At 41.2% G+C, this 72,089-nt stretch overlaps 4 protein-coding genes across 4 annotated transcripts; 1 reads left to right on the forward strand and 3 right to left on the reverse strand.

Moving 5' to 3' along the window:
• Positions 1-1,499: 1,499 nt before the first annotated feature.
• On the reverse strand, positions 1,500-8,258 carry LOC124141881. Its single transcript, XM_046510057.2, has 4 exons — positions 8,023-8,258; positions 7,623-7,682; positions 6,860-6,964; positions 1,500-4,534 (listed from the first exon to the last, which is right to left on the reverse strand). Exons 2-4 carry the CDS (start codon positions 7,678-7,680, stop codon positions 4,068-4,070), a joined length of 630 nt encoding a protein of 209 aa, XP_046366013.2. The 5' UTR covers positions 7,681-7,682; positions 8,023-8,258; the 3' UTR covers positions 1,500-4,067.
• A 21,747-nt stretch (positions 8,259-30,005) lies between these two features.
• Positions 30,006-33,814, reverse strand: LOC124141878 (GATA transcription factor 18-like). Its single transcript, XM_046510055.2, has 3 exons — positions 33,674-33,814; positions 30,751-30,851; positions 30,006-30,429 (listed from the first exon to the last, which is right to left on the reverse strand). The coding sequence occupies exons 2-3, from the start codon at positions 30,827-30,829 to the stop codon at positions 30,281-30,283; spliced, it is 228 nt and encodes a 75-aa protein (XP_046366011.2). The 5' UTR covers positions 30,830-30,851; positions 33,674-33,814; the 3' UTR covers positions 30,006-30,280.
• Positions 33,815-43,329: 9,515 nt separating this feature from the next.
• On the reverse strand, positions 43,330-47,838 carry LOC124141877 (PH domain-containing protein YHR131C-like). Its single transcript, XM_046510054.2, has 3 exons — positions 47,707-47,838; positions 44,645-44,732; positions 43,330-43,862 (listed from the first exon to the last, which is right to left on the reverse strand). Exons 2-3 carry the CDS (start codon positions 44,721-44,723, stop codon positions 43,633-43,635), a joined length of 309 nt encoding a protein of 102 aa, XP_046366010.2. The 5' UTR covers positions 44,724-44,732; positions 47,707-47,838; the 3' UTR covers positions 43,330-43,632.
• An 11,393-nt stretch (positions 47,839-59,231) lies between these two features.
• LOC124141910 (putative uncharacterized protein DDB_G0271606) lies at positions 59,232-60,894 on the forward strand. The gene is made up of 2 exons (XM_046510104.2): positions 59,232-59,264; positions 60,031-60,894. The coding sequence occupies exons 1-2, from the start codon at positions 59,232-59,234 to the stop codon at positions 60,892-60,894; spliced, it is 897 nt and encodes a 298-aa protein (XP_046366060.2).
• Positions 60,895-72,089: the final 11,195 nt, after the last annotated feature.

The following is a 72,089-nucleotide window of genomic DNA, read 5'->3' on the forward strand; positions in this document are numbered from 1 at the left end:
TATTTTCACCCTTTGACATTTGGTCATGTGACCCAAATTAGCCAATTACAACACAGAACACACTTTCTATAGGTTTACAATTGTTGTTACCCTGCCTGTCGCTCGGCATTAAGGGGCTTAAACAAGGACTTGTCGCCTCGGAGTCAGTGCATGCACGTCGCTATATAAGTACAATAATCTTGGACGCGACGTTAAATCAAATTTCACCTCACCTCACTTCACATGTCCCATCATGTCAGCTCTACTTCTCAAGCATAATTGGATTTTCGAAGACATTTTGAATGAAAGGAAATAAAAAGAAATTCGTTTCATAAATCATATTTAACCAAATTCAAAAACTTATACACCCGTTCTACATTTCGGTCCAGTAGACCTGGATCCTTCACTTCCAAAGTGGAAAATAGAATAATAATGATCATCCTTGCTGCCGCAAACTAACGCAGACTGATTTAGTAAACTGCTACTTCTTTACTCCATCGTACTTTTTAGTGACAGGCTGCCATCATATTATAGGAACATTGTGCGGCGTTGAATAACAAACAATCATCGCATATTACATATTCGTAGTTGGAGAAAGATATTACTTTCGCTCATGTTTATTTCTATAACCTTCCTCTCTTGGCATTGTATAGTAATAGGACACATTTCATCAACCCACCCAAGTAACTGCAGAACCCTTGCTTTTCAAATGGGAAAGTAGACACAATTTATGGATAACAACTTCTTTAATTACTGCAAAGGCGACGTTTCGGTAAAGATCCTTATACCGTTGTCAAGCAAGGCCTGCTCGAATGTCTTGCTTGACAACGGTATGAGCATTTATACCGAAACGTCGCCTTTACAGTAATTAAAGAAGTTGTTACCCCTAAATTGTAAATACTTCGTCATCCGTCAACCTCTAAGTAATGCATATCAAACAATTTTCAAATGAGGTCGTTATTAAATTGAATTTCACTTTCAATGGGGAGAATCGAAGCCAACATGTTGAATGGTCTCGTAGGTCAAATGGGGTTTCAGATGTCTTCACGTTGTTATATCACTGCATAATCGGGTGTGGAACTAAGTCAATGTATTCATTTGTACCAAAGTCTCTGTGGCAGATCCTGTTCCTAGAAGATGCCTCCGACCCCGTAAATATTTCCAGCGTATTATTGAATAAAGCCCTCGCGGGAGGGGGAAACGTATGCTAATTCAGTGCCTTTCAGTTTCAAGGAGAGTGCTGTTGTCTTTATTGGTTCCGACAAAGGTGGTGAGGCTCTCTTTAAATTTGACTTATGAGTGTGTGAGTCGGTGCGTAGGTACGTGGGGGCTAAAACAAGGACTGGTCGGCTCGGAGTCAGTATACTGTGTCTGAGTGGGATATTCATGTTAAACTGCGGCATGGTATCCCAGTGGGCTAGCACTATAAATCGGCATCAGTCCGGACTAGTACAAGCAGCCACACACACACACATAAGTGCAATAATCTTGGACCCGACGTTAAACCCCATTTCACCTCACCTATGACCAGCATAGGTTTCTGGGGGCCTATGCGATGCTGACCCTGGTTCCACACCCTGAAATGAATGTTATCGCCCCTGGCAAAAGTGAATGAAACGGACATAAGAGAACACTTTCTAACTCATTGCACCAGCTGGTCAGGCCACTTATACCGTGCTGTCTCAACGTCGAGGGCTCAGGAATGTCGTGGGGGAAGAAGCCATAAATTTGAGGATTTATTGTATTGTAAGACAAAACAATACAATAATGAGGGAGATATTTGGAACCTGACAACAACTTGCAAGAAGATTTCTGAATATATTTTAGGTACGCCTCAGTGACTATTGATGACGGAGTTTGCTTTACGCATGACATAAAAAATGGGTTTCACACATTGTGCCCAAGTGGGGATTTAAACATAGACGAACTCTTTGACCACCAAAACGCTAGGCTATTCGATCGGTCCTGACTATTGAAAAAACTAAGAGTTAACCTTTATGACATGCTGTTAAAGCGCTTCATGTACAGGTAACATATACACTCAATTTATAAAATTCAACTCACAGGCAATATACAAAACAAACAAGAACTTGGAGTATCGTAATCCTTGAAACGAAGAGGTTCGTTTGAGGTAAAAGTGCTCGCGTATAAAAGGATTCATTCACTCCAAATAATTATCTTTCTCTCTCCATTCCGCACAACAGCTATTTACAGTTGCCAATTATATCACAGGTAACTGTCCTGAAGGAAACACTTTATTGTATTCAAGGCATCCGGCCCACATACAAGAACGCATACACATCTTCTACATATATTTGTCAATTTAGTAGCAACAATCATTTTCTCATAAGCAAAAAATGAAATACTAGTATATACACGGAATGCTTAAAATATTCTTAAATCTTTTGACACTGAATTGTATTTCCGTTAAATTTTGTCTAATCTTAACCATGATACTGTTATGAGGTTAAATAGCGTCTCAAAAACATTAGAAAATAGTAACAAATTAAACCATTATAGCTGTAATGATGAGTTGCATTAGATATACAAAATTTGTGACAGAGAACTTTTAGACCGAAAGGAATTAATAGATAAAAGACATTTCACATTTATCACAACAGTACCCGGACATTGCATATTAAGAGAACTTTAAGAATCGAAAGGAATTAATAGATAAAATACATTTCACATTTATCACAAGAGTATTCTGGACATTGCATATTAAGCGAACGTTAAGTTCGAAAGGAATTAATAGATAAAAGACATTTCACATTTATCACAAGAGTATTCTGGACATTTTATATTTATCATTGGATTGGTTCCATGTTATCGTCGATTAAGTAATGAAACAAGCAGAGAGGTAAGATACTTTTCATTTGTAGTATCCGGAGTGAGACACAAAATCAATAGAGAGAGATGATCAATCTTGCACGTAGGCTTCGGTATTTTTCCGATTACGACACACATGAGTTCATGGTCAGATCTAACTTTTAACGAATCAAACTGAGGTATTGTGACATGTGACAAAGACAGGCCATGCCGGAACACTATTAAAATGATACCGTCAACGTTAGGAGAGGAGAGCGCGGTTTGCAATCGATTCGAATCCCGATCGATCTAAGATCTCCCCATTTAGTGATGAGCCTGGCCGGTCTGATCCTGTCATGTATTGATAGATGGACTGAGAGTAAGTAAAGCTAATGTGAGTATAAAGCTGGTGTTGCGTTTCCTTATTATGCGAGTATGAATGCTGATGGAGACAACTTGGAGTGAGCATCGCTAGACCAATCACTCCTTGATGGAGCTGAGCCGGTGCTGACAAGGCGACTTGCAAAGTCATGGCTTAACTGACCATGATGACCAGTAACGGCAATACTTTCAGTAACTGTAGTTGGGTCGCACTTGACACCCGAAAGCAGTTACGACAATACTTCTGATTTTATTATCATTTAAATTTAATAGAGGCTTTTCTGTATGCAATTGGCTTTCAAATGATATGCATGTGTCATATCTTGAGCTATCGAAGAATGAAGGCGTCCAATTATGGAAAAGTCTTATCAATTGCTCTTTGGCGAAGGTCTTTCAAAAACATTTTTTAATTGTCAAAACCATGCATGCCAAAAGCCATATTTCAGATCTGAGATACTCATGGCCTATACCTAACGTCATCAGGGTGATGGTTTTTGGGAGGATAACTCCTCGCGCATTTTTAGTATTTTGAGCCAAACTGTGATAAATCACATCTGATAATTTATGAAGAGTGTTAAATCTCCCAAAGCTTACAACATACAATTTAGTATTGGTGATCCAACATTCAAAGACGTTGAGAAAAGAAAGAAAAAACTGTTCGAATTTACTTTCTAGTGATTGAACATTGGTATATATTCTGTGTATAACAAAACATCCAAGCACCCCCAAAGCCCTCTTTCCCCCTATTCCACCTCTAACCCGTCACCAACCACTCGCGACCCCTTATGTCTTCTCCTACCCCTCAATCCCGTACTTTGAGTATAATTGTAGTCAATTTTGCATGAACGCTCAGAATCTAGACTGCATCTCTTAACATACACAGTGACCATTTGCCCCAGTTAAAAGTCCTCATCTTCAAAAGCATCGTTGATGTATTGGCTCTGTGCTCTCCCCAAGGCCAAGGGCTGTGCAGTGCGACCAAATTTATGGGGCACCTTGTCCTCCTCGCGTGCATTACTGTAAATGTTTTCTGTGATGAGGTCAACTGTAGTGGTCGGCTCGCTGGAAGTAACGTTTATGTAGCCAATGTTGTCAGCATTTACGACTTCTTGTGTGGTGCCACTGATGACGCCAATATCTGCGTTCGGGAGTACCGATGAGGCGCCGTCGGTGTTGGTGGTGTTCATTTCAGTGTAGGACACCTCTGTGGAATCTCTCGTCATGGTACTGTAGACATTAGACACGGTACAGCTGTTTGTTTGCTGAAGTGGTGGTTTTCTATCTTCAATCTCATCATACAGGACATCCCCACTTGAATCTCGTGGCCCTGGGCACTGGGTAGGTCCATTGTCATTGTGCAGTAGCTCTAAATAATATGAGTGGTAAAGATTGAAAAAAATATTCTTAATTAACAATATTCATACGCACATTCTTCATCCTGACTAGGGGCGGTCGGGTGGCCTAGTGGTTAAAGCGTTCGCTCGTCACGCCGAAGACCCGGGTTCGATTCCCGACATGGGTACAATGTGTGAAGCCCATTTCTGGTGTCCCCCGCCGTGATATTGCTGGCATATCGCTAAAAGCGGCATAAAACCATACTCACTCACTCACTCATCATCCAGACTAGTGTTACAAAGACATTCCCCGCACAGCTGAAAATTGTCAAACGGACATTCAATGCCCAGATAATTGTCAAACGAATTTTCATCAGGTATTCATCACACAGACAATCACAACAACAAATATTAAACGGGCTTCTATCACCCCGACAATTCTCAAACGAATATTCATCACCAAGACAATTGTCAAACGGACATTCACCAAACAGAAAATCATCATACGGACATGCATAACCTGACAAGTTGCAAACGGACATTCATCACACCCACAATTATTGTCCAAAAGACATTCATCTCCCATTGGGGTATTGTGCTATTCTTGTTCATATTGAACTTACACATAACCCTTTGATGCACTTGTATATATATAAACTAGGGAAAACCAGCCTCGATCATCCACCGAATCAGATGCCACGGGACCAAAGGGTCAAATAGCGATGGAAATTCTATGAACAGATTACTGTAAATCATTGATGACACCAGGTGTTGCATAAGGGTGAGCATGTCCTGCACCACCGGAAGCACCCTCCACTCACACAATTTGCGTAAACAAGTAAAACATGTTCTGATTCCCACAAGGCTAAAAGGAAACAGTCTTGTTTGCCGATATATTGCAACTATGTTAATGTTCACAATCATGACTAATTTTAACGATATCAACGTGGAGGAAACATTTGCTGAACGTTTATCTTCACAGGTTGCAATTTTCCTGGTTTTATTCATTGAATTCTCTCATCCAGAATTGATAAATGTAACAGTTCAAGGATGTAAACCAACGGCCAACAGAAACTTTACCATGGTTTTAAATCACACAAGTTTAAAAATTTCAAAAGATAGATGCATGAAGTAAAAAAGGTGTTCTATTGATGACATGTCTGTTGACCTTGTTGGCTGCAAGGAAGATATGTACGATTCGGGCTGCATGGTGTCTAGTGCTGTCATGCTCATAAAGTACGCAACGTTATAGCTGTTGTAGAAATGGTAGGACAATCGGACGAAGAATGTCATCCTTGCAAAGCTGGGCTGTTAACTGACGTTAACGATGACCAGTGGTGCTGTCCTCTGCCCATTAGTTCATCCCCACACCATAACGCCCTCTCAACTACACGACACAACCACCTGAACACAGCATGCCGACGTTCGTTCTCCCCTTAGGCGGTAACCACGCTGTCTTCAATCAGATCTGAACAGACACAACCGGCTTTGAAGACGACCCTCTGCCAGTCACGTCGCTGCCAACGACGTACAGTCCGAGCCCATCTCAATCTCTGACGATGATGTTGCCCTGGCAATAACTGTTCTTTTTAAGGTATGTAAGCCCTAATTCCCTAGCTCTGAGTCGCCTGGCCACTGCCTGTTGACAACCATATGCCCTAAGGCATTCGTCGGTGATGACGTCACTGCCAGGAGTCGATTCCGGAGTACGCAAGTACCGGTCTTCATTGGGCGTAGTTACCCTGGGTCTGCATATTCTTGGCCTGTCTGATGTCTGGCCAGTCTGTCTGTAAGGTTGCCTCAGCAACACTGGAGCAATCAAAGGTTCCAGCAATGTGGGCATGGGTGGCTCCCATCTGTATCATGCCGTTGTTCGGGTGTCAGCCGAAGCTTTACTGTGGTGGTATTTTATTAGTGTAATTGTTACACAATCCGTCCGTATCATTTATATACCCTAATTGAACGTGTAGTTTCCGCTGCCCAAGCGGCAAGTGTTTTTCGCTTTTTCGCATTTTCTACACACAATAAAAACGTGCCCTGGACGTGTATCAATTTCTGCATAGAGCATTATTCATGTTTGGACCATGTGTTTTTCATTTATTTAGTTTGAACGTGTGCTCATATTTTTTTGCAATTTCATTTTAAGTTTTTTTGGCCGTCAGTTAATTTATATTTACTCTGTCAGAAAACAAGCAATGTGTCACATTGGAATAATTGTATCAGGGGCGCTGGGGTTGCCTTTTGGTTATCTGATTTCCCCCGTCGTGATATTGCTAGAAAAATTGCTAAAAGTGGCGTAAATTATCAGTAACTCACTATAATTATGTTATATCTGTCAACGAGGTGAAATATTTTACCTTTGATCCTCTTCCTCCGTCTGACGTACATCCAAACTGCGACAGCCCCGACGACGACCAAGACGCTGACTTCAAGTCCAGTGACAATGGGTATCAGGCGTTTCCCTCAAAACAATGTGTTAGAAACATAAAGATGTGAGTTCAAGAACATGTCACTAATGTAGTGACGTACGTACATGCGTGTGTGTATCCGCATTTACTAGTCTGGAGTTATGCAGTTTTAAATGCTGGCCTACTGAGATACCCCATAAATACCCCACTCAGACACAGTATACTGACTCTGAGCCGACCTGTCCTTGATTTTATCCCCATTAATGTCGACCACCAGACAAAGTAACAAGGAGTACCATCTTTTAACGTCTTGCAGTATGACGGCGGCCAGAGCATCGAAACACTGACCTCCCGCTCTCCGGGCAGACACTCCATCCGACATAATGAAGCTTTGCATTCATATCGTTCACGGTTTGTTCTTTAACGCCACGCTCAGCAATATTCCATCTATGTGACGGCGCACTGTAAATACCGCCGTCCAGAGAATGACATCATGAGCATCAACCTACGCCATTGGGATGCGATGACAAGGATCAACAAAGTCAGCGAGTCTGAGCTTCACGTCCGGTTAGTTGCCTTTTTGGACCCGGATCTTCACGGGGTTTTTCCGCGCTATTGTATATTGACGTGGTTTTCGTATACTTTTTAAATATTGTTATTTCCCTTTACAACCTGCACCGTTAGCTTATAAATATGTTCAACTACAACATACCTTGTAGGCTTGAAAGAAATCTCAACACTGTCCTCGCCAGTAATGTATCACCCATCATCACTGTAACACAAACTAAAGGTTACTTAGGTAATCTCCCTCAGGGCGAGAATTAAGCAACATGACCGTCGTGTCTAGCATAACAATAGGGCCGGTTTTATAGCACAAGCCCACTGAGATACCATCCCACAGTTTAACATTGATGCCCCACTCAGACACAATTTACCGACTCCGATCCGACCCGTCCATTATCCTCTTAATGCCGAGCGCCAGGTGGGTAACAAAAAGTACCATATTTTAACGTATGACGGCAGACGCTACATTCGGATCATGAAATGATTGTTGCGAAGTAGTTTTAGCATTGTTAATAATAAATGAAAGAACACAGTAAAACGTTACTTACATTAGTCGTTCAGACTCACGCACTGATGATGTAACCTGGACAGCTGGTTCAAGACGTATCAGACATCCCCTTTACGTGGCGCTAGAATTATCACGCTATGCATAGGGCTGGCCATGTCACATTGGGTCAGGGTGCAGAACAAGGAAAGTTTCGAATGAAACTGCCTTTATCTGTTTTGTAGCAAATACCGCTTGTTATCAAGAGTGTAGTCATTAGCACGCCTTCTTCCTCTGAAATAGTAGCTAGGGCATTTAGTAGAATAAGTCATCAGCATATTCACTGATAAGTTTTACAGTATCGGATACAGCAACAAAGGGGAGATTGATATCAGTTACTGACATAATGTTTTCCTGTGTGCGGACTTGGCCGCTACATGCTACATGTGGTGTATCCTTAGCCAAGTGACTTTGTATAAAATATGCATCTGTTCACCCAACGGGGAATACAATTCGACAGATCCATTGACTCGGGTAATTATACAATGCTTTGAGCATGCTTTAGGGTGTGGTTATGGCGCATAATAAATGTGCACATTATAACATTAATTTTATCATGTATCCTGGATGCGTGTTGGTTGTGTGTCGGTTGTATGTGGGATATGTGATGGCTGTACGCTGAATGTGTGTTGGTTGTGTGTTGGTTGTGTTTTGGTTGTGTGTTGGGTGTATGTGGGATGTGTGATGGCTGCACATTATAACATTAATTTTATCATGTATCCTGGATGTGTGTTGGTTGTGTGTCGGTTGTGTGTTGGTTGTATGTTGGTTGTGTGTTGGTTGGTTGTGGGATGTGTGTTGTATGTGTGTTGGTTGAGTGTGGGGTGTGTGTTGTATGTGTGTGGGATGTGGGAAGGCTGTCCGATGAATGTGTGTTGTGTGTGTGCTGGTTGTGTGTTGGTTGGGTGTTGGTTGTATGTGGGATGTGTAATCGATGTACACTGAATATGTGTTGGTTGTGTGTTGTATGTGTCTTTGCTGTGTGGTGGTTGTGTGTTGGTTGTGTTGGTTGTATGTGGGATATGTGATGCCTGTACGCTGAAGTGTGTTGCATGTGTGTTGTATGTGTGTTTGCGTTGTGCTGGTTGTGTATTGGTTATATGTTGGATATGTAAAGGCTGTACGATGGATGTGTTTTGGTTGTGCGTTGGTTGTGTGTGGTATATGTGATGGCTGTACGATGGATGTGTGTTTTATGTGTGTTGGTTGTATGTTGGTTTTATGTTGGTTGTGTGTTGGTTGTATGTGGGATATGTGATGCCTGTACCCTGATTGTGTGTTGTATGTGTGTTGGCTTGTGTGCTGGATGTGTGTTGGTTGTGTGTTGGTTGTGTGTGTGTTGGTTGTATGTTGTATGTGGATGGCTGTATGATGGATGTGTGTTGTATGTGTGCTGGTTGTGTGTTGGTTGTATCTTGTATGTGGATGGCTGTACGATTGATGTGTGTTGTATGTGTGCTGGTTGTGTGTTGGTTGTATGTTGTATGTGGATGGCTGTATGATTGATGTGTGTTGTATGTGTGTTGGTTGTGTGTTGGTTGTGTGTTGGTTGTGGATGGATGTGTGTTGTATGTGTGTTGGCTGTGTGCTGGTTGTGTGTTGGTTATGTGTTGGTTGTATGTTGTATGTGGATGGCTGTACGATGTATATGTGTTGTAAGTGTGTTGGTTGTGTGTTGGTTGTATGTTGTATGTGGATGGATGTGTGTTGTATGTGTGTAGGATGTGTGCTGGTTGTGTGTTGGTTGTGTGTTGGTTGTGGATGGATGTGTGTTGTATGTGTGTTGGCTGTGTGCTGGTTGTGTGTTGGTTATGTGTTGGTTGTATGTTGTATGTGGATGGCTGTACGATGTATATGTGTTGTAAGTGTGTTGGTTGTGTGTTGGTTGTATGTTGTATGTGGATGGATGTGTGTTGTATGTGTGTAGGATGTGTGTTGGTTATGTGTTGGTTGTATGTTGTATGTGGATGGCTGTACGATGTATATGTGTTGTAAGTGTGTTGGTTGTGTGTTGGTTGTATGTTGTATGTGGATGGATGTGTGTTGTATGTGTGTAGGATGTGTGTTGGTTATGTGTTGGTTGTATGTTGTATGTGGATGGCTGTACGATGTATATGTGTTGTAAGTGTGTTGGTTGTGTGTTTGTTGTATCATGTATGTGGATGGCTGTACGCTGAATGTGTGTTGTATGTGTGCTGGTTGTGTGTTGGTTGTGTGTTGGTTGTGGATGGATGTGTGTTGTATGTGTGTAGGATGTGTGACGGCTGTACGACGGATGTGTGTAGTATGTGGGATATGTGATGGCTGTACGCTGTTGGTTTCTGTTGAAGCTGTGTGTTGGCTCTCTGCCGGTTGAGTGCTAGCTGTGAGGTTAAATTGTTGGTTGTGTGGTAGCTGTGTGATGGCTGCGTGAAAATTCTAATCATCAAGTGACTAAGAGCCTAATATTGTCGGATACACCCAGTAGACATTACACAAAGTACTAGTGAGAATATGGGAATTATTATTATCTCAGAACAAAGTTGCTGGGTTTTTAAAAAACTGAACCCGGAATTAAAGTTAACTAAAAGGGCCAAAGCTGTAACATATTGCCACAATGTCACAATATCTGCTCAAGTGAAAATGTTGTGTATGTTGTAGGAACTTGACTGCATGCTGACTATATATGTCCTAGAAGTATGCTGGCTGTGTCCTGGATGTATGCTGGCTGTATCCTGGCTGTACGCTGACTGTCCTGGGTGTACGCTGACTATGTCTTAGATACAGGCTGACTGTGTCCTGGATGTACGGAGACTGTGTCCTGGGTGTACGGTTGATTCGTACTGTATGTACCCTGACTGTGTCCTGGATGAACGCTTGGTTCGTACTTTGTGTACACTGACCGTGTCCTGGGTGTACGCTGACCGTGTGTTAGATGTTCGCTGACCGTGTCAAGGATGCACGCAGACTGTGTCCAGGATTTACGTTGACCATGTCATAGATATACGCTGACTGTGTCTTAGATGTACGCTGACTGTGTCCTGGATGTACGTTGACTATGTTTTAGATATACGCTGACTGTGTCTTAGATGTACGCTGACTGTGTCAAGGATGTACGTTGACTATGTTTTAGATATACCCTGACTGTGTCTTAGATGTACGCTGGGTTTATCCTGGATGTACGCTGACTGTGTCCTGGATGTACGCTTGGTTCGTACTGTATGTACACTGACCGTGTCCTGGATGTACGCTGACTGTGTCAAGGGTTTATGTTGACTATGTCTTAGATATATGCTGACTGTGTCTTAGATGTACGCTGGGTTTATCCTGGATTTTCGCTGACTGTGTCCTGGATGTACGGAGACTGTGTCCTGGATGTACGGTGACTGTGTCCTGGATGTACGCTTGGTTCGTACTGGATGTACACTGACTGTGTCCTGGATGTACGTTGACAGTGCGTTAGATGTACGCTGACTGTGTGAAGGATGCACGCAGACTGTGTCCAGGATGCACGTTGACTATGTCTTAGATATACGCTGACTGTGTCTTAGATGTACGCCGGGGTTATCCTGGATGTACGCTGACTGTGTCCAGGATGTACGCTGACTATGTCTTAGATATACGATGACTGTGTCTTAGATGTACGCTGGGTTTATCCTGGATGTACACTGACTGTGTCCTGGATGTAGGCTTGGTTCGTACTGGATGTACGCTGACTGTGTCCTAGATGTGCGCTGACTCTTTCCTGGATGTTCGCTGACTGTTTCCTGGGTATAAGTAGACTGTGTCCTGGTTGTACGCTGACTGTGTCCTTGATGTAGGCTTGGTTCGTACTGTATGTACGCTGATTGTGTCCTAGATGTTTGCTGACTGTGTCCAGGATGCACGCAGATTGTGTCCTGAATATGCGCAGACTGTGTCCTGGATGTACGCTTGGTTCGTACTGTATGTACAATGACCGTGTCCTGGATGTACGCTGACTGTGTGTTAGATGTTCGCTGACCGTGTTCTGGATGTACGCTGACTGTGTCAAGGATGTACGTTGACTATGTTTTAGATATACGCTGACTGTGTCTTAGATGTACGCTGACTGTGTCCAGGATGTACGTTGACTCTGTTTTAGATATACGCTGACTGTGTCTTAGATGTATGCCGGGGTTATCCTGGATGTACGCTGACTGTGTCCTGGATGTACGCTGACTGTGTCCTGAATTGAGGCTTGGTTCGTATTGGATGTACGCTGACTGTGTCCTAGATGTTTGCTGACTGTGTCCTGGATGTACGCAGACTGTGTCCAGGATGTAAGCTGACTGTGTCCTGAATGTTCGCTGACTGTGTCCTGGATGTACGGAGACTGTGTCCTGGATGTACGCTGACTCTGTCCTGGATGTTCGCTGACTGTGTCAAGGATGTACCACGACTGTATGTTAGATATACGCTGACTGTGTCTTTGATGTACGCTGGGTTTATCCTTGATGTTCGCTGACTGTGTCCTGGATGTACGGAGACTGTGTCCTGGGTGTACGTTGACTGTGTCCTGGATGTACGATTGGTTCGTACTTTGTGTATACTGACCGTGTCCTGGGTGTACGCTGACTGTGTCTTAGATGTTCGCTGACAGTGTCAAGGATGCAGGCAGGCTGTGTCCAGGATTTACGTTGACTATGTCTTAGATATACGCTGACTGTGTCTTAGATGTACGCTGGGTTTCTCCTGGATGTACGCTGACTGTGTCCAGGATGTACGTTGACTATGTCTTAGATATACGCTGACTGTGTCTTAGATGTACGCTGGGTTTATCCTGGATGTACGCTGACTGTGTTCAGGATGTACGTTGACTATGTCTTAGATATACGCTGACTGTGTCTTAGATGTACGCTGGGTTTATCCTGGATGTACACTGACTGTGTCCAGGATGTACGTTGACTATGTTTTAGCTATACGCTGACTATGTCTTAGATATACGCTGACTGTGTCTTAGATGTACGCTGGGTTAATCCTGGATGTACGCTGACTGTGTCTAGGATAAACGCAGATTGTGTTCTGGATATGTGCAGACTGTGTCCTGGATGTACGCTTGGTTCGTAATGTAAGTACACTGACCGTGTCAAGGATGCACGCAGACTGTGTCCTTGATTTACGTTGACTATGTCTTAGATATACGCTGACTGTGTCTTAGATGTACGCTGGGTTTATCCTTGATGTTCGCTGACTGTGTCCTGGATGTACGGAGACTTTGTCCTGGATGTACGGTGACTGTGTCCTGGATGTACGATTGGTTCGTACTGTATGTAAGCTGACTGTGTCTTGGATGAACGCTTGGTTCGTACTGTGTGTACACTGACCGTGTCCTGGGTGTACGCTGACTGTGTCTTAGATGTTCGCTGACAGTGTCAAGGATGCAGGCAGGCTGTGTCCAGGATTTACGTTGACTATGTCTTAGATATACGCTGACTGTGTCTTAGATGTACGCTGGGTTTCTCCTGGATGTACGCTGACTGTGTCCAGGATGTACGTTGACTATGTCTTAGATATACGCTGACTGTGTCTTAGATGTACGCTGGGTTTATCCTGGATGTACGCTGACTGTGTTCAGGATGTACGTTGACTATGTCTTAGATATACGCTGACTGTGTCTTAGATGTACGCTGGGTTTATCCTGGATGTACACTGACTGTGTCCAGGATGTACGTTGACTATGTTTTAGCTATACGCTGACTATGTCTTAGATATACGCTGACTGTGTCTTAGATGTACGCTGGGTTTATCCTGGATGTACGCTGACTGTGTCTAGGATAAACGCAGATTGTGTTCTGGATATGTGCAGACTGTGTCCTGGATGTACGCTTGGTTCGTAATGTATGTACACTGACCGTGTCAAGGATGCACGCAGACTGTGTCCTTGATTTACGTTGACTGTGTCTTAGATATACGCTGACTGTGTCTTAGATGTTCGCTGGGTTTATCCTGGATGTTCGCTGACTGTGTCCTGGATGTACGGAGACTTTGTCCTGGATGTACGCTGACTGTGTCCTGGATGTACGATTGGTTCGTACTGTATGTAAGCTGACTGTGTCCTGGATGAACGCTTGGTTCGTACTGTGTGTACACTGACCGTGTCCTGGGTGTACGCTGACTGTGTGTTAGATGTTCGCAGACCGTGTCAAGGATGCACGCAGACTGTGTCCAGGATTTCCGTTGATCATGTCTTAGATATACGCTGACTGTGTCTTAGATGTACGCTGGGTCTATCCTGGATGTACGCTGACTGTGTCCAGGATGTACGTTGACTATGTCTTAGATATACGCTGACTGTGTCTTAGATGTACGCTGACTGTGTCAATGATGTACGTTGACTATGTTTTAGATATACGCTGACTGTGTCTTAGATGTACGCTGACTGTGTCAAGGATGTACGTTGACTATGTTTTAGATATACCCTGACTGTGTCTTAGATGTACGCTGGGTTTATCCTGGATGTACGCTGACTGTGTCCTGGATGTACGCTTGGTTCGTACTGTATGTACACTGACCGTGTCCTGGATGTACGCTGACTGTGTCAAGGGTTTATGTTGACTATGTCTTAGATATATGCTGACTGTGTCTTAGATGTACACTGGGTTTATCCTGGATTTTCGCTGACTGTGTCCTGGATGTACGGAGACTGTGTCCTGGATGTACGGTGACTGTGTCCTGAATGTTCGCTGACTGTGTCCCGGATGTACGGAGACTGTGTCCTGGATGTACGCTGACTCTGACCTGGATGTTCGCTGACTGTGTCAAGGATGTACCCTGACTGTGTGTTAGATATACGCTGACTGTGTCTTTTATGTACGCTGGGTTTATCCTTGATATTCGCTGACTGTGTCCTGGATGTACGGAGACTGTGTCCTGGGTGTACGGTGACTGTGTCCTTGATTGTACGCTTGGTTCGTACTGGATGTACACTGACTGTTTCCTGGATGTACGCTGACAGTGCGTTAGATGTACGCTGACTGTGTGAAGGATGCACGCAGACTGTGTCCAGGATGCACGTTGACTATGTCTTAGATATACACTGACTGTGTCTTAGATGTACGCTGGGTTTATCCTGGATGTACACTGACTGTGTCCTGGATGTACGTTGACTATGTCTTAGATATACGATGGCTGAATCTGAGAGGTACGCTGGGTTTATCCTGGATGTACGCTGACTCTGTCAAGGATGCACGCAGATTGTGTCCTGGATGTGCGCAGACCGTGTCCTGGATGTACGCTGACTGTGTCTTGGAGGTACGGAGACTGTGTCCTGGATGTTCGCTGACTGTGTCCTGATGTTCGCTGACTGTGTCCTAGATGTGCGCTGTCTGTCCTGGATGTACGCAGACTGTGTCCTGGGTGTACGCTGACTGTGTCCTAGAAAAACGCAGACTCTCTCCTAGATGTGCGCTGACTGGCCAGGATGTTCGCTGACTGTGTCCTGGATGTACGCTGACTGTGTCCTGTATGTGTGATCTATGTACACGGACTGTGTTCTTGTTCTACGTTCGTTTTGTTTTGGCTGTCTGATAGATAAACACAAAATGAACGTTGGGATATATTGGTTATGCGCTTGTTGCACGCTGGCTGTATGCTAGCTGTGTGTTAGATGCGCGCTCCCTGTATGCTGGCTGTGTGTTAGATGCGCGCTGCCTGTATGCTGGCTGTGTGTTAGATGCGCGCTGCCTGTATGCTGGCTGTGTTAGATGCGTGCTGACTGTGTGCTGGCTGTGTTAGATGCGCGCTGCCTGTATGCTGGCTGTGTTAGATGCGTGCTGACTGTGTGCTGGCTGTGTTAGATGCGCGCTGCCTGTATGTTGGCTGTGTTAGATGCGTGCTAACTGTGTGCTGGCTGTGTTAGATGCGCGCTGCCTGTATGCTGGCTGTGTTAGATGCGTGCTGACTGTGTGCTGGCTGTGTTAGATGCGCGCTGCCTGTATGCTGTCTGTGTTAGATGCGCGCTACCTGTATGCTGGCTGTGTTAGATGCGTGCTGACTGTGTGCTGGCTGTGTGTTAGATGCGCGCTGCCTGTATGCTGGCTGTGTTAGATGCGCGCTGCCTGTATGCTGGCTGTGTGTTAGATGCGCGCTGACTGTATGCTGGCTGTGTGTTAGATGCGTGCTGACTGTGTGCTGGCTGTACGTTAGATGCGCGCTGCCTGTATGCTGTCTGTATGTTAGATGCGCGCTGACTTTGTGCTGGCTGTGTTAGATGCGCGCTGACTTTGTGCTGGCTGTATGTTAGATGCGTGCTGACTGTGTGCTGGCTGTACGTTAGATGCGCGCTGCCTGTATGCTGTCTGTATGTTAGATGCGCGCTGACTTTATGCTGGCTGTGTTAGATGCGCGCTGACTTTGTGCTGGCTGTGTGTTAGATGCGCGCTGACTGTGTGCTGGCTGTGTGTTAGATGCGCGCTGACTTTATGCTGGCTGTGTTAGATGCGCGCTGGCTGTATGCTGGCTGTGTGTTAGATGCGCGCTGACTTTGTGCTGGCTGTGTGTTAGATGCGCGCTGCCTGTATGCTGGCTGTGTGTTAGATGCGCGCTGCCTGTATGCTGGCTGTGTGTTAGATGCTTGCTGACTGTGTGCTGGCTGTGTGTTAGATGCGCGCTGACTTTATGCTGGCTGTGTTAGATGCGCGCTGGCTGTATGCTGGCTGTGTGTTAGATGCGCGCTGACTTTATGCTGGCTGTGTTAGATGCGCGCTGACTTTGTGCTGGCTGTGTGTTAGATGCGCGCTGCCTGTATGCTGGCTGTGTGTTAGATGCGCGCTGCCTGTATGCTGGCTGTGTGTTCGATGCGTGCTGCCTGTATGCTGGCTGTGTGTTAGATGCGCGCTGACTATGTGCTGGCTGTATGTTAGATGCGCGCTGCCTGTATGATGGCTGTGTGTTAGATGCGCGCTGCCTGTATGCTGGCTGTGTGTTCGATGCGTGCTGCCTGTATTCTGTCTGTATGTTAGATGCGCGCTGCCTGTATGCTGGCTGTGTGTTAGATGCGCGCTCCCTGTATGCTGGCTGTGTGTTAGATGCGCGCTCCCTGTATGCTGGCTGTGTGTTAGATGCGCGCTGACTGTATGCTGGCTGTGTGTTAGATGCGCGCTCCCTGTATGCTGGCTGTACGTTAGATGCGCGCTGGCTGTATGCTGGCTGTGTGTTAGATGCGCGCTGCCTGTATGCTGGCTGTGTTAGATGCGCGCTGACTGTATGCTGGCTGTGTGTTAGATGCGTGCTGACTGTGTGCTGGCTGTACGTTAGATGCGCGCTGCCTGTATGCTGTCTGTGTGTTAGATGCGCGCTGACTTTATGCTGGCTGTGTTAGATGCGCGATGCCTCTATGCTGTCTGTATGTTAGATGCGCGCTGACTTTATGCTGGCTGTGTTAGATGCGCGCTGACTTTGTGCTGGCTGTGTGTTAGATGCGCGCTGACTTTATGTTGGCTGTGTGTTAGATGCGCGCTCCCTGTATGCTGGCTGTTTGTTAGATGCGCGCTGACTGTGTGCTGGTTGTGTGTTAGATGCGCGCTCCCTGTATGCTGGCTGTGTGTTAGATGCGCGCTGACTTTGTGCTGGCTGTGTGTTACATGCGCGCTGCCTGTATGCTGGCTGTGTGTTAGATGCGCGCTGCCTGTATGCTGGCTGTGTGTTCGATGCGTGCTGCCTGTATTCTGTCTGTATGTTAGATGCGCGCTGACTTTGTGCTGGCTGTGTGTTAGATGCGCGCTCCCTGTATGCTGGCTGTGTGTTAGATGCGCGCTGACTGTATGCTGGCTGTGTGTTAGATGCGCGCTCCCTGTATGCTGGCTGTACGTTAGATGCGCGCTGGCTGTATGCTGGCTGTGTGTTAGATGCGCGCTGCCTGTATGCTGGCTGTGTTAGATGCGCGCTGACTGTATGCTGGCTGTGTGTTAGATGCGTGCTGACTGTGTGCTGGCTGTACGTTAGATGCGCGCTGCCTGTATGCTGTCTGTGTGTTAGATGCGCGCTGACTTTGTGCTGGCTGTGTGTTAGATGCGCGCTGACTGTGTGCTGGCTGTATGTTAGATGCGCGCTGGCTGTATGCTGGCTGTGTGTTAGATACGCGCTGCCTGTATGCTGGCTGTGTGTTAGATGCGCGCTGACTGTGTGCTGGCTGTGTGTTAGATGCGCGCTGGCTGCATGTTGGCTGTGTTAGATGCGCGCTGGCTGCACGTACGTCTGCGAATCAAAATTATATACAAGTAGGAAAATAAATACATTTACATAACACCACAAACTTTTAATGATATAATGCACAACTGCCGTGATCTATATAACCAGCTAATATATATTTCTAGAGGGTAAGAAGTGAGATGTGGTGAAATGGTTGAACTAATCCGGCCAGTTAAATCGTGTCAGTACCCCATTGAGATGCCATGCCGCAGTTTAACATTGATACCCTCCTCAGACACAGCTTACTCTACGTCTTTTGGAATGAAGCGGAAAGTGGATGGAACCGCTGACAGACGCTCTAAACACCACACCACGTAGGCGGTTTGGCGAAACAGAAATTACACCGTCGTTTTTATTATGAACAAACTGCCAATTCCTCTAGCATCCCATTTATTCTTTGTGCCTTTCTCACGGTCACGTTTTTTTTAAAATGAGACGATTGACTGTAACAGATAAAAAATGAAGAATTGGTTCACTGGGCACCAAAGTTTTCAATAAATAATTCAAACTAAAATTACACCTTTACATAAAATGATGCATACATAGTTTGCCACGTTTACTGAAACAATATTCTAATGCACACACAAACTGTGTACACCGCACGAAAACTGTATACACCATTCTGTGGAAAAAGATCCCAATTGCGTGGATCGATGCTCATGATGTCAATCACTGGATTGTTTGGTGCAGACTCATATAGCTGGAATATTGCTGCGTGCGGCGTTAAACAACAAACAATCAAATAAGCAAAATCTCATCAGGCATGTCTGCCGCTCACAGCGCATGGTTCCCATTAGTTCACAAACTAGAGTAACGTCCCTTTGCGTATGCAAGAAATTTACAGACGCACTCATAAAATATCCTTATCTTGATCTGACAGTTGCATTTTTCTGAACTTTCAAATGTCTGTGTGACTGCATTTTTTCCGGAAATAACTTATTCCGGGCATACATAGTGCTTTCAAGTTCCGGCAAAATATTAAGCTGTTAATTTTGTTTACACCAACACTCGTTGATACATTTGATATGAAAAGATACTCGGGTGGCAAAGTCGTCTAAGGCGCCGCGATTCGCTGTGCAGAGTTGCGTCCCTTGGACACGCCAGAAACCTATTATTGTGGGTTCGAATCCCGGTTCGCCCCGATTATGTTTCTAGGTTTGTCAGCACCATACCCGTGCTCGTGGGTTTCACCGAAGTGGTAAACGTCTGAGACCTGCATCACTTCGGGCTTTCCTCCCACATTAAGCTGACACGCCATGATATAACTGGAATACTGTTAAAAGCGGCGTTAAACCAAACTCACTCACTCAAAAGACACTCGGGTGAGATACTCTATGTACACGTAAAAACAACTGAATTAATAAGATAACAAAGGTGGAAACTTAACAATGGAAGCCAACTGATAACTGTCCAGATATTACTTTTGTTGTCCTTACGTGAACATATACATGCTCTCTGCCTCAAATCATACATTCACCTGATGAAGGAGTAAGCATATACCCCAAAACCTTGTGTTCCCCATAATAAAAATGTTGACATCCATAAATTCTCTTCCTTATGAATATAATGAACATAATACAACAAAGTGATGAGAGGTATATATGCATGATAACGGTGTAAGAATCAACATCGAAACGTCGCTAATGCAAAACATATATATAACGTCAACAGCAGAGAATAACAGGTCTCCGAAACAGACTCAGTTGGACCCAAAGAGGCAAGCTTACATTGAAAATTATGCGAGTGGATCACTGAAATCAGTGATGACACTAAGACTTCCCGAAAGGGGTGCACATGGCCTGCCCTACCGGTAGCACCCGCCACTCACACAATTTGCGTAAAAAAAGCTTGTTTGTTCCTCGACGCCGAACAGCAGTTACTGTACTATTGCAATGCGACGACGTCCTATAAACAAACTTGTCATAGATCAGAAAGTCCTGTGACACGACAGCGTTTTTACTGATTTTGTTGAAACTAAACGATGTGTTCATTTTGAGTTACGTCTACTGTGTACGAGTGCAGAAATTCTGCTGCTCCTGCGCACAGAAATGTTTTCGTTTTGCAACACAGTGGGGGCAATTTTAAAATGTCGCGCCCTAACATTTTTCTTTTTTAGTTGACTCATGATAACTCACAAATGCTACCGAGCTTTCCATTTACCATAAAATTGTACTTTTTCTCATTTACTAACCAACCTCTGGAATGCGACTCAGTTATGGATCTAACACACAGCAAGCAAACAGCCAGCGCGCATCTAACACACAGCCAGCATACAGTCAGCGCGCATCTAACACACAGCCAGCATACAGTCAGCGCGCATCTAACACACAGCCAGCCCACAGTCAGCGCGCATCTAACACACAGCCAGCATACAGTCAGCGCGCATCTAACACACAGCCAACATACTGCCAGCGCGCATCTAACACACAGCCAGCATACAGTCAGCGCGCATCTAACAAACAGCCAGCATACAGTCAGCGCGCATCTAACACACAGCCAACATACAGCCAGCGCGCATCTAACACACAGCCAACACACAGTCGGCGCCTCTTACACACAGCCAGCACACAGTCAGCGCGCATCTAACACACAGCCAGCATACAGCCAGCGCGCATCTAACACACAGGCAGCGCGCATCTAACACACAGCCAGCATACAGGGAGCGCGCATCTAACACACAGCCAGCATACAGTCAGCGCGCATCTAACACACAGCCAGCATACAGTCAGCGCGCATCTAACACACAGCAAGCATACAGTCAGCACGCATCTAACACACAGCCAGCCCACAGTCAGCGCGCATCTAACACACAGCCAGCATACAGTCAGCGCGCATCTAACACACAACGAACATGCAGCCAGCACGCATCTAACACACAGCCAGCATACAGTCAGCGCGCATCTAACACACAGCCAACATGCAGCCAGCGCGCATCTAACACACAGCCAACACACAGTGGGCGCCTCTTACACACAGCCAGCACACAGTCAGCGCGCATCTAACACACAGCCAGCACACAGCCAGCGCGCATCTAACACACAGCCATCACACAGTCAGCGCGCATTTAACACACAGGCAGCGCGCATCTAACACACAGCCAGCACACAGTCAGCGCGCATCTAACACACAGCCAGCATACAGTCATCGCGCATCTAACACACAGCCAGCATACAGTCAGCGCGCATCTAACACACAACGAACATGCAGCCAGCGCGCATCTAACACACAGCCAGCATACAGCCAGCGCGCATCTAACACACAGCCATCGCACCGTCAGCGCACATTTCACACACAGGCAGCGCGCATCTAACACACAGCCAGCATATAGTCATCGCGCATCTAACACACAACCAGCATACAGTCAGCACGCATCTAACACACAGCCAGCGCGCATCTAACACACAGCCAGCATACAGTCATCGCGCATCTAACACACAACCAGCATACAGTCAGCGCGCATTTAACACACAGCCAGCATACAGCCAGCGCGCATCTAACACACAGCCAGCATACAGTCAGCGCGCATCTAACACACAGCCAGCATACAGTCAGCACGCATCTAACACACAGGCAGCGCGCATCTAACACACAGCCAGCATACAGCCAGCGCGCATCTAACACACAGCCAGCATACAGTCATCGCGCATCTAACACACAACCAGCATACAGTCAGCGCACATCTAACACACAGCCAGCATACAGCCAGCGCGCATCTAACACACAGCCAGCATACAGTCAGCGCGCATCTAACACACAGCCAGCATACAGTCAGCAAGCATCTAACACACAGCCAGCCCACAGTCAGCGCGCATCTAACACACAGCCAGCATACAGTCAGCGCGCATCTAACACACAACGAACATGCAGCCAGCGCGCATCTAACACACAGCCAGCATACAGTGAGCGCGCATCTAACACACAGCCAACATGCAGCCAGCGCGCATCTAACACACAGCCAACACACAGTCGGCGCCTCTTACACACAGCCATCACACAGTCAGCGCGCATCTAACACACAGCCAGCACACAGCCAGCGCGCATCTAACACACAGCCATCACACAGTCAGCGCGCATTTAACACACAGACAGCGCGCATCTAACACACAGCCAGCACACAGTCAGCGCGCATCTAACACACAGCCAACATAGAGTCATCGCGCATCTAACACACAGCCAGCATACAGTCAGCGCGCATCTAACACACAACGAACATGCAGCCAGCGCGCATCTAACACACAGCCAGCATACAGCCAGCGCGCATCTAACACACAGCCATCACACAGTCAGCGCGCATTTAACACACAGGCAGCGCGCATCTAACACACAGCCAGCATACAGCCAGCGCGCATCTAACACACAGCCAGCATACAGTCATCGCGCATCTAACACACAACCAGCATACAGTCAGCGCGCATCTAACACACAGCCAGCATACAGCCAGCGCGCATCTAACACACAGCCAACATACAAGCTTGTTTGTTAGATGTTTGTCGTCGCACTAAGTATTAATCCAGCCAGCCATAGACGACGGTCTGTAAATAATCGAGTCGGGACCAGATAATCCAATGATTGACGGGCATCGATCTTGGCAATTGGGATACGATGACATGCGTCAACCGAGTCAGCCAGTCTGACCACAGACTACAGACCGCCGTCGTATAGTATTAAAGTATTGTTGAGTTGTTGAGTGCGGCGTTAAACAAACACAAACTATCTTCCACCCTCTTTTCAATTTCCTTCCCCGTCTCTCTTTTTTCCTCTATCTTTCTTTCCCCTTTTCTCTTTCATTTCTCTCTCTCTCTCTCTCTCTCTCTCTCTCTCTCTCTCTCTCTCTCTCTCTCTCTCTCTCTCTCTCTCTCTCTCTCTCTCTTTTATACGCTTATTTTTCTCTTTCGTCGCTCACCTCTCTCTCACACACTCTCTCTGTTCTACCTTTTCCCCTGTGTGCATATTTCTGTATGATAGCACACAAGAAGACATAGTCAATTGTTGAAAATCAGTTCTAAATCCGGCTTGATATTCACTAATAATATTATTACTGCATTACTGTAGGCGAGGTGTTAAGATGGATGTAAACACCTTGCACAGGGAATCAATCTATGATACACCCCTACAGTTGTGTGAGTTCATTTGAGTATGGACCTTCATAGAGTGAATGCCAAACTGTATGAACGTCGTAGCTTATAAATGTGTAATCATAAGTTAGGGGGCACGGGTGGCAAAGTCGTCTAAGGCGCCGCAGTTCGCTGTGCAGAGTTGCGTCCCTTGGGCACGCCAGAAACCTAGGATTGTGGGTTCGAATCCCGGTTCGCCCCGATTATGTTTCTAGGTTTGTCAGCGCCATACCCGTGCTCGCTGGTTTCACCGAAGTGGTAAACGTCTGAGACCTGAATCACTTCGGGCTTTCCTCACACATTAAGCTGATACGCCGTGATATAACTGAAATACTGTTAAAAGCGGCGTTAAACCCAACTCACTCACTTACCCAAAAGAAATAAAAATACGAATGTATAACATATGTATAAAAATTCATTTATACATGTATTACAAACACATTTGTTGTCAGCTTCTCTATAAACTCGTTTCCTGTAGGGTTGGGCCGCTCCAAAGTAATATCTGTGCCATCTTTGCCTTTGTCTGCTGCTTCAGTCCTCTTTATGACCTCAACAAATCTGAGGAGCGGTTGGGTAGCCTAGTGGTTAAAGCTTTTGCTCGTCATGCCGAAGACCCGGGTTCGATTTCCCATATTGGTACAATGTGTGAAGCACATTTCTGGTGTCCCTAGTCGTGATAATGCTGGAATATTGCTGAAAGCAGCGTAAAATCACACTCACTTACTCACTCACTCAAATCTGAAGGTGACTTTGAGGCAGGGTTTTGTTGAGGCGGTTGTAGAAGCCCTCTCAGTTACTGTTTGTACAAGGTCCATCAGTCAGGTGGTGGTTCCACAGCGGCAGGGGAATGCGTGCATCGTCATCCACAGGTCAGGGCAGGCAGTGAACATAACATGTATGTAGATAGTTTCAGCAGACTGTAGAGCTTCAACTGTGTTGCTGGTTTGCAAAAGACCAGGATCTAGTTGTCATCTCCATCACTGATGGCTGTGTCCATTCTTCTTTCCAGCTCTTGTCTGTGGGTGTGGTCTTCCTTCTGTGTCTGTGCACAACGCTGCACAACGATGGCAGGAATGGGTTCAGGTCGGGGTCCTGTCTAGTTACTTCAGCGTTGTACAGAGCACGTCTCTGAGTGGTTTCAGCGCGGGCTATCATCCTGGTGGTGCTAAAAAACAGAGTCCGTTGCTATACTCTGGAGGGTGGGAATGTTCAGTGAATTGCCAGCAATGGTACATCTCCCTTTACAAGTAAACTTTACACACTTCCAGTGAATGCAAGTCTGTCTAGGAATATTCTTGTCTAATAACCATCAACTAGCACTTCAGAGATATCTTTCTTTGACATCACAAGTTCCACCTTCCTTAAACCAGCCATTGTGATAAACCATGCTGAATTTGTTGTAGATTATATACCTGTACTTGTAATCCTATTTTATCTCAAGATCGTGTTCTTTCTACCCTTTTCCACCTTAGTTTGCATCTATATTCTTCTCCAGTTTGTTTTCTATATACTTCTCTTACTTAGATGCATATACAATCCCTTAGTTGTTGTGGTTAAAAAAAATAACCACTGTTTGATCATAGGTCAAGTTAACACAAGCCATTTGTTCCGGCTTGTCCTAATGCCAATACCTCTTGGATTGTTCCATTACGACAAAAGGTAAAGCCCCTAATCACCCTTGTCCACGACAGCTGTTCCTCCAAAAATATGCAATCACATAGTGAACCTTGAAACCCAAGTAATCTCCCTGAAATTGGCAAATGGCAATGAATTACAATTAGCTAACATATATCACAGGGTTACCCATAAAGCAAACACGGATGATCTGACGGGACTAGATCAAATAGTAGGCAAAAATGGGATAATCACTGGTAACTTTAATGCCCACAGTCCTTTATGAGAAGACAGGAATGATTCATCTGTCAGCAGCCTCAGAAATTGCAGAGAAGAATTCAAACATGAAAAAAAGCTTGTGCCTAAGATATCAAAAACTGGCATCTGGTATACAATATACCATTTACTGAGACAGAGTTTGATGATGCAATACAACATAGAACTGGCACTGCACCTCACACAACCAGTAACGAGATATTGAAAAACCTAACTGATCAAGCAAAGTTGTTCACTGAGTTACTCTCTGAGTTGTACAACACGCTATGGTCCAAAGGAGAAGTCCCAAAATTATGGAAACATGCTGCAGTTATCCCGCTTCTGAAGCAAAGGGAAAGACGAAGTCCTACCAAACTTTTGTCGGCCGATCTCACTCACTTCAAACATGTGCAAAAGCAATGGAAGCCACGGTTTCAAAAAGGCCCATGCATCACCTTGAAACTGGCAACCACACTAGCCGCAGTATTACAGGACATGCTATCAGACTTGCTGAGTGAACTTCAAGCCATCAGCGACAGAATCTCAAACTCCAGGCCAAACACAGTCAATAATATTCTATACGAATTCTATACGAATCGGAACAAGGACAACAGATGGAGCTTTGTTGGATACCGTCTCACATATATATTTATGGAAGTGAAAAAGTAGACACACTAGCGAAGCCAGCTCTAGACAAAGCGGAGATACAGCCTATCCCCTTTAGTAAACTAGAGATAAAAGGCAAAATCAAAGCCTAAAGATGGCAAGCCCAGTGAGACGCAGGACAACTATGCATATTTCAACCCAAGATCCACCAAAAGCCATTCTCATACTAAAATGAAAGGAAAGTTGAAATAGCCATCTCACGCCTCAGACGCGGTCACATAAAGCACCATGACAAGGTTTGTTTATCTTGCAATCAACCTGAATCCATTGATCACTTGTTACTGGAATGTCAAGACCATGCCCCAGCCCGGATCGATTAAAACAAGTTAGATCCGCTATCTGTCGTATATCTCCTAAAGCCAAGAGATGCAATAGCGAAGACCAGGCTAACTCTGAGAATTCGAACACATATGAACAGAGCAGCCACAGATAAAAATGATAATATACGAAAATAGAAGTCACATCGATACAAAAACAGAGATTCTTTGAATACTATAACTAGCAATAGACATGTATACCCTATTTACACACAAGTCCCAAAGAGGGACAGGTCGGCCGAAATTGCCGAGGCAGAAGGCGACCTCTAAGACATTACAGTATACCAAAAAGACAGCCACAACAACACGACATATTGGAGATATCTAAATCATACCACTGGTTGTCCAACTACTCTGAACACTAAGAATGACATTCCAGTTACGTTTATAATTAAGAACCTCCACAACCATCAAGTAGACATTAGGGTCTTCTAAGACATGACATGAAGAAGCGTGCTAGAGAAGGAGTGATTCCAGTTACAAGAATATTCCAGGAAGAGGTTTCTGGTAAGAACTGTGTTTCATAATGTCCTTCTTATAAAACTGTGTTTGATCAAATATGGCGATACCACCTCACTCCGTTTATTTAAGTTTTATTATCACTGGCTATAAAGCTGAACTAAAAGAAAAGAATATTATTATAATACCATTTATATTTATAATATAATGAAAATCTAAGATGCCTTGTCAATAGGCTTCATTATAATGCCGTTCTGAGATCCAGCTTGAGGGCCAGTAGCGACAGAAGTTTTATCAACATGGTGCCTCCAATAAAGTTCCAGACTACTTTAAATATATGTAACCCAGTGTCCTGTGAGTGCCATGTGTTTTTATGCATCTGGAAACTTTTATAAATTTTGTAGAAATGAATCTATATGTAAAAATAAAATACGTTTCGTTTTTTTTCATACAAACTATGTCTGGTGTCTGCAATTGTCAGAAGACTGAACAGACTATACTGTAATCCCCCATTGTTCAGCCCTGTACCACCTGTGCATTTAAGCTAAAATGGGGGATTTGGAACTAACTGGGAACGAACCGTTTGGGCATGTAGAAGTTTTGAGAGATAACCCTCCATTCCTATTGTTCAAGGATTGAGGTTTCGGGCTATTGGCGTTCTCGAAGGTCGTTTCTGTGACTTTAAGATGAAGAGATTTATTTTACTCTATCTGCATATTTGAAGGGAACCATATACCATTGTATATGCATAACTTTCAATTGCATCATATATGCATTTATAATGCTCATTAAAATTGTCATTTCTAATTCATACGAGCATGTACACGGCCTTAAGTCTAAATCTGCAAGATTACTTACAAATATATTATTTGGACAACGCAAACAATGCTAACTGGCTGATCACACTTACAATCATTCGTCAATGTATAATCCGTATGTAATTCATTACTTGTTCTTGTACACTTTTCCAAAAAAGAAACGCAGTAAAGCAAAATGCACGTGCATATTATGGTATTCGTAACTCGTGGTAGTGGCTATAAAAAGGCAAGCATATGCCAATAATTTGTCATTCACTTGTCAACATTTTTCAAGTTCGATAATGCCGAGACTCAGTGCTGCCGATCGGAACATCGCCATAGGACATATCCAAAGAAGGGAATCTTGTGTTCTATTGCACGCCACTTCAACGTCCACCACATCACCATTTTCCCCCTTTGTGACCGATACACATAGTTCAATTCCACTGCAGGCCGTCCGAGAACCGGCCGACTAAGAGTTACCACCCCTGCACAGGTTCGCTACATTCGACTGTTCCATCTACGCCATCGCAATGCAACGGCTACGGAGACTGAAGGACGCATCCCTGGTTTGAGGAGGATGTCGGACCAGACTGTCAGGAACCATCTTCGCGAGGTCGGAATCCGACCCAGAATATCAGTGATCGTCCCTGTTTTGCAAGAGATCCATCGATAGCGACGCTTGCGTTGGTGCTATACCTTACAGCCTTGGAATTTGAGAAACTGGAGACGAATGTGGTTTAGCGATGAATCACGATTTCTTCTTCACTGACGAGATGGAAGACAACGTGTTTATCGTCGTCGAAATGAGCGTTTTGCCCCACATTGTGAACGTGAATTCGACAATTTCGTCATGGTGCGGAGGACCATATCCTACCCCACGAGATCTGACTTGGTTGTGGATCAGGGTAATTTGACAGCAAATCGCCACATGAATCAAATTCTTCAACCTCACCTTCTTCTAATCATTGACCCTCAGGGGTAGCTGTTTCAACAGGACAACATTCCACCGCACACAGCTCGTGTCACGGTAGACTATCTCCATAATGCGAACAGCAACGGCTTGCCCTGGCCGACGGGATCTCCAGATCTTAACCCAATCGAACGCCATACTCGTGCTCGTGGGTTTTACCGAAGTGGTAAACGTCTAAAACCTGCTTTCCCCACTCATTAAGCTGACACGTCGTGATCATGATATAACTGGAATATTGTTAAAAGCGGCCGATAAGCACAAATCACTTCAATCCGACCTAATAATTTCTTATTTCGGATATTTGGTAATTAAGTAGGGCATGGTGCCGTTCGTATAAACGGGATTTTACTTTATATGTATGTAATCCACCATGCAATGGTCCGGTAGAGTAAACTGCGTATCTTAAGCCTGCCAGGCCCGTGAATATCCGGGGTAAAATAGGTCTTCAGCAACCCAAGCTTGCTGTGAAAGGCGACTATGCTCGTCGCAAGAGGCGACTAACGGGATCGGGTGGTCAGGCTTGCTGACTTGGTTGATGCATGTCATCGATCCCAATTGTGTGGATCGATGCTCATGATATTAATCACAGGATTGTCTGGCCCAGACTCGATTATTTACAGACCACCGTCATATAGCTGGAATACTGCTGAGTGCGGCGTAAAACAACAATCAATCAATCAATCACTTAAATCTGCCATGATCTTCTGATATTTGGTAATTTAGTTGGGTGCCCATAAATACCAACTCCAGTGGTTGAAAGAGTTGGTATTTATCTATTATATGATATAAGATAGCTTCGCCCTTAATCGCAAAGAACAGTTGGGAACGAAGCATGGTTTATGTCACGATAAGACATTGTCCTATCATGACGTCATTTCTTGAGATTCGAATATGCGCTCGCCACTTGATGACGCCATTTATTGGACGACGTTGATTTTGAGATGGAAGTGTCTAGTTAGGTGTTCCCCATAGAGGTGGCTGCGTTACGCAGATAAACGCATGCAGTGGCCGAACGACCGCGGCCAAAAGTGGATCGGTATTAGGAAAAAAGGTACAGATAATCGACGTGAGGATTGTTAGAATATGCGGGAAATACCAAACCTAACCAACCTGTTCGTAAAATGGACTTGTCCTACACTGTCCTAGGTCTGATTCTATTCATGATCAGCGAGACATCATTAATTACATACGCGTAAACATTTTTAAACCTTGTTCATTTCAATAACGTCCGTAAAGACTCTCTACATTATATTGATATCTCATCTAAGAAATAATCGACTCGTGGCCGTTGTGTATCGTACAATAAAAGACTGCAGGGTGAATAATGAGGGGCTGTGCAACTAGATGACGCCATATGTTTGACGACGTTAATTTTCTACATGGAAGTGTTTAGTAAGTTGTTCCCCATAGCTGCAGCTGGGCTAGGCAGATAAACGCAGTGACCGAACGATCGCATCCAAAAGAGGGAGCGATATGAAATGGTTTATTCCAGTGTTTTACTGTACGATAAACAACTCGCATGAAATAATTAAAAGTTACTTATATTTGAGTCCAACATATTCTTTCTGATAATCCCGCTCATTGAACAAAGTGGACAAAACAAAGAAGACGGTCAGGTGTTTATTTCCATATGAAGACAACAATGTATAGACAGCGTATGGGAGGATAGAATTCTAAACATATCGAAACATGTCTTTGTAAACAGTGACAATTGGCACGATATGTGCTGTTTCACAAATAAGAGCTGAGGTACGCTTTATCGTATTCACTCATGTCCTTCAGATTAAGTAGAACCACGGTGTTGTGTTAATGGGAAGCCAATATACTTGAAACCTGTGTCGCCATGTTATTTAGGAATGATGACCATTGAATTGGATCACTACTCATCATCATCATCGCCGTCATCATCATCACCGCCGTCATCATCATCACCGCCATCATCGTCATCGCCTTCATCATCGCCAGCTGCGGCATCAGCAGCAACAGCAGCAGGTGGAGCAGGGGCTTTAGAGGTAGGGGCAGCTGCGGCTGAGAAAGATATATTTAATGAAATTTATGTTCCATAACGATGAAACAATAACGTATTGGATATGGTTATTAATACACCCTTTATTGACACGTAAACAATATACTTTAAATATGGCACGTTCGTCGTCATAGATTAGACCAGACAAGCTACCCCTCCACCCAAAAATGACATTAACCTGACAGGCAACACATGTTGAAAGAGTCATAATATAGAATCAAGCAGGTTTCAAACAAACAGTCATGCATACCGACGAATCTTGTTTCTTCAATTTACACATAAACACGTTTGATTGGAGATGTCTAAAACTACTATAAACTCACTTGGCTGGGCGTCACCCATTTGCCACAGGCAGGCAAATACTAGCACTACCGCCATGATCACAATCGTCTGTGTCCTCATAGTGAGTGTTCTTTAGGCTCTTCTGTAATGCATGAAACGAAAGATATGTTTAATTTTGTTTTCAAAATAATACACGAATGTCCGACACAACCTCGGACAACACACACAGTTCGACTTATAAGGGGTTCCACACCCGGCCATCTAACAGCAGGGAGCCAACATACCTCATCGTACATGTTAAGTAAATAACATTTATATAATAAGTTATAATAACAGAAACATATTACATTGATATACATGTTTTCCAAATTGTAGACGCTCCAACTTGTGCTTTTCAACACTTTTGAGTTGGACTAATAAGGGTAAATCTATACACATTTTTTAACTTCTGCGACTGTAAATTGAGTTCGAGACAACCGGAAATTTGACACATCCAATTCGACTCATCTGGGTTCAAATAGGGGTGAAAATAGTAAGCGTCTGCCGGGAGCGGACACAACCGGGAATTCAACACATCAGAGTTTAAGACAATGGGATTCGATTGTATTTAGGTGATACACACCGCTACCTTGTGATAATCAGTATAACCCTACCTCATGACTAAATAACTATTAAGCATCTGACAGTGTCGGTGTCCATGGTGTGGAACGCTTTCAGAGTAGTTCTGGACGTTGTAGCTAGTGCCTTGCGTCCAACGAAGCTATTGCCTCTTGTAATTGAAGTATCACTAACTGTTATCGTATTAACGGAAGACTTTTAAAACAACGAAGTAGTGTATGAAAGAAAACTGTAGGTCTGCCTCTTTGTCTAAACTTAGTTCCCCTTCAAGCGTATATACTCCTAATGACGGTCTCGCCAAGGACGACTGATAATGTACTTGTAGGACTATCTCAACACTTGGAAGTTTGCACCAGCCAATATTCATAATATTTCTTTGCACAATTCTAAGCTAGTAATGGTGCACCTCGTCATCTCTGCTGGACTTATATGTCAAGATGTGTTAACTGTAAAACGTAATAATGAAATATCAAACTACATTTACAGCTACTATAGATGGTGGATACACGTATGAACAATGCATGCACAAATGTTATGATACAAAATAAGAAGTAATAGGCGATTAGATGGGGGAAAATAATTACTGAACAATGATACAGCCTTATGAGTAAAATACTGATGAGAGAGAGAGAGACGGTGTCATACAGACAGATTAATATGAACAGTTTTGACTTCAGCTGAGTACCTACATGTACGTGCTTGGCATTAATCGTTCCTATTCCTGATGAAATACACCCGCGTCAGAATGATAATTTCCCACTCAATCAATACCTATAGAAACTGACAACTAGTGTTAAGAAATGCTATTATCCAGACCGTGCTAAATGCACTGAGGTCGATATAAATTATTTCGCCTTCTTAGGTTCTCACACAAAGTTGAACGAGGTTAAATTCCAACGGCCATGGATACCATACGTGTAATTCTACGACAGTAACATGTTTGTTTATTGATGATTAGAAACGTGACCAATCAATAAATGTTAATGTATGCGTGCACAAAAGACATCGATCGTGTCTTTAAATTCGGTTATATCACCTATATGTTGTATTGATTGATATACACGAAAATTAATGTTAGACATATTGATTATAGAGCATATGGCAGCCATTGAAATATATTGTTAAATATTGATGGAAACGTAATAGGGGGTATTTAAGATAAGCCTGAATTTTGACTGATCATTATCAACCATTAACATTGTATTGAAATATACTCATACATATGGAAATACGGAGTTAATCTGGAGACAATAATGTTTTTGTTTGTTGTCGATTCTGGACAAGACAAAGTAGTGATTTATATTATGAGCATCTGGGAAATTTATGATACGATGACATGCACATCACCGTGCCTGACCACCCGAACAAGTCTCTGGTTGCTGGGGGCCTATTCGACACATATATGTTTTTATCTTGAAATGGGTAAGACGGATCGAAGAACGTGGTGTTCCTCATTCAAATAATGCAAGCACATTTGTACCCGTGTACGCTTCTCATTTAACTTTAATTGACCTTAGTTAAAAGTTATGAATGAGAACGTCTTTGTTAACGAATTGAAACCAAGTTATTAGTGGATGTCAACCGTCAATTGGCGGTCGACTAATAAGTTGTAAAACTATATTTGGAAATACAGTGAAATAATTTGTTGGTGAGGTGAAATGGGGTTTAACGTCGCGTTCAAGAGTGTTGCATTATGTAGCGACGTGCCTGCACGTGTGTTTGTGTGTGCTGCTTGTTCTAGTCCGGACTGATGCCGATTGTACAGTACTTGCCCACTGAGATACCATGCCTCAGTTTAACATGAATACCCCACTGAGAAACAGCATACCGACTCCGAGCCGACCAGTCCTTGTTTTAGCCCCTTAATGCCGAGCGCCAGACAGGGCGTACGGTTTTTAAATGTCTTTTTGTACGACGCGGCCGGGGACCGACCCTTCGCTTCAAGGCGGACGCTCTACTACTTGACCACGGAGGCCTTCGAAATAGTTTGTTGCATAATGACTATTTAGGAATATTTATTCATCCATGATCATAATGTATTCCCTTTGTCTTGTTTATATTCAGTAATATCAGTTGCCATGTTATGTTATGCCTATTTAAGGAATCGAACCAGGTTCCTCCATGTGAAACACAAACGCATTAACCCTAAAACAGACCAAAAGTACCTTCACAAAAGTAAACAGAAATTTGGTGAAGAAAATATATTTACATCGTCAATTATTGAGAAACTATGTTTGCACTTTTCGGTAAAGAGGTATAAAATGAGCCAAATGTCACAGATTACAAACAAAACAACACAAACAATTAGCAGAAGAATAAAAGTAAAGTAAAGAAAGTTCAACTTACGCTAGATGAAATTCGTAGCCACTTCAACAATACAATGCAACTTCATTAATCTAACGGTATTTATATACCTGTTTCATTGACCTCTGTGGATTTGAATAAGGTGGTCTGACTGGATGTGACCTCTGACGGTGCAGGAGATGGAGAACATACGTGCTACATACACGTCTACATTGCCTCGTTATGGGGTCCTAAAAGTCACTGTGATTGGTGCGTTGTTTTGTGCAAGAACTCGGCAACATGTGTGATTATGCGTGGAGACATTGTTGACAGCAGGGAATACTGACGTCTGTAATAAGACCTTTACTCGGACTGTTAATCATGCAGTTTCACATATTCAATTGAACACTTAAAGCTGTTTAGTTTTTAAAAGAGGAATAACTCAAGATTGATATCTGATGTTTAACGTGCAGGGGATCGATTATATTGAATTATACTGTGATTTAAGAACTGCACCAGAATTGACCATAACCCTACCACAATGATAATTTTTCGAAGATTTTATATGGTAGTTTCTCTAATAAATCATATTTTATAGCATATGTACGAGTATTATTGAATTCAGTTTTGAAATGTTTAACTATGCATAACTATGCATTACATATTCTGCGCAATAACAATACGGTTATTGTTTTTACAAGTTCATTGTTATTTCCGAAAACGCAGATGGTGTTTTTTTAAAATGTTATTTTGTCTTTTTAAAGTTATATCCGTGTTGAAATATACTGCTTTAGCTTGATAAAAGTTATAGAAGTTCGTCAATAAGGATCATGTTACACGTGCAAGACACTATATAACATACAATACTTGTTATCTACATGTTACATACAATGTGGAGGAGGGATGCCAACGAGGGGTGATCACTAGATTTGATAAATTTGAAAAAGACGAAAACTTTAGAGGTCTTCATAATAATGATAATTATTGTGTACTTTTCAACATATCTGTCGCCGGCAAAATATACTTGCCAAAATAATGATAAGTATAAAGCGTTTACAAAGTACAGATCGTACAGACTTTTATATTGAATAGTCTAATATTTACACATTAACAAATTATCTTAGAAAACAGATGGTTTCTCTAGGGGAATGTTCTGTCCTTGTCAATAAGTATAGTCACACTGTTATTCTGGATTCTATTAGAAGATTAAAATTTTCATTTGGTAGGAGCAAGGGCTAGTTCTCATTCAGATTCACAGATCAATATAGATGTAATACATAATGTGACTTTGCGATAAAACAAGGTGTACATGTCGCTTTTGCTGACTGATGAGGTTCGTTTAGTTGATATACGTTTGCAATTATTACTTCAGTTGCCATTTGCAAAAGGTTATACACGTTGTAGCATGTCACATTTCTATCAAGTGTATGCCTTTTAAAAACCAAATATTTCAAAATATGTAAAAGGTGGTCGATGAAATTACCAACCGGACTAAAGAAGATTTGTAGATTTGATGTTGGTCGAAGCACGATGTGTTGGCGTTGTTTTCCTGTACCATCGATTTGGTTGCATCAGATTATGGATGTGGGCGGTCTGGGTTGACATTGTCATCATCCTGACTACAATATCTGTACGTGTATGTTACACACGCATTAAACCGGACATGACCTCCATGTCCGAGGCATGTGTACACACACATTTCATCTTTAATATAGCGAGTACATTGTACACTCCTTTCATTACCATCACAAAGAACAAAACAGAAATTGTACACTCCTTTCATTACCATCACAAAGAACAACAAGGACATTGTACACACCTTTCATTACCATCACAAAGAACAAAACAGAAATTGTACACTCCTTTCATTACCATCACAAAGAACAAAACAGACATTGTACACTCCTTTCATTACCATCACAAAGAACAACACAGACATTGTACACTCCTTTCATTACCATCACAAAGAACAAAACAGAAATTGTACACACCTTTCATTACCATCACAAAGAACAAAACAGAAATTGTACACTCCTTTCATTACCATCACAAAGAACAAAACAGAAATTGTACACACCTTTCATTACCATCACAAAGAACAAAACAGACATTGTACACTCCTTTCATTACCATCACAAAGAACAAAACAGAAATTGTACACACCTTTCATTGCCATCTCAAAGAACAAAACAGAAATTGTACACTCCTTTCATTACCATCACAAAGAACAAAACAGAAATTGTACACACCTTTCATTACCATCACAAAGAACAAAACAGACATTGTACACTCCTTTCATTACCATCACAAAGAACAAAACAGAAATTGTACACACCCTCATTACCATCACAAAGAACAAAACAGAAATTGTACACTCCTTTCACTACCATCACAAAGAACAAAACAGACATTGTACACTCCTTTCATTACCATCACAAAGAACAACACAGACATTGTACACTCCTTTCATTACCATCACAAAGAACAAAACAGAAATTGTACACACCTTTCATTACCATCACAAAGAACAAAACAGAAATTGTACACTCCTTTCACTACCATCACAAAGAACAAAACAGACATTGTACACCCCTTTCATTACCAGCACAAAAAACAACATAGACATTGTACACTCCTTTCATTTCCATCACAAAGAACAACACAGACATTGTACACTCCTTTCATTACCATCACAAAGAACAACACAGACATTGTACACTCCTTTCATTACCATCACAAAGAACAACAAGGACATTGTACACACCTTTCATTACCATCACAAAGAACAACACAGACATTGTACACTCCTTTCATTACCATCACAAAGAACAGCACAGACATTGTACACTCCTTTCATTACCATCACAAAGAACAACACAGACATTGTACACTCCTTTCATTACCATCACAAAGAACAAAACAGAAATTGTACACTCCTTTCATTACCATCACAAAGAACAAAACAGACATTGTACGCCCCTTTCATTACCATCACAAAGAACAAAACAGAAATTGTACACTCCTTTCATTACCATTACAAAGAACAACACAGACATTGTACACTCCTTGCATTACCATCACAAAGAACAACACAGACATTGTACACTCCTTTCATTACCATCTCAAAGAACAAAACAGACATTGTACACTCCTTTCATGTCCATCACAAAGAACAACACAGACATTGTACACTCCTTTCATTACCATTACAAAGAACAACACAGACATTGTACACTCCTTTCATTACCATCACAAAGAACAAAACAGACATTGTACACTCATTTTCATTACCATCTCAAAGAACAAAACAGACATTGTACACTCCTTTCATTACCATCACAAAGAACAACACAGACATTGTACACTCCTTTCATTACCATCACAAAGAACAAAACCGACATTGTACGCCCCTTTCATTGCCATCTCAAAGAACAACACAGAAATTGTACACTCCTTTCATTACCATCACAAAGAACAAAACAGAAATTGTACACACCTTTCATTACCATCACAAAGAACAAAACAGACATTGTACACTCCTTTCATTACCATCACAAAGAACAAAACAGAAATTGTACACACCCTCATTACCATCACAAAGAACAAAACAGAAATTGTACACTCCTTTCACTACCATCACAAAGAACAAAACAGACATTGTACACTCCTTTCATTACCATCACAAAGAACAACACAGACATTGTACACTCCTTTCATTACCATCACAAAGAACAAAACAGAAATTGTACACACCTTTCATTACCATCACAAAGAACAAAACAGAAATTGTACACTCCTTTCACTACCATCACAAAGAACAAAACAGACATTGTACACCCCTTTCATTACCAGCACAAAAAACAACATAGACATTGTACACTCCTTTCATTTCCATCACAAAGAACAACACAGACATTGTACACTCCTTTCATTACCATCACAAAGAACAACACAGACATTGTACACTCCTTTCATTACCATCACAAAGAACAACAAGGACATTGTACACACCTTTCATTACCATCACAAAGAACAACACAGACATTGTACACTCCTTTCATTACCATCACAAAGAACAGCACAGACATTGTACACTCCTTTCATTACCATCTCAAAGAACAACACAGACATTGTACACTCCTTTCATTACCATCACAAAGAACAAAACAGAAATTGTACACTCCTTTCATTACCATCACAAAGAACAAAACAGACATTGTACGCCCCTTTCATTACCATCACAAAGAACAAAACAGAAATTGTACACTCCTTTCATTACCATTACAAAGAACAACACAGACATTGTACACTCCTTGCATTACCATCACAAAGAACAACACAGACATTGTACACTCCTTTCATTACCATCTCAAAGAACAAAACAGACATTGTACACTCCTTTCATGTCCATCACAAAGAACAACACAGACATTGTACACTCCTTTCATTACCATTACAAAGAACAACACAGACATTGTACACTCCTTTCATTACCATCACAAAGAACAAAACAGACATTGTACACTCATTTTCATTACCATCTCAAAGAACAAAACAGACATTGTACACTCCTTTCATTACCATCACAAAGAACAACACAGACATTGTACACTCCTTTCATTACCATCACAAAGAACAAAACCGACATTGTACGCCCCTTTCATTGCCATCACAAAGAACAAAACAGAAATTGTACACTCCTTTCATTACCATCACAAAGAACAACACAGACATTGTACACTCCTTTCATTACCATCACAAAGAACAACACAGACATTGTACACTCCTTTCATTACCATTACAAAGAATAACACAGACATTGTACACTCCTTTCATTACCATTACAAAGAACAACACAGACATTGTACACTCCTTTCATTACAATTACAAAGAATAACACAGATATTGTACACTCCTTTCATAACCATCACAAAGAACAAAACAGACATTGTACACTCCTTTCACTACCATCTCAAAGAACAACACTGACATTGTACACTCCTTTCATTACCATCACAAAGAAGACAGACATTGTACACTCCTTTCATTACCATCACAAAGAACAACACAGACATTGTACACTCCTTTCATTACCATCACAAAGAACAACACAGACATTGTACACTCCTTTCATTACCATTACAAAGAATAACACAGACATTGTACACTCCTTTCATTACCATTACAAAGAACAACACAGACATTGTACACTCCTTTCATTACCATTACAAAGAATAACACAGACATTGTACACTCCTTTCATAACCATCACAAAGAACAAAACAGACATTGTACACTCCTTTCACTACCATCTCAAAGAACAACACTGACATTGTACACTCCTTTCATTACCATCACAAAGAAGACAGACATTGTACACTCCTTTCATTACCATCACAAAGAACACTGAGATTGTACACTCCTTTCATTACCATCACAAAGAACAACACGGACAATGTAGACACCTTTCATTACCATCACAAAGAACAACAAGGACATTGTACACTCCTTGCATTACCATCACAAAGAACAAAACAGACATTGTACACTCCTTTCATTACCATCACAAAGAACAAAACAGACATTGTACACTCGATTCATTACCATCACAAAGAACCCTGACATTATACACTCCTTTCATTACCATCACAAAGAACACGGACAATGTACACAACTTTCATTACCATCACAAAGAACAACACAGACATTGTACACTCCTTTCATTACCATCACAAAGAACACAGACGTTGTGCAAGAACTGGTTTGGTTAACAACTTGCTGACATTATGTATCATCACGCCTCTATATCGTATCACAAACACGGCTATCGGTTTATACGATCAGCCTTCTTCAAATAATTGTTCTCACAATAATTATTTAATGGTAGGAGTGATGGTGAAAGGTCAAAGTTTGGATGTGGGTTAACAGTTTTGACCAATATCATTATCATATTCATACTTTCCTTGTTTTAGCGATAAGATATAAAAAAAATACTGCTACGGCTGTGTACGTATTGATTGTCTCTAACAGACATACAAGTGGAACAGCAATGGTGACAATAAGCATCCCTGTTTTACACCTCTGTTGACTCCGAACCGTGATGTGTGTAAATGGTCTATCCTATCTGAGCACTTGGCATTATCGTATAGGGACTAGATAGCTTGCAGCATTCTCCCTCTCACGTGTATATAAAAATAATCTTATACTGGATATTCTGTAACAGACTATTGTTTAGATACCCTATTGTCTCGCATATATCATGGTGACTGCACTTATATCCAGAACAATAGGTGAGGGTACAGTACAAACCAAACCTATTTGGGGCGTGGCCTAAACCTACCAGTGCAGCGGTGCGTTATAAATATTTTCATTGCCTGTTATGACTTGGTGGCAGTGTCTATGTACCATATAACCCATCATGTGGTACTTCGCGGCTATAGTGATATCTCAGCCACAAAATAAACATCGATATAGAGCAAAGCTAAGGATGTGTCTATTTCTGCAAATCCTACAAAATAACAACATTGCATACATTATTGAATGCATGAAAGGACATTTGATCTCGACATTGACTACACTTATTTTCTGTAACTTGCTTTTTATGACTAACATCCTGTTTCGGTTCAATAAATCATCTGTTGCTCTCGGTTCTACTCTGCACAATGAATGCATCCATGTCAGGAATTAATCCCTTGAGTAGACAACTGAAGGCATTTTCTATGTTTTTTTTCGAATTCTTGGCATCAGTTGTGTACCCGGTTATCTAACATGTACAGATGAACCGCCAGGCTCGGTTACTTGGTTTATGACGTTTTATTGTACCCCGACGGCGTGATCCTTGCTCACAATATCAATCACTAGATTGTCTGACCTAAATATGTTAAGGCCCCGTCATATAGCTGTACTATTGTCTGTGGCGTTAAGAAAACGAAACGAAATGAGGTTAACCCGTGAGTCATTTGCCATTTTACAGTGAATACTCGTTAAAACTGACACCGCATTTCCCCCCAGAAACCCCATTGACAGACGATAACTACTTTTGCAAGTATCGTCTAAAAAGACAATACTCCGTCAAGGTATTTGGTAATTTCGTTTTTTTTAACTCTCTACGTATGTAATCCGCAAAAAAACACAAAGGCCCAGTTGTGTTAACTGCGCCGCTAAAACGTGCAATGATCCTCAGTGATCGTGCGGTGTAATCCTAGATTCGGCTTGATCATTATCATTTGTTGATTGTGACCATACCCGTGCTCGTGTGATCCGCCAATGTAGAAGGGGAAATTCCTTAAATTCCGGAAATAGCTGTTACCTCGTGATGCATACCTCACCGCCAAAAGAAACGCGAACAATAGAAACCTATAGAGAAGTAGGTTAAGAAAAGATGTTTCCAATGTGCATCTATTAATGACAAACCTAAAAATTAGTTGAGTGTTACCACAGTGTCTTTATTCATATCACGATATGCTGCACGTGATTTTCAAACTTTACACGCTTACCTTGCACGAGACAATTGTTTACATCTCGAGTCTTGGATCTATGTGATGCGATCATGGTTCTCGGTTCTCACAGCATTACATTATGTTCGTTTGTCCATCGAATCAATCTAATATTGCTTGAATATGAGTAATTCTTCGAAACTTAGCCAATATATATGGTATTCGCGTTTCTTTTGACGGTGAGTATATATGCATGACATGCTGCTCAAAAATGGCGTAAAGCACAACTCCGCACATTTACTCTGACTGATCAGTGATGAGAACAGTTATAACTCTCCTCATAGCTACGTATATTAATCTCTTGAAGACTGCATGAGTACATACTGGCTGGCTGAATACTGGTATATTTTGTGCCTACTGGAGTTAAAAGCAACTATTTTATAATAAATATGACGCGTCCAGAGATCGAACCCCCGACCTGCGTGATTAATTATATAAGTGCGTGCGTGACTGCCTGATTGCTTATGGGCGTAAGATCTTTTGGTATGACACGTCAGTGGATCAAACTACCGGCGTGCGTATGTGCGTATGTGCGTATGTGCGAATGTGCGTGTAGCAGAATGTAAAATAGTGTGTATTTTAACTTACGTATTTTAAACTTAGGTTAATAATTGAGTTACGTATGGTAATAGCTCCTTAAACTAACCTGAACACTCTCTACTAATCCTTAGGTACAGTATGGGGTAAAGTTATGTAAGGTCTTAAGTGATCTGGTCCAGCCACAGCTTGGCCAGTGATTGCTTTTAAAATTTTCCTTTTGTTTCTGTAGCATGTGACCAGGTTTTTAGCTTTAAACACTTCAATATTTCTCTTCTCTGGTCACTGCTACATAACAACTCTGCATGATTCACAGCACTGCACTGATTGGGGTAAGTTAATTTAGACTTCTTTAGTATCTATATTCATCATAAGGAGGTTAGGATCTCATATTTTATTCTTGTTGAGTACAATTTTATCATTTTAATTGCATATTTCTTATATAGTATAATTTGCAGTATGATCCACATGATACGCAATGATGTAAATATATTACTTATTCTTCAAAGTCATGATAGATTAGTGTACATTGTGATATTAAGTCATGGCTAGAGTAACCAATTAGAATATAGTGTAATTAATGTTAAGCAACCATATTGTTATAAGGTGCTTTCAGTAATGTATATAGATTATAGCTTGAAGCTGTATCTATTAGAATAGATTTATCATTAGCAATAATTTATAGCTTACAGCTATAAATGTAATAATATATTGGACAGTATTTTAGTACACTAAGTCTTGTATGAGTTAGTTGATGATTATGTACATAGTTCTATGAAAGTGTCAGTAAATATGTACTGATGTAGTACATATAAATATTAGGTTTATATTACTGTGTGTGTGTGAGAGAGAGAAAGCATGTATGTGTGCGTATTATATACAGTTTACTTAATTGTGTCATTTCATTATTAGGCATAGAGGCAGATATAAAGCCATACTGTTGGCATTGACGGGATGAGCCTGCGTCCCTGAGACGAGGTTGGTATTTATGTGTTAATAGTTGTATGTATATATTATTATATTTTGATGTGTATTGTATCATATAAATGGGATTTGTAGCTGTAATATATATACGGCTGATGGTCGTTCTGATAATATATGCTTAAATTCATGCTCATAGTAACAAGTAAATGTAATATGTTTGTTTAATTACACATGTTATAGATTCTTGTAATTGTATATTACTAATCCAACCTTATTATGTTATGTTTTGGGGAATTATCATCCATAGCCATATTGTGTTTGGATCTCCATATCCCTTATATGAACAGACAGAATAAACCCCATGAACCCCCAAACAAGTATTCGTCGTTATTACCTAGACGTTATACCGCTGTAACATGCGTCACGTCTTTTGTAATGAAATGTCCGGGGATCAGACCACCAAACTCCCCCTCTCTGGGCCGACGCTGTATTTACTAGACCAGGGAGGCCGACTATTTGTAAAGTCAAATAAATAGACCATCCAAATGGGCCTCCAGACATCCAGACCTCGACTCCCCAACACGGGTTTACCTGAACTAGTTTATATAGGAACTGGCTACTAACCAGGTATTACAATACAAGCCAAATTTCAATGGCTGAAAGGAGTGAAGTTGATCATTTTGTCGTTGGTCTTTATCTGTATTTGAGTCCAAAATATTCTTTCCGGTGATCCTGTTCATTAAATACAATAGACAAATCAAAGAAGACGGTCAGGTGTTTATTTCCATATGAAGACAACAATGTATAGACAGTGTTTGTGAGGGTAGAATTCTTATCATATCGAAAAATGTTTTTGTAAACAGTAACAATAGGCACAGTGTGTGCTGTTTCACGAATAAAAGTTGATATTTGGTGCGCTTTGTCGTGTTCACTCATGTCCTTCAGATTAAATTAAACCACCGTGAACGACACTGTTGTGTTAAGCCAATCAATAAGAAACCTGAGTCCGCCACGTTATATAGCAGTGATGTCCATTGAATTGGATCACTAGGCATTATCACTGCCTCAGTTTCCGTCTTCATCCTCGCCGCCATCATCGCCGCCATCATCGCTGCCATCATCGCCGTCGTCATCGTCGCCATCATCGCCGCCGTCATCGCCGCCATCATCGCCGCCATCATCGCCGCCATCATCGCCGCCATCGGTTGCTGCAGGAGCCTCAGTTGCAGCAGGAGCCTCAGTTGCAGCAGGAGCCTCAGTTGTAGCAGGAGCCTCAGGTTCAGCAGGAGAAGTGGCTGTGCCCGAGAAATATATATGTAATGACATAATGTTACATAATGATGAAAAAAAGGCGATCCCTTTACATATTGGGACATGGCTATAGATAAACCCATAATCGACACGTAAATAATATGGCTTTAAAACTGGTATGTTCGCCCAACAGATCAGAACAACATAGATTTGGTCAACTGGTAGCAGTACTGTACAGCTTTCATTAATTGATTGAATACTATCGCCTGTATGATTCAAATACAAACTTATGTGATATGCATTCGCGCCGAATAAGTACATACCGACAATGGATAATAATAGGTGCATTTATAATGCACCCAATTCCATTTACCAAGTGGATGCTCATGCTATTATTACGCCGACCAATGGATCAGTGTGCACTCAATTTTCATTCTCAGCTCCCTGGGGACTATACAACCCAAGCTGCTTGTGAGGTGCTCGAAGGTTAACAACCACATTGCCATCTCATCCTACCGGGTACCTATTCAGTGCAGGGCGAACAGAGGCACATTTCGAAAAAGGTCATTGCCAAAGGAGACACCACATGTGCTTCCGTGTGTGACAGGAAGCCTTTACTGAAAACTCTCACGAGTCAAGCTCTTGAACGCGGTCACCCATCCAACTGCTCTCCGAGACGGACGTTTCTTAACTTCATCTGTATGTGACCTGTGCGTTGTGAACCGGACCACGTGCCAACGAATTTGACTTTATTTTTCGAAAGATCTCGCTTTTTCACTTCACGCATAAACACACATAAACAGAGATGTTCAAAGTAAAACCTCACCTGGTATTGCTTCACCCATTTGCAACAAGCAAGCAAATGCCAGCACGACCGCCATGATCATAATCGTCTGGGTCCTCATAATGCTATTCTGTAATGCATGAAACAAAAGATATGTTTAATTTTGTTTTATAATAATACCTCATTATCTGGAACTCCCGCTGACCAGATAAATAGTTCGACTTATCCGGGTTTTGAGATATCCGACGCGACCTTATTACCGTTTGACTTAGTCACCAGACATCAGAAAACAAACACATCGTTTGTTAGATAAATAACGCCTGTATTACAAGAAATGAAAACCAAAGCATTTATCATATTTATCGATTAATGCATGCATGTTCATTTTTTTCAAACTCCAAGTTGTGCTAGGTTGAACTTTTCAACACTTTCAAGTTCGACTGATAACGGAAAGTTTTAACTTTTTTGAAACTCCTGAGACAACAGGGAAGTCGACACATCCATTTCCAAACACACGAGTTACATATTGGTAGACGTTTGCCGCGACCGGACTGCGTATTCCACACAATCGGGGATTCGACTCATCCGACTTTGAGGCAATGGGGTTCGGCTGTATTTCGCTGATGACAACCTACACCTTGTGATATTTACCATCCCCAAACACACAAGCGTGATAACCTCTTCATCATATAATGTCATTCTTTAATTCTGTGCTTTAAAATCGCTTCCCGCTCTCACAAACATTACCGAAACATTGCGAGTTTTCCTGGAATGCGCGCATTAATATTTATTACGTCACAGGGTAAGTGATGTGTCAGTCGGACAGTGACAGTAGCCAATATAGTTCCAACTGAAATCTGTTTCTTATACAGTGGCGAAGCAGCATATACGCAAAACAACAGTTGTTTTAAATTGCCTTTCGCGGCAATCCATAGGTCTGTCCGCTAGAGTTACTGCCCTTTGTCAAAGGGAAGCTACTCTAACCCTAGTCTATGAGACGTCACGGCCACGGTCAGACGTTGTTGACAGTCGGTCTGTCCTGTCATAACGTTAAGAAGTGTAGTCAGATGTACACACAGCGACAAAACGAAACAAGGTAACAATTCAAACATATTTCGGCAAAATCCAACTACTTTAATTTGTGGAGAAGGTTTCAAGCCGCAGAGGTCTACAAGCACAGATATGGCTACTGATCCCGCATGGCTAGGCCTCGTGCCCTCGCAAAATTTTTTCGAAATTTGTATCTCCAAAGTTGCCAAAACTTATAAAATGCCTTAGCTACGTCAGAGTTAGACACTGACTTTCAGTATGTTAGACTGTTCTTTTCATAATGATAGCAATTATCCCTGTAGTTGATCCAGATTCCCGATGGTTAATTCTGACTCGATCGCCGAATGACGAGGGGGACGCCATATTTGTTTATAAACAGCGAAAGTAGTCCTACTTGACCTTTGATATTTGCATCTCTATCCGCATATGACCCCAACGGATATCGTTTTTATCCGTTGGCTTTATCCTGCCGAGAAACCTACCCATTATATGATATCAAATGCTATGTTCACTGCAGTGTAATATCAAGCGTTATGTTCACGGCAGTGTAATATCAAGTGTTATGTTCACAGCAGTGTAATATCACAGTCGTTCACTCTGAAGTACTGTATATAATAAATTGCCTCTGTGCAATTGAAGTATGACAAACTGTTTTGTTGTAACTGAAGGTTTTCAAACACATATGAAAGATACATTGGGATGTGCGACTTTGCTCAAACTTAGTCCCTCTTTAGGCACATATGCTCAGGGTCTTGTCAAGGGGAGTCAAGTGAGTGAGTGAGTGAGTGAGTGAGTGGGTGAGTGAGTGAGTGTGTTGTTAGGCCGCTTTTAGCGATATACCAGCAATATCACGGTGGGGGACACCGAAAATGGGCTTCACACATTGTACCCATGTCGGGAATCGAACCCGGGTCTTCGGCTTGACGAGCTAACGCTTTAACTACAAAGCTACCCGTCCGCCCCTAAGGACAATGGACAATATATGACTCGAAAACAAGAAAATATTTCTTGGCACAGCTCTATGCTAGTAGCGGTACGTTTCATCCCTGCTGGACTTACGTGAAAAGAAGCATCGAATGCGCGTTACATGTAAAACGTAGCTGCACAAAATAATGAAATATCAAACTCCTTTTCGTGATGATATAACATTGCATGTTGGCACATATATGCCCATGTAAGAACTAACAGGCGAAAGGGTACCGGTAGTGGGTACTAGTTATAGATGAACACATGACACAGCCTAATGAGAAATATACAGAAGAGAGCTGAGACGGTGTCATGCAGACATTAATATGAACAGTGTTGACTCCAGCTTAGTAACTACGTGCGTGGCATTAATCGTTCCTATTCCTGCTTAATGTCAGACAGATTGATTATATAGCATATGACAGCATTTTAAATATCGATGGAAACCTAAAAGGGGTTGTTCAAGACAAGCTTCTCTGACTGATCATTCTCAACTTTTGACGTTGTATTGAAATATACACACACATATGGACAAAAACGGAGTAATAGGATGTGACAAAACCACAATTTGTTTTAATCACGGATGTAGATACCTCGATTAGGCATTAGTTGTAACATGTACTAGGTAATCCATTAAACATTTGGTATGCGGAAAATAACTTTTGAGTTTCTGTAAAAGCTTTCCCGTTTCATATTATCCACATACGCAATTTCATTCCTTAGTGAACAAATAAAGATTATGGTCAGGAGAATTGTGTCATGCGATGTTAAAAACACCAATACGTGTGTGGATGGTGCACTTGTACATGTATATACATATACCTTATATTATGACAACATTATGACTCGAACCAGGCCCCTCTATGTGACGAGCAAAAGCACTAACCACTAAACAGCCCCACAGTACCTTACAAAAAGTAATCAGAAACGCAAATATTCACACCGTGTGAACAGTTAAGATGATGCATTTGCAATATTCGATAAAGAGGTATAAAATGAGCTCAATGTACAAGATTACAAACAAAATAACGCAAACTATTTGCAGAAGAGTATATAAGTATATAAGAAGTAAAACAAGTTCAACTTACGTCAGACAAAACACTCGTAGCCAAACAACATCAAATGCAACGTTTCACAAATCTACACGTGTATATATACCTGTTTCTATGACCTCTGCGGATTTGAATAAGGTTGTCTTTTTTATCTGATCTCTGACTGTGCAGGAGATGGAGAACATACGTGCTTCATACACGTGTACATTGCCTCGTCATGGGGTTCTAAACGTCATTGTGTTTGGTGCGTTGTTTTGTGAAAGAACTCGGCAACATGTGTGATTATACGTAGGCACATTGTTCACGGCAGAAAATGCTGGTTCTATGTCGATCAAACATACTCTCGGAATATAGTGTATGGTAGTTTCTCAACTGATAATATTTTATAGGATATGTATACCTGAGTTAAATGCGGTTTCAAATGTATAACAATGCACAACTATGCATTTTATATTCCACAGAGCAAAATGCATTTATTGTATTTACAAATGTTATTGTTATTTTCAGTGTTCTTTCCGAAAACATCAATGTAAATGATAATAATGCTATTTCCTCTTCTTCAAATCATATCCATGTAGAAATTTAGAATACTAAACTCTCTCACGTGTAACACAACTTTTATGAATCGAGTGAATAGTTCTAGTATCTGACGATCAAACGCGAGTCAGATGCCAGAAAAATAACGAGTTTAGTATTATATTCATTACTTGCAGTTTTGTTACACTTTTAAAAGAAAATTTCACTGTTGTGTGTGAATATGCAGACAATTACGCGATTCAAAACATAATCCATTGAAATTAACAGGACAATGCTTCAAACACATTAAAAGTTGACACGTATAGATTTAATATCACACAACGGGCTACCTTTACAATTCAGGAGTTCGTTCCACAAAGCTATCGTGTCACAAAGGTGATCGTAACTCCCAAACTTTAACATCATGTTTGATATTCTAATATTTTTAAGATGAACAAGTCTTTGAACAAAGATGATTTCTGTTTGGGAATTTATGTAGATATGTGGCAACAATATGGCGACAAGAGTATACTGCAATTGTTCACATTTGAGTGATCCTGGCACAGTCAGGCTGGTTAGGCTCATCATCAGCTCAGAGCCCTTGCCCCTTCAACACGCAGCCCAGCAAACCCGTTTACTCTCTCAATGTCAGTCAACAGATTGGGAGGTACCAAACCTAAGGCACCGAGAACAATGGGGAGTCGAACATCTTGGTACTTTGGATGCAAGCGTGACATTTCGAAAGCGAGGTCCACATATTTGCAATGTTTATTTCTGAATCTTGTCAGTCACGTTAGTGTCAAAAGGGACAGATAACTCAATGATATAAATGATTTCATGGGATTTATCAAAAAGGACAAGATAAGGTTTTATTATTATTATTATTATTATTATTATTATTATTATTATTATTATAATTTACAGATTAAAATATTAAAAAATGCAGCAAAGAGGGTTTGGGTGATCCTGGCACAGTATGGCTGGTTAGGCTCATCATCAGCTTAGGGCCCTTGCCCCCTCTACATGCAGCCAAGACATCGATTGGGACCCCTCCCAGAAAGCGCTGCCTAGTCAAAACCACCCAGAACGTTTCGGAGAATGTGAAGCCTCCCCAACACTGCAGCCTTCTGCATTACCCAGATTGTCAAAAGGGCTGTATTCCTGGAAGAAAACCCGGGTACTCTCCCAATGTCAGTCAACAGATTGGGAGGTACCAAACCTAAGGCACCGAGAACAATGGGGTGTCGGATAACTTGGTACTTGGGATGCAAGCGTGATATTTAAAAAGCGAGGTCCGCATATTTGCCATATCTTTCCTCAATCTTGTCAATCACATTAGTGTCAAAGGGGACAGAAAATCCAATGATATAAATGATTTCATTGGATTTATCAAAAAGGACAAGATCAGGTTTGTTGGCCTGGATATGTCTGAGGCTGTAAATGGGCCTATTCCAAAGAATTTTGTATACACGCAAGGAATTTTTGTATTAATCATTTACCATGACGTCCTCTACATATTCTGGGTCGTACCATGGATGGACCTCTGTGTCAAAACCACAAGCATGGCGAAGACGGTACTAAAATGATCGAGCTATGCCATCATGTCGTTTAAGAGACTGTGTTTGTGCCAAAGCTGGGCATCCACTGACAATGTGTTGGACAGTCTCATTAAATTCATGACATAATCTACATTTCATATTTACATTTTGATGCAAAATCGTATTGACGGTTTCTGTTATTATTATTATTATTATTATTATTATTATTATTATTATTATTATTATTTTATTCCAAACGTATCCAGGTACTAGTATCTGCTCAAATGCGTTTTATTTGTTCCCCGTCCAGTTGGTCTATTTGCATTCCATTCTCAACTCAAGTATACAACTAAAGCTGCCTACGGGCGCTGGAGAGTGTTTACATCCACCTCACATATCGGGTACCCATTTCCTGCTGGGTGAACAGGGGCACATTTGAACTAAGTCACTTGCCAAGGATGTCAACACATGTTTTGACACGTGTGTTTTGAGGAAATGTACCTACATATATTTGTTTTTTCCACCCTCTGATCATCTACCATCGGACGAGTGGATTCTTTTGAGTGCACATGGTGAATGTGCTGTACACAAGAAATATCTATACACATGGTAGGATCTCACATTTCATTCAATTGTATGTATTTGAAACAGGAAATATTCCAAATTGCAAAATGTGGGCAATGTGAAATTACCAGCTGGGCTAAACACGACGCGTAGATTTGATGTTGGCTCGATGCACGATGTGTTGGTGTTGTTTCCCTGTACCATCGATTTGGTTGCATCAGATTATGGATGTGGGCGGTCTGGGTTGACATTGTCTTCATCCTAACTACAATATTTGTACGTGTATGCTACGTGTAGGTTAGTTCACGAGGACCTGGCCCCTAATCGTTGAAATGGCCAGTTGAAATCTAAAGGATGTTGTTTTGTCTCTTCATCCTTATTTGAAGGTTTCGCTTGCGGTGTTTGTTTTTATACGAAAATCAGAATCTCACTTTATAATTTGGGTGAGGTCGTTTTGGTCAATAAGCATTTCCCTAATCTTCAGGGGTTAGATTTTCATACATTTTCGTACAGTTACTTTGTTCCTGAAATGAGATTGTGCCAATGTTGGCCTTTGTAGATATGGGGGGTTATCGCTTCTCAAGGGATTATCAAATACTTCCCAAATTGATTTACTGAGAGTGGTATGGTCATGCAACCCAAAAATTATCAAAATGACGAACCCACCATCATACGTTTCTGGCACGCCTGAAAGTCCCTGCACAGTCGGAGCTCTGCTCTTGGCATAGGACACTTTGGAAGCTGGGTGAGAGTAGACTGGGTGGGGAGTTGATTTTGTAGTGGAGGGTGTTCGGTGTGTGTGTGTGTGTGTGTGTGTGTGTGTGTGTGTGTGTGTGTGTGTGTGTGTTAGTGTGTGTGTGTGTGTTAGTGTGTGTGTTAGTTTGTGTGTGTGTGGATGGGTGGGGGTTGGTGGGTTGGTGGGTTGGTGGGTTGGGAGAGGTGGGTAGCTCTTAGCCAAGTTTGGGTTGATTTGGCGTGAGTGACTGCGGTTGTATTATTTGTGCGCTGTGTGATTGGTGGTGTCGTAGGTTTGGGTGCGAATGTTGTAAGTAACTTGTGTTTTAGCAGGCTAAGGGAGTTTGGGGTGCGTTCGGTTCGAAATTCAATTTAGCGTGGTTCCATCTACAGGTAACGTAGCTCTACACTAAAAACGGTATGTCTATCGCCTTATGGAACTGACCAAACTACTTGCAGGAATCATTGTAATCACGTTTACCTGTGACCCTGAGATGTTGATTCCTCCATGACCATTTCGGAATGTGTCCATCATAGTTTTAGACACACAGTTTTTTGTTTAATCTTTCATCCACTTTTTCCACGTTTTCTTATTTGCTGGAAGGTTTTAGGTGTATATATGATGAACAATTACGTTGTACGGAACACATATAGAAAAGAAGTAACATTTTTCTGAAAGTTTTACTCTTTTCAAATATTAATGTCTTAGTAGGAACGTCCTAATATACGATTTATTATACTCATCCAATATATGCCCCACAATTGTGTTGTGTGCGCAGAGAGAGAGAGAGAGAGAGAGAGAGAGAGAGAGAGAGAGAGAGAGAGAGAGAGTTTAAAGCAAACACTGGTTTAAGCTGGACAGAAACTGAAGGTTAAAAGAAAGTATTCCGAGTTTGTCTTTTATGTCATTGAAAACTGTTGCTACATTTGATTATGTCTATTTTACTATCACTCTTTCCTGAAACTGTTTGTAAAACGCACTCTGTGGATGGGCCAAAATAAATTGGGCTAAAATAAATTGGTTCAGTGAAGACTTGGGCTAGAAATGAACTTGCAACCACATGACCCATACCATGTTTTAAATGTTGTTTTTGGGTACCTAAAACAGGATACCAGTTAGCACTGTATTATATGAATTGCTTTTAATATTTAAACGTTTTAAGTCATATCATATTTTTTTTAAATAAAACCTTTTTAAAGTATTCTTTGAGTGCCAACTTAGCGTCAGTACAGTTAATTTCTTTATATAACATCGCTATCTGACGAGATTTTCAATTGAAAATCAATCATATGATAAAATCAACTGAGGTATAGTTTTTTGTGACCCTCATTTTATAACATATTTTAATTTGACACCTAATATTATTGCAGCAGTACATCTACTCAGACTTTACTGCCTTCGAAAAGTAAACTAAGTGGAAATTAATGATATATTCAGAAATTACTTTAAACATCTGTGATATTGTGTTGCTTCACGTAAATAGTATGTATTTCGCCAGTTTTAGTAACAGGTATGTAACGCTGCCGGTAGAAACGTAGGAGATTCGAAACAACCAAGTTCGATTCCCACTTTCGTCAAAACATTTGCACTTGCCTATGGAGTTCGTCAAAATATAAACAGCCCATGGTAGGTTAATGAAACAAATAACCTCCACAAACAATAAAGATAACCACAAAAGTTCATGTATATCCCTGTGCGCTTGTCAATTGAACTGTACAGAAATAATTTAAGGAATTGTAAAACATGGTTGATTCTGTGTCATTCCTGACTTTTATTAGTTCAACGTGTTGTTTGACAGGTAACCAAGAATGTCACAAAATTGTCCGATTTGTGGGATCTTGTGTTTTGGTTAATGTGCTTGACTGTGCTGAAAGTGATATGTGTATCGAATTGTGTCGGAGTGAGGTTTACGGATTAGCTGATAGTTTAGTTGGCGTGGTTTGCATTTTTCTGTCTTATGTGTTAATGACTGTGGCGATGCTATTGTTGACTTATATATTTATATGATTTAACTTGAATATATATTTGCGTTTCTCCGTTTATTGAAAAACTATAAACACATCTATCATAAACCCGTTCATGACCACTCGGCTTATTACGTTAAATATATATCTTGGGCAGCAATCGTGGAGTGATAGTGCGTTATTTTATTGTGAACAACATACCGACCGACCCATATAGCATATCGTTCGTGACAGCAGATTTTCATAGACACTTTTATATGATTAATAGGAATTAGGCATAACATGTGATGTGAAAACGACACATACTTATATAAGGATCACGACTGTCTCCTGATTTGTGTTTTGTAAAGTGATAGTTACACGAATCAGTGAAACTAGTGAATCAACTTCTATTATAGACTCCTCCCTATTCAGCCGAGATTACCTCAAGATTGAGGTAAATCAAACGATCATAATCTGTCTCTATTCCCAGAGGAGCATGGGCGCACGGGTGGCCCAGTCGTCTAAGGCGCCGCAATTCACTGTGCAGAGTTGCGTCCCTTGGGCACGCCAGAAACCTATGATTGTGGGTTCGAATCCCGGTTCACCCCGATAATGTTTCTAGGTTAGTCAGCACCATACCCGTGCTCGTGGTTCACTGCGAGTTTTCCTCCCACATTAAGCTGACAGCCGTGATATAACTGGAATACTGTTAAAAGCGGCGTTAAACCAAACTCACTCACTCACTCACCCAGAGCAGTATAATCGCCTGACAGGGTGAATTTAGTTTAATGCTGATTACAACAGTCGATCGTTGTGTGTACATGTAGGTTTAATGTCTGATTTGATCAAACCTACGACATCGGAATGATGCGACAGACCAGACATCAAGATCGGGAGGGAATCTGGGATTCGAAAACACGGACTTTTTTTACAACAAATTGCGGTGCCTCAATGGGTTCACCACTAACGTTACAACACGTGTTGGCACGTGGTTAGCGAAGTAAAACTGCGCAGTAACAATTAGGAGCCGTGAAATAACCTTTTACACGTTATTTAACATGTTATCTATATTGAATGAGAATTCGCGACGCTGGGAAGGAGTTCTTTCAGCCCTTATTGTTATGTGTCTGACTAATACACATTATATTGAATTTTATAAACGAGTAAGAAGCTGTTGCCACGTTTCGTAAATGATTAAAAAACTTGAATGTAAATGTCAGTCATCAGTTATTAATGTTAGTTGACCTGTGAAATTATACCAACTAAAATCGACAACGTGTTGCACTCGTTATGTTTTGAAAAGTTTCCAGAATATGTCTCTAGTATTCAAAGTTTGTTGTTGTTTTCTGTCTCTTGAGTTTATATTGATGTTGTCCGATGCTATTTCCTATTTATTTTTATTTTTTCAATGTGTGTGAACAACTGACTAACCTATGTGCACACAATACCATTTAGCAAGTGACAAATGTTATATTTGGAATAACACTCTCTCAGTAAAGTACAGATTCTCATTAGGGATTCGAACCCACACTGCCAGTGTGAGGCACCTAATCGCCAGCACACAAAGTCAGCAAACACCAAACATGGGCTTCACACATTGTATCCATGTCGGGAAGCGAACCCGGGTGTTCGGCGTGACGGGCGAACGCTTTAACCACTACCTGTCAAAGATATTACTCGAAGATGTATATATTATTCTAAAGATTAACTTAAATTTACACCATTTTTGCACATATGTTTAAACAATATTTTGCCACGAAGGAAAATTGAGTATTGTAATATTTAATTTGAATTTGTGCAAAACGCAGCTCCGATGATCGATTCAGTTATATCACGACGTATCAGACTAATTGTCAGAGCAGCCCCAATCACGAGTCATGATATATAATCGTAAACTGGATGTACAAGTAATTTTAAATTAGAATTTTACCTACAATATGGCCTCCACAAAGAGCCAAGGTCTCCCCTTTGCATGGCGTTTAATATTGCTCAGGTACTTAATGAAAGGTATTGTAGACGTGACGTCATAACTGTTTCATTTTGTAGTATTGAACTTAGAAAAAATACTTTGTTACATATGTGCAGCAATTTATTTTATGTATAAACGTTTGTCCAAGAGCGGTTAGATCAATAACAGCATATGAGTCATACGTTAGTTCAGGTGCATGTAAGTATATGTCCGACCCGGATCCGGGGACGAACTGGCCCCTTGTATCCAATTCTTGTGATCAGTGCCAACTGGTCGCCAGGCTCGGTGACCTTGGATGGTGGCGTGGCATGGTGACCTTGGATGATGGCGTGGCATGCCATTTGGCGTGGTTCCTTGTTAGTGGTTTCAGTCACTGGTGTTCACTCACTCACTCAATGACATATTCATAACGTACTATCACTATAACTGTTGTTCGGGCATGTCGGTATCTTGCATCAAGTATCTTGTATCTTTCCTTACAGTGAAGTACAAAAACAACCTTGCGATAATTCAATTCGAAGGACGTCATTTCACTCCAAATATTTGGAAAACACCTGACACAATCCTGTTGGTCTTGGTAAGAACTATGGCCCGATCTAAAAGTTGTTCTGCTCATTTCAGAGAAGAAATTCCAGAATCATCGATCAACTGATGTGGCAATTATCACACAGTTGGTCGGTACAGAAGCCAAATAATAATATTTCTACAATGAATATGGTTTCACACCATGGTTAGCAATTTTCGAGCAACATCAGAGACGAGAAATGGACTTAGCACTGTGCACCCATGTTGAGAATCGAACCTGGGGCTTTGATATGACAAACAAACGCTTTAACAAGTGGGCCTCCACCTGCCCTCCAATATGATTACAACGTCATGAAAACTCAAGAAATAAGGTTAAACTGTTGTACATATAATACGATGATTGAAAGCAGTAGTAAGGAGGCATTTGGTGGCGGTAGCAATAGAAAGTAAGACCTGGGATTATGGTTCTGAATTTGAAACATTTAGGATATATAGTTGTCAATTATGATTCATCAATACTTATACCATACAATATACCTATACCTATACGATTGTCTATTTGACATATCAATAACTACACAAGAAAGCAATTTAGGAACCAGTAATCCTTCTGGAGGTCCGACGTGAAGTGAAAACAGTCTTTGTATGGCGAACTGTTTTCAATGAAATTTGATATTTAGTTCAGTACACACTAGCGAAATAAAGTTGTTCCTGAAAAAGCTCTTGAGCTAGGACCTGCTTAAAACCAGGTATATGGTGTATCATACGCGTATTATATATATTATATGTGTATATTATATTATATATGAAACAAATATGAAGTAAAGTTTGAAATGGATGTGTACACGTAGGTTTGTTCTAAAACTGAAAAGCCAATATCGATTTAAACATTGTAGAGAATTTGCAATATTGGATTTTCTGCAATGAAGGTAGTGCAAATAATGGCATATTGTGTTGACGGGCGTAAACGGAACTGTTAAAAGCAATTTAATATTCGTTCATATCGATTATGCAACATTGTGTGCAAATTGGACCATTAATAAGGTATAAATGAATGTTCAATGTAACTATTGGTGCAACAGCTGCAGTTAGTCAGCAGTTTCCTGACCTGATGCGAGTTGTACACGTGTGTATACATGGTTGGTGTGCACGATGCAGTTTGTCATTTTGCTAGTAAAGATTGTTTTCATGCACGCAATACTCACACCCGCAACTATATCTGATGCAATTAATTTCGATAATTGTCATGTGATGACAGACAAATTAGTCGTAACTTAACTTGCATGTTTGCTAGTCTTGAGTTTTAAACTACCAGCAACACAAAACATATTAGGACATTGGGTACAAAGCATATCGTAAAAGTACACAACACAAACCGAATACTTACAAATTAACAAATATAACACGTAAGCGAAACAGATCCCATTGGTTGTAAAAGGCAAAAGAGCGCGGACGGATCACTGAAAATCAGCGATGACACCAAATGTCCTCGAAAAACGTAAGCATGTCCTGTCCGAAAGACCTCCTTAATCCGTAAACTACGTGAGATGGGAAGGGGGGTGGGGTGTGTGACCAGGTCTCATGGTTCTAATTGATTAGTTTTTGTGCATGCAAATTCAGAGTGGCTAAATATTATCCACAATACTGCATTGCAAGAGGGATGACATCAACTTTCCAAATATCATCTGTCCTTTTGGGTCGAACAATATTCTACCAGCTCCCGTCTACATTTCACAAATTTGTAGGTCCACTTTTTGAGGTAGACACACGCCTCTCGTTCGAAGGTTGTTTTGTTAGGGTTCAAACCTTAAAGGCGTTTTAGTAAAGCTTTCAAAACTTAGCATTTTACGGAAGATATAGGGGATTATGTTCCCATATTCTTAAGGTGAACACTTGACTTACCTTAAGATGTTTTTGACGGGTGCCACCAGTAGGGAAGGGTACACTCACCTCTTCGCGAACACCTAATATTAACACTATTTGATAGTGTTTCATAAACACATGCTGATGATATAGTCGGAGCCGTAACATTATGTTTGCTTGTTTGTTGTTTAGCAATATTCCAACTTTGTGACGGTGGTCTGTACATAATCGAGTCTGGACCAGAGAATTCAGTGATTGACATCAAGAGCACCCCTTTCCGCAATTTGGATACGATGAAATGCCCCGAGCTTGATCACCCGATCCCATTAGTCGCCTCTTACGACAAGCATGGATTGCTCAAGATCAATTCCAACCCGGATCTTCATACACATATTAGTAGCTTATCAGAATCATATTATTGTTTATCTAAAAAAAACGTGTGCATACGTTCCTACAATATTATGGTGACACGCCATGATATAACTGAAATACCCAACTCACTCACTCAATTACCATGGCTCGGCCATAGCCTGTCCTTACATCACTATTGATGTTATTAACTGCGAAAGGGACCTAATAAGCATGATACTGACACTGCCAGGGAAAACACCAGGTAGTTTCACACTCGATGGTTCAGTGGTCTCAGTGGTGTGTTAACAGATCAGCGTGAGGATGGATGTCATTTTCCAGAATATTACAACAGTCTCATTAAATGAAATTATTAATAATTAATTTAGTTTGACGTTTGGTTGCGAGAGGGCGAAGAACGATCAAAAGAATTATGAGAATGAATTCAACATCGATACCTGTACAGGTGTCTACTGTGTTGTTGACTTGCTACTGTGCAAACCATCACATATGTTGGATCGATGCTGTCTTTCCCCGACAACACTAACTACTGCTGATGGGAACAAAGATACGTTAACATTACATCGTTCGGTGCATACAAAACCAGCTGTCGGACATTCCCAAATAGCACACCACACCCTAACTGTATAATTTCATTTTGAAAAAAGAGTTTTTAGTTCGAAATCAGCAAATGGCTAAATTCATGGACTTGGTGAACTTAGAGACAAGTGTACTTCATGGCAATTTCGTTTTTTTTTAACTCTCTACGTATGTAATCCGCAAAAAACACAAAGGCCCAGTTGTGTTAACTGCGCCGCTAAAGCGTGCAATGATCCTCAGTGATCGTGCGGTGTAATCCTAGATTCGGCTTGATCATTATCATTTGTTGATTGTGACCATACCCGTGCTCGTGTGTTCCGCCAGTGTAGTAGCGGAAATTCCTTAAATTCCGGAAATAGCTGTTACCTCGTGATGCAAAAAGAAACGCAAACAATAGAAACCTATTAAGAAGTAGGTTAAGAAAAGATGTTTCCAATGTGTATCTATTAATGACAAACCTAAAAATTAGTTGAGTGTTACCACAGTGTCTTTATTCTTATCACGATATGCTGCACGTGATTTTCAAACTTTACATGCATACCTTGCACGAGACAATTGTTTACATCTCGAGTCTTGGATCTATGTGATGCGATCATGGTTCTCGGTTCTCACAGCATTACAGTATGTTCGTTTGTCCATCGAATCAATCTAATATTGCTTGAATATGAGTAATTCTTCGAAACTTAACCAATATATATGGTATTCGCGTTTCTTTTGACGGTGAGTATATATGCATGACATGCTGCTCAACAGTGGCGTAAAGCACAACTCAGGTCCTATCCATTCCTACCCGCACATTTACTCTGACTGATCAGTGATGAGAACTGTAACAGTAATAACTCTCCTCATAGCTAGCTTTATTAATCTCTTGAAGACTGCATGAGTACATACTGGCTGGCTGAATACTGGTATAGTTTGTGCCTTCTGGAGTTAAAAGCAACTATTTTATAATAACTATGTCGCGTCCAGAGATCGAACCCCCGACCTGCGTGAGTAAGTGCGTGCATAACTGCCTGATTGCTTATGGGCGTAAGATCTTTTGGTATGACACGTCAGTGGATCAAACTACCGGCGTGCGTATGTGCGAATGTGCGTAACGTCTTTTGTAATGAAGTGTCCGGGGACTCCCCTCTCTGGGCCGACGCTGTATTTACTAGACTAGGGAGGCCGACTATTTGTAAAGTCAAATAAATAGACCCAGATGGGCCTCCAGACATCCAGACCTCGACTCCCCAACACGGGTTTACATGAACTAGTTTATATAGGAACTGGCTACCAACCAGGTATTACAATACAAGCCAAATTTCAATGGCTGGAAGGAGTGAAGTTGATCATTTTATCGTTGGTCTTTATCTGTATTCTGAAGTTTCTAATATTTGAGACCAAAATCTTCTTTCCGGTAATCCTGTTCATTAAATAAAGTAGACAAATCAAAGAAGACGGTCAGGTGTTTATTTCCATATGAAGACAACAATGTATAGACAGTGTTTGTGAGGGTAGAATTCTTATCATATCGAAAAATGTTTTTGTAAACAGTAACAATAGGCACAGTATGTGCTGTTTCACGAATAAAAGTTGATATTTGGTGCGCTTTATCGTGTTTACTCATGTCCTTCAGATTAAATTAAACCACCGTGAACGAAACTGTTGTGTTAAGCCAATCAATAAGAAACCTGAGTCCGCCACGTTATATAGCAGTGATGTCCATTGAATTGGATCACTAGGCATTATCACTGCCTCGGGCTTCTTCATCAGGATCCTCGCCACCATTGCCGCCATCCTCGCTGCCATCCTCGCCGCCATCCTCGCCGCCATCATCGCCGCCATCATCGCTGCCATCATCGCAGCAAACATCATCGGTTGCTGCAGGAGCCTCAGTTGCAGCAGGAGCATCAGTTGCTACAGGAGCATCAGTTGCAGCAGGAGGAGCAGCAGGAGGAGCAGCAGGAGGAGCAGCAGGAGCATCAGTTGCTACAGAAGCATCAGTTGCAGCAGGAGCATCAGTTGCTACAGGAGCATCAGTTGCAGCAGGAGGAGCAGCAGGAGGAGCAGCAGGAGGAGGAGCAGGAGGAGCAGCAGGAGGAGCAGCAGGAGCATCAGTTGCTACAGGAGCATCAGTTGCAGCAGGAGCATCAGTTGCTACAGGAGCATCAGTTGCAGCAGGAGGAGCAGCAGGAGGAGCAGCAGGAGGAGGAGCAGGAGGAGCAGCAGGAGGAGCAGCAGGAGCATCAGTTGCTACAGGAGCATCAGTTGCAGCAGGAGCATCAGTTGCTACAGGAGCATCAGTTGCAGCAGGAGGAGCAGCAGGAGGAGCAGCAGGAGGAGCAGCAGGAGGAGCAGCAGCAGGAGGAGCAGCAGGAGCATCAGTTGCAGCAGGAGCATCAGTTGCTACAGGAGCATCAGTTGCAGCAGGAGGAGCAGCAGGAGGAGCAGCAGGAGGAGCAGGAGGAGCAGCAGGAGGAGCAGCAGGGGGAGCAGCAGGAGCATCAGTTGCTAAGGGAGCATCAGTTGCAGCAGGAGCATCAGTTGCTACAGGAGCATCAGTTGCAGCAGGAGGAGCAGCAGGAGGAGCAGCAGGAGGAGTGGCTGTGCCCGAGAAATAAATATGTAATGACATAATGTGACATAATGATAAAAAAAGGCGATCCCTTTACATATGGGGACATGTCTATAGATAAACCCATTATTGACACGTAAACAATATGGCTTTAAAACTGGTATGTTCGCCCAGATAGATCAGACCAGCATAGATTTGGTCTTACTAAACTCAGGAAATGACCCCCTAAAATGTATCATTAACATTGATCAACACTGATGACAGCGGATGTTAATAGATTCAAAATATAGAATCATGCATAAATATTGCATGAAAAAGGAAAGTTTTGTCAAGTTTTGATGTACAAATAATTCACCTACTACGAATAAAAATAAGTTTTCTATATTACATATGCTACGCTTCTTTTGGGGACTTAAATGCACGTCATCTTTCGACAGCAATATTTTCTTATTACGGCTGTGAAATGAAAAACAAGGTCATTTTCGAAATAAATAAAGGAACCGCCCAGCTTGGGGAATTTTGACAGTTGAAATGAAAGTTATACGTCAGCTGTTAATAATTATCACTTTATTTTTAAAAAGGGTCGACACATCGCTTCTTCAACTGGTAGCAGTACTGTACAGCTTCCCATAATTGATTGAATACCATCGCCTGTATGATTCAAATACAAACTTATGTGATATGCATTCGCGCCGAATAAGTACATACCGACAATGGATAATAATATGTGCATTTATAATGCGCCAAATTCCATTTACCAAGTGGATGCTCATGCTATTATTACGCCGACCAAAGGATCAGTGTGCACTCAATTTTCATTCTCAGCTTCCTGGGGAGTATACAACCCAAGCTGCTTGTGAGGTGCTTGAAGGTTAACAACCACATTGCCATATCATCCCACCGGGTACCCATTCACTGCAGGGCGAACAGAGCCACATTTCGAAAAAGGTCATTGCCAAATGAGACACCACATGTGCTTCCGTGTGTGACAGGAAGCCTTCACTGAAAACTCTCACGAGTCAAGCTCTTGAACGCGGTCACCCATCCAACTGCTCTCCGAGACCGACGTTTCTTAACTTCATCTGTATGTGACCTGTGCGTTGTGAACAGGACCACGAGCCAATGAATTTGAAAGATCTCGCTTCTTCACTTCACGCATAAACACACATAAACACAGATGTTCAAAGTAAAAACTCACCGTGACTTGCTTCACCCATTTGCAACAAGCAAGCAAATGCCAGCGCGACCGTCATGATCATAATCGTCTGGGTCCTCATAATGCTATTCTGTAATGCATGAAACAAAAGATATGTTTAATTTTGTTTTATAATAATACCTCATTATCTGGAACTCCCGCTGACCAGATAAATAGTTCGACTTATCCGGGTTTTGAGATATCCGACTCGACCTTATTACCGTTTGACTTAGTCACTAGACATCAGGAAACAAACACATCATTTATGTTAGATAAATAACGCTTGTATAACAAGAAATGAAAACCAAAGCATTTATCATATTTATCGATTAGTTAATGCATGTTCATTTTTTTCAAATTATATAAACTCCAAGTTGTGCTAGGTTGTACTTTCCAACACTTTCGAGTTCGACTGATAACGAAAAGTTTTAGCTTTTTTGAAACTCTCGAGACAACAGGGACGTCGACACATCCATTTCCACACACACGAGTTACATATTGGTAGACGTAGTAACTGTTTCCCGCGACCAGACTGTGTATTCCACACAATCGGGGATTCGACTCATCCGACTTTGAGGCAATGGGCTTCGGCTGTATTTCGCTGATGACAACCTACACCTTGTGTTTCCTTTTGTGTTAATAAGTATAACCCACCTCGTTCTTGCTACATAACTATTGAATCATATGTAAGTGTCTCTATTCATCATACACTTCATTAACTCTATGGTGTGGTACCCGCATTCGGAGTAGTTCTTGACGTTGTAGCTAGTGCCTTGTTGAAGACATAGAGGATAATTCATGTGTCGAGTGTCATGCGTCTCGATATCCTCTTTTCGCCCGTCACTCGATGAGAGAAACGTGATATTTCACTCGACACATGAAATATCCTATTATATATTTTTTGTGTAGTTGTCTACCGCAGAATTTAATTATTATATAACAAATGACAATCCTGAAGCGTAGGCTCCCTCCCAAACACGCAGGGACGTTTCACCACCCCTGGTAATTGCGACTTAAAAATAATCCGTATTTGCAAAATCTTTAAAAAAATCATAATTAAAAGTAACAAAAATATTTGAGGTCTTAAATATACATTTGAATGTGATTACATACGAGTTACAAAGTTTCTTGAGTTCTACGGGACAAAATTTGGAAGCGAAAGATTACATCCTGGTCAAGTAACGAAAATGACGCTTTGCGAAACAAAAAGTTTCAATTGACGAGTACGGTTTAAAACGAAACATTTTCAATAACAAACGGCAAATAGCTACATTAACTCCATAAATGGCCATTATTTTGCCATGTCAATGTGGAACTAACGTAAAATCAGTTTGTGTATGGTAGACACCTACCAGAAAGGGATACAATTTACGGGAGGTAACTCTTGTTTGAAAACAGTTCCGTCAAAGTATTGTGTTCTCTGCAGTGTAATATCAAGTGTTATGTTCACTGCAGTGTAATATCAAGTGTTATGTTCACTGCAGTGTAATATAAAATGTTATGTCCACTGCAGTGTAATATCAAGTGTTATGTTCACTGCAGTGTAATATCAAGTGTTATGTTCACTGCAGTGTTATATCAAGTGTTATGTTCACTGCAGTGTAATATCAAGTGTTATGTTCACTGCAGTGTAATATCAAGTGTTATGTTCACTGTAGTGTAATATCACTGTCGTTCACTCTGAAGTATATAATAAATTGCCTCTATCTAATTAAAGTATGACAAACTGTTTTGTTGTAACTGAAGGTTTTCAAACAAATATGAAAGATACATTGAGATGTGCCGCTTTGCTCAAACTTAGTCCCTCTTTAGGCACATATGCTTACGGTCTTGTCAAGGACTAGAGTGAGTGAGTGAGTGAGTGAGTGAGTGAGTGAGTGAGTATGGTTTTTCGCCGCTTTTAGCGATATGCCAGCAATATCACGGCGGGGGACACCAGAAATGGGCTTCAGACATTGTACCCATGTCGGAATCGAACCTGGGTCTTCGGCTTTACGAGCTAACGCTTTAACCACAAGGCCAACCGACCGCCCCCAAGGACTATAGACAATATATGACTCGAAAACTCTAAAGTTTACCTTATAATATTCATAAATATGTCTTGGCACAGCTCTATGCTAGTAGCGGTACGTTTCATCCCTGCTGGACTTACGTGAAAAGAAGCAACGAATGCGCGTTACATGTAAAACGTAGCTGCACAAAATAATGAAATATCAAACTCCTTTTCGTGCTGATATAGAAAGGGGTTACAACATTGCCGTGCATGTTGGCACATAAATGCCCATGTAAGAACTAACAGGCGAAAGGGTACCGGTAGTGGGTACTAGTTATAGATGAACACATGACACAGCCTAATGAGAAATATACAGAAGAGAGCTGAGACGGTGTCATGCAGACATTAATATGAACAGTTTTGACTCCAGCTTAGTAACTACGTGCGTGGCATTAATCGTTCCTATTCCTGCTAAATGTCAGACAGATTGATTATATAGCATATGACAGCATTTTAAATATCGATGGAAACCTAAAAGGGGTTGTTCAAGACAAGCTTCTCTGACTGATCATTCTCAACTTTTGACGTTGTATTGAAATATACACACATATATGGACAAAAAACGGAGTAATAGGATGTGACAAAACCACAATTTGTTTTAATCACGGATGAAGATACCTCGATTAGGCATTAGTTGTAACATATAGGTAATCCATTAAACATTTGGTATGCGGGAAATAACTTTCGAGTTTCTGTAAAAGCTTTCCCGTTTCATATTATCCATATACGCAATTTCATTCCTTAGTGAACAAATAAAGATCATGGTCAGGAGAATTGTGTCATGCGATGTTAAAAACACCAATACGTGTGTGGATGGTGCACTTGTACATGTATATACATATACCTTATATTATGACAACATTATGACTCGAACGAGGCCCCTCTATGTGACGAGTAAAAGCACTAACCACTAAACAGCCCCACAGTACCTTACAAAAAGTAATCAGAAACGCAAATATTCACACCGTGATAAACAGTTAAGATGATGCATTTGCAATATTCGATAAAGAGGTATAAAATGAGCTCAATGTACAAGATTACAAACAAAATAACGCAAACTATTTGCAGAAGAGTATATAAGTATATAAGAAGTAAAATAAGTTCAACTTACGTCAGACAAAACACTCGTAGCCAAACAACATGAAATGCAACGTTTCACAAATCTACACGTGTACATAACCTGTTTCTATGACCTCTGCGGATTTGAATAAGGTTGTCTTTTTTATCTGATCTCTGACGGTGCAGGAGATGGAAAACATACGTGCTTAATACATTGCCTCGTCATGGGGTTCTAAACGTCATTGTGTTTGGTGCGTTGGTTTGTGAAAGAACTCGGCAACATGTGTGATAATACGTAAGCACATTGTTCACGGCAGAAAATGCTGTTCAGGTTTTGAAAAGAGGAACATTCTATGAAGGATATCTGTATAACAATATCATATTCCACAGAGCAAAATGCTTTTATTGTATTTACAAATGTTATTGTTATTTTCAGTGTTCTTTTCGAAAAAATAAAAACATTACGTGACATAATAACACGCAAGAACTTACGCAGTATTATAAATGAAGCAACACGAATTACAACACATTCGGCTAAATTTATTGACCCTATTTTAGTAAGTAATGATTGTAATTAATCCTTATCCGGTGTACTAGATCTTAGTTCTGATGTATCGGATCACAGGGAAGTTTTCGTGTCTGTTAATGTATATCTTAATATAAAAAAGTCATATAGAAGAAACGTATGGCTCTACAAACAAGCTAACTTTGCTAAAATGAATATACAAATTAAGAGTTTTTTAAAGAATGAACGGATGTTAATGAAATGGGTGACAAATTCCACTCCCAACTAAAAAAGTACATGCACGACTATATACCCTCGAAGTATGTAGGCCATGGGCACCGTGCACCCCCCCCCCCCCCCCCCCCCTCCCCCCTCCCAACAAAACCTACTTTTTCTGAAGCCTTAGTATGTCCTGAACATGAAATCATATGTTAACATTGAAAATATAGGGATGCACTTCCTGTTTTCATCATATTTGTGACGGAACCCTAAAAATCGCGATTTTGCCATCCGCGTCGAGCGTCATTTTTGTACTGCAACAAAAAGGTCAATAAATGTCTTTACAATTGTCCAATCTCTATGTGTAATATATCAAAATAAAGCTGAAGTTATTCCGGTTACAACTATGTTATTTTGATTTAAATATAATGAGAAGTATAGTGGCTATTAAACTTTTACTTAGTAGAACACACATATGCAAATTTGCTCCACGCCGATCGCTCAAACTTTCCATAATTTTCTATTATATGGAAAAATAAATACAAGGTAATCACAAAAACAAATACAGGCTATAATCTAGTGATATATAACTTTATCTTGAAAACAAATCATTTGAATAAACAGTATAATTGGACACATGAGAATTGAAACTACACGTGCCAGGGTCATGTCCCAAAACATCACCTTCACAATAGAAGATATCACACACACACACACACACACACACACACACACACACACACACATTACAGAATGCTATATTATGGGCCTCTGTGATCTTCAGTTGCCTTGATTTGTCTTCATCATTTGTACTCCTCCATTTATCAGGATCCTGTGTGTATTTACCCCTACATGCCTTGGGGTACTTTGCTTCACAGGCAAAAAAGTCTTGCCCTCGAATCCTTCTGAGAAGTTTTTCATCATTTTTTTTCGGCTATCTCCAGTATAGTTATCCATCCATCATGTTCAAACTGGCTCAGTCTCTCAGTGGTCCGTGTTCCTTTTTCCTTGATCTTCTTCCTTCCTTCTGAATTGCAGAATATGCAGTCGGGAGTAAATAATACACAGTCTGCTGAACTTCTTCTGCTTAATTTAGAACATGAGGGTCCTGAGTGATCAGAGTGTAAGGAGAGGCGGTTGAGATTCATGGTGAATCGTTGGTACCACTCTCTGTGGTATCCATGGTTTGCTGCTATTGTGTCCGGTATAAGCAGACATGTGTGCACGGTGGACCTATGTAGCCCATTGCCTAATGTAACTATTCGCCCAACGGACAAACCATGGTTCGATAATTACCTCAGAAGGGAGCGTCGCTCCAGAGACCGCTATCGAAAAAAGGCATTACGAACAGGTAAATTAAGCGATCTTGTCAATTACAAAAAGCAAAGAAACAAATTTAATAATATGAAATAGATAGCCAAAGAAAAATACTATAGCAACATTAACGGCTTATTGGAAACACATCTGAACTCAAACAGTACCAACTACTGGAAATTATTGAGATTCATCATCAAAAATGCTAATTCAATGTATCCCCCCTCTGTGTACCGACCTTAACAAACCCACAGCATTTACCGATGTCGAAAAGGCTGATGTACTCAATAATTATTTTGTTTCTATTTGTTATGTTGATGACGGCAATCAACCGCTTCCGGATTTCAGTCAACGTTGTGAAACCTCTCTCTCGGATATCACAGTTACTGAATCAGAAATATGCGATCTCATAAAGACACTACCATGCAATCAATCAAGCGGACCAGATAATATAAACCCTAGACTTTTAAAACCCTTGGCTGACAGTATTGCCATCCCATTATGTATAATTTTCAATCGATCTTTAAAAGAAGCAATCTTTCCTGAAAACTGGAAACTTGCTCACGTCATGCCATTATACAAGAAAGGTGACAAAGCACTACCCTCAAACTACAGACCAATTAGCTTGTTATCTATTCTTGGAAAACTACAGGAGAGATTAGTTTTTAAACGCTTATACAACTATTTCAATATGAATAGTCTCCTGTACAAATATCAATCCGGCTTCGTACCAGGACATTCTACTACCTCACAATTAATAGAAATTTATAATGATATTGTCTCATCTGTTGACCAGCACGAATACTATTGTATGCTTTTCTGTGATATATCGAAAGCATTTGACAGAGTTTGGCATAAAGGATTACTTCATAAATTACAAAAATACGGTGTAACGGGCAAGCTATTACTGTGGTTAGAAGACTATATTAGTCAGAGGAGACAAAAATGTTTTGTTAATGGCAGTTTTTCATCTTTGAAATTCACCAGATCCGGTGTCCCCCAGGGCTCGGTATTGGATCCCTTTTTGTTTTTGGTCTACATCAACGATCTCACTGATAATCTAGTGAATTCTACTCGCCTTTTTGCAGACGATACTTCCATTGGTACATCATCTCTTCACTTACAAATGATAGAACACAGATTAAACAGTGATCTAGAGCTTCTCAATACCTGGGCCAATAGATGGCTGGTTAAGTTTAACCCGGACAAAACAACATTTATTCTGTTCACTCATTTAAAAACCGCACTGCAGATATTATTTATAACAATACCGCACTTAGCGCATCTACATATCTCGCACAAACATCTGGGCGTTACTCTCGCATAGTAACAGGTCTCCCTAAATTCTCCTCAAGATCGAGTTTATATTTTGAGACAGGATGGGAATCACTATGTTATAGAAGGAAAAATAAAAAAAACTTTGTACAATCTACAGTATTGTTAATAACATATGTCCATCGTATTTACATGACACGTTACCACCCAAAGTATCAACTATTAGTAGATATGAGTTACGAAATCAGAACAATCTGAATTTGCCGCAAGCACGAACAGTTACATACCAACAATCATTTATACTTTCTTCAATCAAATTATGGAATGAGTTACCCCCTGAATACAGAAGTGCAACATCATTATCAAATTTTAAAACAACCATTGCAGCTCCACCTCCATACTTCTCAATCGGCAATCGAAGAGCTAATATTTTACATACACGCCTAAGGCATTCTTGCAGTACCCTTAATGCAGACATCTTTAAAGTAAATTTATCTGATACTTTGTCCTGCTCTTGTGGAAACCCATGTGAAAACAACATACACTTTTTTCTTGAATGTCCCAATTACACTATTCCCAGAAATATCATGTTCGCTAACATTATAAAAGCTGGAACTACATGTACAATACAAAATATTCTCTAAGGTGATATATCCCTAGCTGAAAGTCACAATAACCTCATCTTCAACAGCGTTCAAAAATATACTGTCGACTAATAGATTCGAGTAACCCTCCATCATAAATATAGAATATCGCTCTGCGACCACTTATTATTAATTACGCCATTAGTGAATAAACTGCATGCATGTATATGAATACATGGGTATCTCTACCTCCTTCTGTAAACATAATGTTTACGGGTATATATATCCTGGTGTATGTGTGTAAATATGTGTATGTGAATGTATATACATGTATGCATGCGTATACAAGGGCATATGTGTATGTATGTACATGTAGTGTGTGTATGTATGCATATATGTACATGTATATAAGTGTATGTATGATTGTGTAATTATATATGTAGTCTTGCATGTATTTTGGATTAATGTGTATATACAAGTAATTTGTGTCTATAGGCAATTCTTATGTATGTCTATGTTATTCTTGCAAACATTATATTTATGTTCTTGTGTAAATATATTTCTCTTTGTTACTATAAATGTAATATGTGCATATGTATATGAGTATGTGTATGTATGTATGCGTATGTATGATTGTGTGTATATATGATTATGTGTATATGTATGTATTTCTGTATACATATGTATATGTATATATATATATATGTATAATCAATGTCTGTACCTATGGAGTAGGGAAAGGGCCACCTAAGTTGGATAACTTTTGCCCAATCCCGTTGACCATATATTTCAATAAAACATGTTTAAAACAAATCATTATAATGCTATTTCCTCTCCTTCAAATCATATCCATGTAGAAATTTAGAATACTAAACTTTCTCACGTGTAACACAAATTTTATGAATCGAGTGAATAGTTGTAGTATCTGACGATCAAAAACGAGTGAGATGCCAGAAAAATTAACGAGTTTAGTATTATATTCATTACTTGCAGTTTTGGTACACTTTTAAAAGAAACACGTATAGATTTAATATCACACAACGGGCTACCTTTACAATTGAGGAGTCCGTTCCACAAAGCTATCATATCACAAAGGTGATCGTAACTCCCAAACTTTAACATCATGTTTGATATTCTTATATTTATAGATGAACAAATCTTTGAACAAAAATGATTTCTGTTTGGGAATTTATGTAGACATGTGGCAACAATATGGTGACAAAAGTACATTGCAATTGTTTACGTTTGAGTGATCCTGGCAGAGTCAGGCTGGTTAGGCTCATCATCAGCTCAGAGCCCTTGTCCCCTCAACACGCAGCCCAGCAAACCCGGGTTCTCTCTCAATTGCAGTCAACAGATTGGGAGGTACCAAACCTAAGGCACCGAGAACAATTGGGAGTCGAACAACTTGGTACTTTGGATGCAAGCGTGACATTTCGAAAGCGAGGTCCACATATTTGCCATGGTTTTTTTTAATCTTGTCAATCACGTTACTGTCAAAAGGGACAGATAATTCAACGATTTCATTGGATTTTTAAAAAAGGACAAGATAAGGTTTTATTATTATTATTTTTACTATTAGAATTTACAGATTAAAAAATAAAAAAATGCAGCAAAGAGGGTTTGGGTGATCCTGGCACAGTCAGGCTGGTTAGGCTCATCATCAGCTCAGGGCCCTTGCCCCTCTACAGGCAGCCAAGACAGCGAATGGGACCCCTCCCAGAAAGCGCTGCCTAGTCAAAACCACCCAGAAAGTTTCGGAGAATGTGAAGTCTCCCCAACAATGCAGCCTTCTGCATTACCCAGATTGTCAGAAGGGCTGTATTCCTGGAAGCAATCCTGGGTACTCTCCCAATGTCAGTCAACAGATTGGGAGGTACCAAACCTAAGGCACCGAGAACAATGGGGTGTCGGATAACTTGGTACTTGGGATGCAAGCGTGATATTTCAAAAGCGAGGTCCGCATATTTGCCATGTTTTTCCTCAATCTTGTCAATCCCATTATCGCAAAGGGGACAGAAAATCCAATGATATAAATGATTTCATTGGATTTATCAAAAAGGACAAGATCAGGTTTGTTGGCCTGGATACGTCTGAGGCTGTAAATGGGCTTATTCCAAAGAATTTTGTATTTATCATTTTCCATCACGCCCCCTACATATTCTGGGTCGTACCATGGGTGAACCTCTGTGTCAAAACCACAAGCATGGCGAAGACGGTACTAAAATGATCGAGCTATGCCATCATGTTGTTTAAGAGACTGTGTTTGGGCCAAAGCTGGGCATCCACCTCACAATGTGTTGGACAGTCTCATTAAATTCATTACATAATCTACATTTCATATTTACATTTTGATGCAAAATCACACATTGACGGTTTCGATTATTATTATTAATATTATTATTATTATTATTATTATTATTATTATTATTAATACACACGTATCCAGGTACTAGTATCTGCTCAAATGCGGTTTTATTTGTTCCCCGTCCAGTTGGTCTTTTTGCATTCCATTCTCAACTCAAGTATACAACTAAAGCTGCCTACGGGCGCTGGAGAGTGTTTACATCCACCTCACATATCGGGTACCCATTTCCTGCTGGGTGAACAGGGGCACATTTGAACTAAGTCACTTGCCAAGGATGTCAACACATGTTTTGACACGTGTGTTTTGAGGAAATGTACGTACATATATTTGTTTTTTTCCACCCTCTGGTCATCTACCATCGGACGAGTGGATTCTTTTGAGTGCACATGGTGAATGTGCTATACACAAGAAATATCTATACACATGGTAGGATCTCACATTTCATTCAATTGTATGTATTTGAAACAGGAAATATTCCAAATTGCAAAATGTGGGCAATGTGAAATTACCAGCTGGGCTAAACACGACGCGTAGATTTGTTGTTGGCTGAGGCACGATGTGTTGGTGTTGTTTCCCTGTACCATCGATTTGGTTGCATCAGCTTATGGATGTGGGCGGTCTGGGTTGACATTATCTTCATCCTGTCTACAATATTTGTACGTGTATGCTACGTGTAGGTTAGTTC

Source organism: Haliotis rufescens, unplaced genomic scaffold, assembly GCF_023055435.1.
Source record: "Haliotis rufescens isolate VD_foot unplaced genomic scaffold, xgHalRufe1.0.p SCAF_7, whole genome shotgun sequence".
Lineage (NCBI taxonomy): Eukaryota > Metazoa > Mollusca > Gastropoda > Lepetellida > Haliotidae > Haliotis > Haliotis rufescens.

Coding starts and splice junctions, on each gene's coding strand:
- LOC124141881 (XM_046510057.2), bottom strand. CDS start 7,680: ATGATGGGTGATACATTACTGGCGAGGACAGTGTTGAGATTTCTTTCA. Junction 6,965..7,622: donor ATTTCTTTCAAGCCTACAAG/GTATGTTGTAGT, acceptor CATTGTTTTGAG/GGAAACGCCTGATACCCATT. Junction 4,535..6,859: donor ACGGAGGAAGAGGATCAAAG/GTAAAATATTTC, acceptor CATATTATTTAG/AGCTACTGCACAATGACAAT.
- LOC124141878 (XM_046510055.2), bottom strand. CDS start 30,829: ATGAGGACACAGACGATTGTGATCATGGCGGTAGTGCTAGTATTTGCC. Junction 30,430..30,750: donor AATGGGTGACGCCCAGCCAA/GTGAGTTTATAG, acceptor TATCTTTCTCAG/CCGCAGCTGCCCCTACCTCT.
- LOC124141877 (XM_046510054.2), bottom strand. CDS start 44,723: ATGAGGACCCAGACGATTATGATCATGGCGGTCGTGCTGGCATTTGCT. Junction 43,863..44,644: donor AATGGGTGAAGCAATACCAG/GTGAGGTTTTAC, acceptor TCTCGGGCACAG/CCACTTCTCCTGCTGAACCT.
- LOC124141910 (XM_046510104.2), top strand. CDS start 59,232: ATGTCGCGTCCAGAGATCGAACCCCCGACCTGC. Junction 59,265..60,030: donor AGATCGAACCCCCGACCTGC/GTGAGTAAGTGC, acceptor CTTCTTCATCAG/GATCCTCGCCACCATTGCCG.